Here is a 72,089-nt window from a genome sequence, read left to right as displayed (position 1 = left end):
TCAAGCGAACCACACGGGAGAGATTGAACTCCCACAATTAAAGAATGGACGGTTTGGATAAAACCCATCCATCTTGGTGAGCCCCACAGGGGCCCTGTGAACGCATTAAGCATTTTAAATGCGTCCAAGCCAGGAAGGACGCGGATGACACCAGCGATCCTGGCCATGCGGGCCCACCCATGCTAGCGTGATATATACTCCGTCCATCTGTTAAGCTCCTAGGGATGTTTGATTTTTTTTCTTTTCACCTGGAAATGGTATATACCCTGGAAATGTAAATGGGTGATTATTACCGTTTCACCTGTTTGAACATTCACGGGGATTTCGCTTGGGCGTGTTTGATTTTCGGGTGAAACGGTTTAAGACCCGATCTTGATGTATATGATATATCTGTTCCGTCTATCTATTTTGTCACAATATTTTGAGACATGAGAAGAAAAATGATTTAGATCTAACACTCAACTGGTCCATACCAAAAGAAACAATGGCCCCAATAAGTTTTTAATGATAAGTATTTAATTCACATTTTTCTATAGCGTGGTCCACTTGAGCATTATATATGCCTCATTTTTTGGCTTATATCATAAACTTATCTAACATAATTGATAAACGGTGTGGATATATCATATGCATCATGGTGGGACCCACAAACGTTTTATAATATTTGTCATTTTTACCTCAAAAAGTAGACCGTCAGAATCAGTTACGAGAAAGGGCGCGGCAACTACGAGGGAAATAACTATTACTATTTACACGGATATTTCCCCTGGAATTGAAAAACCAAACACTTAGGCCTGATTGGTTGGTATTAGAATGGATTATAAGGATTTTAAGGTAATGATAGCTACTCCAGTGGATTGGTACCAGATCTATAGGATTGCTATATCGCAGGATTGTTATATTTGGTTTATTAAGCATGCTCGGCCAAATTAAACCTTCTAATCCCTTTCAATCCCTTTGACCAAACACGTCGTAATTTTGAAAGGATTAGGGTGGATTAGATGGGATTTAAAGGTAATGATGGTGATGTTAGTGGATTGTCTGAAGATATATGGAATTGCTATATCAGCGATCAGGATACCATGTCTGTTTGGCATGCCTAGCCAATCCCGAGATCTATCTTCCAATCCCTTTCCATCTACCTTATTGGATGGGATTGGATGGTATTAGAATTAGGGGTTCATAGCTGTGTTAGTGGATTAGTATAAGCTCTATGGGACTGCTATATCCCGGGATTACTATATCTGGTATGTTTGGCACGCCCGGCCAATCCTAGGATTAAACCTTCTAATCCCTTTTAATCCCTCTAACCAAACACGTCCCAAGCCATTTTGAAGGGAACAGGGTGGATTGGATGGGATTTAAAGATAATGATGGTGATGCCAGTGGATTGCCTTAAGATCCATGGGATTGCTATATTTCGGAATCAGGATCTCGTGTCTTTTTGGCACGCCTGGCCAATCCCCTCGCTGTGTTTGGTACCCTTGAGTGTGAATCAACTTTAATTCAAAAATACCTATACATGGTATATTCACGGGGGTTTGAATTTAATTACTAAATCAACTTTAATATCCCCAATTAGTGAGATATATAATTTTTGACACTATGGTTGTGATAAGCCCGCTAAAATATTTGCTTTGCCTAAAAATGAAGAAATTCCAAGTCTCAGATGGACCGCAAGCACAACATCATGTATGAGTGACTAACCAATGATTTTTAATCGTTGAATAGTATGGACAATGTTTGGACGGTGCTGGACAATATTTGGACGGTGCTGATCTATATGAACAATGTTTGGACGGTGCTGATCATCGTATAGCTGTGTTAGTGGATTAGTATAAGCTCTATGGGACTGCTATATCCCGGGATTACTATATCTGGTATGTTTGGCACGCCCGGCCAATCCTAGGATTAAACCTTCTAATCCCTTTTAATCCCTCTAACCAAACACGTCCCAAGCCATTTTGAAGGGAACAGGGTGGATTGGATGGGATTTAAAGATAATGATGGTGATGCCAGTGGATTGCCTTAAGATCCATGGGATTGCTATATTTCGGAATCAGGATCTCGTGTCTTTTTGGCACGCCTGGCCAATCCCGGGGTCAATCTTCCGATCCCTTTCAATCTGCCCGGCCAAACGGGCCCAAAAATGATTTGGAAAAATGGTTGGACGGTGCGGATAAAACACAAATATGATCGTGGGCTCACAGAGCACCGACTACTTGCCACCTGGCGTCATCAACAGATGCTGCTCGTGGCCCACCTAAACGTGTGTATGGCATTCAACCGTGCATTTCGTGATCGCCACTCGGATGAGATGTCCAACAAATCAGACACGCCGCTCCGTGGAAAACCATCTACAACCATCCAAACACCACGCAAATCACGCAATGGTTCGCGTGATGGTTGGATCGGCTGATTTGTGGACCGTCCAACTTTAACGGTGGGGCGATCGTTCGGTACAGGAACATAAATACACTCCTGTGGGTCCCACGCGCAGCACTCGCAAAATAAGCATGTCATATAAGGACCTGTGGAGGAACTTTCTCTTATTAGCGGTCTATATGCATCCAAACATAGAAACACTAAATGGTCATCCTATCAAGTATATTTTTAGTACGTATTCCATCCACCGTCCGTAAAAATAGACCAACGGTCTGGATTTTTAAAAAATGGACCCACATATCAGAATTTAAATACCAGGTATACCATGCGAAGAACCGCGTTTACTGTAAAATTTCATCCGTACAACACTCAGCCGAGTAAAACGAAAAAGTAACCGTGGTTAGTTTGCCAAGTTGTCGGGCACCTCTCAGCTGATGTTTGCTACTTCCACACGCGTGAGAAGTACAAATCCACACGCATGTCCCGGTGTGATACATGCGTGAGAAGATTTCCATACGTTGATCTAAAAATGTTTAGATCATATGGCATGAAATTAGGCCATTTAATGCCTCAAGTGGGCCACATAACATCAAATCAAATGAATGGCTAGATAAAAAAGTATTAACTGGAAAATTACTAGAAGGTATTGGTACACATAAACAGTGATATTACCTTCGTTTGTGCTGCCAACGTTATGGACTCTCACTCGGGATTCATATCTGCACGTGTGAACGCGTGTAAATGAGTATGAATCTACGCGCGCGTGGAGCTTAGAATCTCCAACTATGCTTTTCTATCTCAAACGCGCTTACTTGACGAAAGCGGATTGCGTCCTGCCCCACCGAAGCGGTTTCGGTGGCGAGGTAGGTGGTATACTGGTATCCCTGACCGTTGGGCCCACCGTGATGTGTTTTCCTTAAATCCACGCCGTCCATCCGTTTTGGAAACTCATTTTAGGTATGATCCCAAAAATGAAGCAGATCTAAATTTCAGGTGGACCATAATAGAAGAAACGTAATCGAAAACCTCTTAGGCCCACTGTAATTTTTATTTAAGTATTTAACGGTGTACATTCAATCATTACTGTTTCCCTATGGTGTGGTCCACCTTGATGAAATCTAGATCTGCCTTATTTTTGCTAATCAAGTCCTAAAATATCTTTAAAAATGAGTAGACGGAGTGGATAAAGCACAACCATCATGAGGGGACCACAGAGCACCGACCCGTAGCCACGTGGGTAGTGGCAACGTCACTAACCAAACCGCGTCCTCTCCGCGTACACTCCGCGTCCCGCTTCATGTGGTCTGCGTTCATCCACGTGGAGAATATCGAATCTGGGAATTTCATTTTTTTTTTTTTAAAGGGCTAAAGCCGTGGGCAGAGTGGTGGGCCCGCAGTTGCATAGGATTACAGATAAGTACGGGCAGTGCACGTTAGTGGTCCCCAGTCTCCACCGAGGAGGAAAAGAGACCGTACGGTGGTGGAGGGAGTGACAGAGATAGGTGCGGGACAGCTTGCACGAACGGTTCTGTACTTAGAGAGGGTACGCTTCAAGAACCGGAAAAAGGAGAGGGGTACAGCTCCTTACATTTTCGGGCCGAGGGGTGAACCCATCAATGAACCGGGTTTTCCGAGGCTGATGTAGACCCGTTTGGAAAGCTTCATTTTTACTGTTCTCACGGACATAAAAGCATCTCGAGCCATTCGCGAAGCACATTACCACTGGAGTAGGGTAATATAGTCATTTGGGCACGTTTGGATGGAACCAAGTTTCATGGCTGAGTGCAGAGGTGGGCAGGATCCGATCCCACCGGTTCAGTCAGGTTGGATCCAACTCGACTGAACCGGTCGGATCCGATCCGACTCGACTGAAAGTAAGAGTTGGGTTAGATCGAGTAGACCCATTCGGATCCAACGCCAAACTAAGTCGAGTTCAGGTCATGTAGCAACTCAATCCGATGCGGACCGAAATGAGGTAGTATAAAGTCAGATTTTACTTCTTCTTTGTTATATTTACTATTCTTCTACCTGAACCCTAACCCTACCCGCAGTCCAAGTCGAATTCTTCTCATTCCCTCCTCCTTTCTCTCCCTCTTTTTCTCCCAATTTCGCTCCTCTCCTTCTTTCTCTCCCCCTTTCTCTCCCTCTTTTTCTCCTTATTTCTCTCCTCTCCTTTTTTCTCTCCTCTTTGCTCTCCCTCTCTTTCCCGATTTTCTTCCTTGACTCAGCCCAATCCGAATCAACTGGACCCGATCCAACTTGGTTTCCCTGACCGAGTCGGACTCGATTCGGGTCGGGCCAGCAAGGAATCGGTTCAGATCGACTCAACCCTACTGGACTCGGTCCCAAATCGAATTGAGTTCGAGTCAGGTACTTGCAAAAATCGGATCGAGTCAAATTGGGCCTAATCCAGTCCAACTCGACTCGATGTGCACTTCTAGTTAAGTGGTAGATAAATTGTGTTTACATATTAAAATTACTAGTACTTGTATACATGTGAGAGCGTGAAGTTTTAAAAAAACTACTTTTCCATGATAATTACGTGTCAAGAAAATAAAACTTTTCTTGTAAGAAAAATGCGTTTCACATGAAATGTATGCACAATTATAATTATCGTATCAAATTTCACAATGGTCACCTATATTTCTATACAACTTGAGTATCACATATAGAGGACCTATATTGATGGATGAGGTGGATAAAATACATGCATGAAAGTTTATGTTTTATCTTTTATTGGGATTGGAAAGTCGAAGACGTAAACTAATCTAATCATTTCCATCAATTCCAAACACTTGATGGATTTTAGATCAGAGAAAATGTAATTGCATACCACCTAATCCCACCTTCCAAGTAATCCTTAAAATTATAGTTGCGAGTCGTACAAATATTAAGGCTGATTAGAAGCTAAAGCGGGCCATACCATGGGGAAAAGCAAGGATTGAGTGCCTATTGTTAAATTGTACTTTGGACCACTAAAGTTTTGGATGAGGCGGATATTTGGTTTTCCCTTCATCTTCGTTGAAGTCACCTAATGGACGTGTTGGATGGTATATTAAACATAAAGGTGAGCCACATGGAGGATTCATGGATGGGTGCTCCCAAACCCACTATTCCCTTGCTCTATGGCTTGCTAAGTTTCAGGTCTACTTGATTTTTAAATGTAATGTTAAAAATGGGCATTAAAAAGTTATGGACAATGGTTATTACATGAGGATCATGGTGAGCCCTCTACATGAATCCAATCCATCCATCATGTGAGAATCCTTGTTTGAAGTGTACATACAAAAAATCATTTCTCCACATAAATGGACAATGCAAAATTACTCTAAAAACCTCTAAGTCTACTTGCTGTGGCTTGCTTGAGTTTTGGATGAGGCTGGTTTTTATAAGTGTTATTTTATCTCAGTAAGTTCCACCCGATTAGTGAGTTTGATTAAAGATACACCTCAAGGTGGCCTGTCATTTCCCGAAATTCATAACCTAAGTACAAGATCTCAAGTTTTATGGTATTAACTAAATTATATGCATACATTATTATATTCACATTCAATACATTGTATATCCAAATTAAATCAACTATGTAATCTTCGATATCAAAAAACCCAACTTAAAAATTAAATTTAAAATTCAAATCATATTTTGTTATAATCATCTCCCACTTATATATTTCTCTAATTATCTTATTAGAGGTATTTAAATAAAATAAACTAAGAGTTAAGCTTAATAAAATTAGTCGTCTAGGTACTCTTCCATAGCTCTTCTCTGGTCTTGTAGACGTATAAAAGTTATTAAATTTGGGTGAGCTAGAAGCCCAGTGAGATTATATCAATTATAAATGAATTTCGAGAGTTATACCTCATCGGACGGATCAGAGACAAACATAAAATAAACAAAATCTAAATGGAATAGTGTTATGAATGAAATCCATATAATAATATTATAAATGGACCATAATACCAAATTTCATGAAGGCAATCAGACCAAGATCCGCGAACCTTAAGAGCTTTATTTAGACCAATCATGACTAGTCAACATTTCTACTGATGTCCTACCTTGTTGACTTCGAGATGTTGGGTCGTATACGTCAAATTTTCCCCTACATTTAACCATCCAATAGGTGATAGGCTACAGTGAGGTAGGGTTTGACACTAGATACCGATATATTATCAAACTAGGTTAGATATAGTTCTCTTATTTCCTTAATTTCGATTAATGTACATAATGGGGAACTTAACTAAACCGATGTGTATGTCTCCCCCAACTTAAGATCAAACCACAATCGGATTGACTTGGATATTGGTCCGATCTCTTAACATTTAAGACATTCTCTATTATTGTTGTTCTCCCAAACATCTTTAGGAAGATCTCTCATTTTAAAAGGACTATGAGAGGGAGCCTTACTAAGAATATCAGCGTTAAGTTCGTGATAGATTCATTCTGTTGCCGGACTTTTTTTATAGACGTGCCTGGAACATTACCTCGTAAATTGGTATGTTGAGCGTGGTCACATGGCATGCGGCGATTTATCCCCTAAAGGCATGAGTAAGGGTCTGTGTCATCGCATTAATAACAGAATGTATAGTGTCAAAGGAAGATCAACCAAAGATCTCTAGTGGTGCGAGTACGGCTCCCGTGTGTGTCAAACATGTAATGTCAACATGTGACAGTTTTCTATTAGACCATGTTAGGGCGCCGATAATGGGTGTAAATAGATGTTATGTATTTTCAATGAATTTTCAAATGTATTTAATTTGCACATATATGACTTATCATACTTTAATAAAGTATAGTTTTAGAATATTTTTCTAACATGTCCATTCGTTTCCAATAAGAGTGGATTATATTTCTTATTGCACAAGAACATAGTTCATGACAGCGCCCACTTGATTGGTTGCTTTGAGTTTGCATTCGTGAAAGCACCCACTTAATGGGTTGCTTCGAGTTTGCACTGATTTGGCATGCTAGTACACATAACAATATGATCCGTCTAATTAATGACTTCAATGTTAACTTCAATATTATATTCAATATTTACTTAATTGAATCAATTATCAGCATTTTTAAGTTGTAATGCACCTACATGCTTGTTAAACATGCACTTCAATTCATACTATGAAATTGCACGACTTATTGTGGATGGATAGTTATAAAAAATAAAATAAAAATAAAAATTACATGATTATAAATGATCATGAGCATCAATTTATGGATATTAAGATGAATGGTGAAAATAAACAAGTTAGTAGACTATTTTTTTTTAAAGAAATGATGATCATATAGTGAGAAATCTCGTTATTTGAAATTTATTAATATGGAATGTGGCTCATGTGAGTTTTGTAGCGGCCCAATGAGTGTTTCTTCATCCAGTGTAGCTCATGCTTTGATTTTTTATCCATCACGTATGTTCTCCTTATCACATAATTTAATTATTCATCATAAAAATTAATCTAAATAATATGTTCATTTTCAATATTGGCTTAATAACGAGGTTTATATTGACCATTAGCCTAATTAGACCATATATCTTCATTGCAAGTTCATTTCAATTCTTATTATCTTCAGTGTAATCAGAACCAAAGCTTTCATATTTCATAATTAAGTATTATAATATTTTATTTTAAATATTAGCTGAATCCAACCTTTTACCTCAATATCAACCTAATTAGGTCGTACAAATTCAATATCACCCTCATAAGGCGGTCTTTAGCTATACTTTGACGGAATTTTGGTAGACTTGATGAACTTCAACATGCTTTAAAATTCTTTGATATACTTCAACGAACTACTATAAATTTTAAAAGACTTTAGTAGATTTCAATAAACTTTGATGCACTAAGTGAATTTTGACACACTTTAAAGTCTTTAAAAGCCCATCTAAATTTGTTAAAGTATCTCAAAATTGTTTGTAGTGCATTAAAGTCCGTTAAAGTCCATTGAAGTCAACTGACCTTGCAAACATCGATATACTTAGACATCGATGAACTTCTATAGACTTCGATGGATGGTAACATACTTCGACAGATATAAACAAATATCGACACTTCGAACTTCATCAATGTGTGTTAAAGTTTGTTAATTTATTAGTATTTTCTAAATTTCGTTGAAGTTAGTCAAAGTGTGTCGAAGTCCACCAAAGTCTATCAAAGTGTATCGAGATTAGTTAAAGTATTCAAAGTTTGTAAGTCTATTAACGTCTTTAGAAGTTCGCCGAAGTGTGTTGAAGATTGTTGAAGTCTATCAAAGTTTTTAAAATATGTTAAACTTAGTTGAAGTAAGTTAAAGTACATTGAAGTCTATCAAAATCATATAAATTGATCAAATTAGGTTGATTTTGAATGCGGACAATTTAATTAAGTCTGTATGGAAAAAGAATGGTTGTGTTAAGCTCATATTATGGTAGAATGGTTCAATTAGACAAATTTTAAATAATAATAGTATAATTTCACTGATATTGACGATGAATACTCTCAAATGATCCCTATTAAAGATCAACAGTAAGTTTATGGATATGTACCATAAGTTTTGGAATGATGTGTTTGAAATTCATTTATCTTGACATGGTGCGTGTTCTAAAGTTTCCGTCCATTTTGTGCAACTACTTACATGTTCTCTTTGTCACCTCAATCATTCATTAAAAACAACATTCTAACTGAAATATTCATTTTAAATTTTAGCCTAATTAAAATGTTTATCTTTAACATCAACTTAATTGAATTGTCATGAGTTCTCTTAGACTCATCATTTTAATATAAAAGTAATCAAATCTTTGATTTTCGAGATTATCTTTATCCAACTATTTGTCTTAAATATATGTCAAACCAACCATTCAATTTTAATAGTAGCCTAATCAACACACTCATCTTCAGTATCCCTTTAATTAAAAAAATGTGGTTGGATTTCGACAGAATTTATAAACACCTTAATAGAATTAGACACAATTAGATTAATTCTAACAAACTTCGTTAAACTTTTAAGTTTGTTAAAGTTCATTGAAGTTTGTTGAAGTTGTTTAAACTCATTTTTTCGTGCCCTGATGTGCACCAATGAAAAGTTGCCACATGTTAACACTACGAGTTTGGTTCTCACAGAAATCATACTTGCACCATGAAATATGTTCGGTTGATGTTCATTCGACGATATGCTTTTTGTTATTAATGTGGTGGTACAAACCCTTACACATACCTTTAGGGGAGAATCGATGGATTCCATGTGGTCATAATTAGCGAGCTAATTAACCCAACACGTTTATAAAGACCCACCTAGAAAAAGAGTCTTATCACAAATTTGGTTATGATTACTCAGTAAGGCCGTCTTTCACACTCCTTTTAAAATGTGAGATCATCTTATAAATGTTTAGAGATTTTATGAATATCACTAAAATCCTGAATATTCGAAGATCGGACTCATATTGGAGCAAATCCGGTTGCAAATTGGACCCAGATCAAGAGAGGATGAACATCGTTGTCACTGGATTTTGGCCAACAAATATGATCAATGTAAAATTGTCCCCTCTGACGGACTTACAAAGAATGTGACGCAAGGGAGGACGTGTGGTCGAGCACCGTCTTCCTCAAGGATAACTACTCTGAATCCACGGAGCTTCTCTGGACTCCTCACAGAGACTTCTTGAATCCACGAGGAAAGAAAACAAGAAAATAGAAATAAATTCTAATAAATTCAAATTTTAATTGATTGATTAAATAAATGAGTTCACAATCCTTTAAATAGTGATACCAAGCAATGAGAGAGAAATCAAAAGCAAACTATAACTAAAACTAAATTCGTAACTTACTATAAATAGTAAATTTACTTTTATAGTAAGTGTTCTATGTGGCTTAACCACGTTATTCTCCTAATTATTCTAATCACTTTTCATGTTGGATACAACTCCTAAAGCTCAACGGATGAAGAGTTATAATCAAACTAAAACTTACTATTTATAGTAAAAATGAAACTAAACATGTAATTTAACCATCGATATGATGGAATCTTGCAAATTCAGCATGGGTAGCCTAGAATAGCCTGGTTGGTTGGCTAAAGTAGCTCATCCTACCCCAAAATCATATATGGTACGTCGAGTAACTCATTCCGGTTTGCGAGATATGCCTGTTTTAAGGTTTTGACGGTCTTAATGACTTCTGTCTCTAATCGGGCCTTCTCTGATCCATCTTGGACATGAAAGTGTCCGCGACCCGCTTTACATTATAATGGGGAAGATATGGACAGTGGGGGTGCCGGTAGCCGGTTGTAGACCTCCGATGCCTAAGTTAGGCTTGTAGGTGATAATTTCAGCGGTATGGTTTAGGGTTTTAAATCTCACCCCCTTCTAATTTAGGATAGTTATATATATAAGGTTCCAGAGGCGATTCTGAAGTTGTCGTGTATTAATTGATACGCTGGAAAGTCCATGTTATGATGGGAAACTCCCTCCGAAGATGTCATCGAGCCCGCCTCCAACTCTTCCGGGTCTAGGGCAAGATCCCCTCTAGATTCCTTATACTACTTCTGGCGGTGGTCGACTTAGTCAGCTCGGGGTGCTGGGGAGCTCGGGACTCGAGCTCCTTTCGTTATGGGTGGCTTGAGCTCCTTCCCTTATGAGTCCCTAACCCGCATTTTAGACATTCGTGGTGGAACAAGTCCTCTCCCTTCGAGCTCTGTTCTTGGACAGCTCAGCTCTGGTGCTCTTCTCTACGTCAAAGGAACTACTCATCTTGTATCGATGATCCTTTTGTTGGGACTTTGGTTACCCAACTCGGGGTCTACCTTAGATTGGAAGTTTATCACTTGTAGATAATTGTTTCTCTTCCTGTGTGAGGGACTAATTTAGTTTTCTCTACAACAAACACTAAGCAAATCAGACCATTATCTGTACATCAATCAGAATTAAAGAGAATGGGAGAGCTTGATGATTGATCTGACCCCTCTAGGACCACGATTAGAATGGAGAACAAGTTAAATGTCATTTAGGAGGTGGTTAAATTAGCTTAGTACAATGCATGATCATGATCGATTTCAGATCCAGGATCAGAGGTAGAGGTTCCCCTTCTTAATATATTTTTAAATGCAACATCGTCTAGGAGACAATCTACACAGAGATTCGAGAGCCGACAGTCCTAAATGCGTATTAAAACTTTCCTATTCATAATACATGCCATAAAAAATTGTAGAATCCATGATCAGTAAGGAAATCTAGCGAGAGTTAATTTGCCGCCCTGACAACCTATAAAATGAGCACGTAATGAAGAACTCGAGATCTCACGCCAAACACAAATCTATCTTTTTTATATTTATCTTTTTAGCTTATCCTACTATAACATAACATAACCTTGTCTTGGCATAGATCGTTACTGTCCAGCACCACCATTTCAGAACTATAGGATTAGATTAAATGTCCACAACCTGAAGTTGTTGGATTTCGGTCAACTGAGTTCTCACTTGAGTGATCATATTTAGCTGGTCACATCTTGCTAACCATTCGCCCCGATCATCTATTCTTATAATGGATCAAGTATTTATCTCATGTTTGTTTAGTTCTCTAGTTATTTTGATACTCTGTTGATTGTAATGAGACATATATGCAAATATCAATAAAAATTGACATTGCTTAGCTTTTTTTTTATTTACTTATCCATCTTTATTCCTTTAAGAAATGAATACAATTATTGGTGAGAAAAAAAATCTTGAAGTCGTAAGGGAAAAAAGAGGACTAACCCCTACCCTTTTGCAAATCACTTGATCGATAAACACAATCATTGGCTCGCTCGATCGCTGGATTTTCGAATATGGCCTTACACATTCATTTAGGTATGAGGTTAGCAATGTTTAATAAAAATAAAATAAAATTGAGTTGAGTATGACTTTGACATGCCCACACATCATAATCATGTATGATATCTGAATACAAGCCCTCGATCACATGTGTAGTCTTGTGTTTGTTTAAATTGTGCAAAGAGAAGTATGTTAAACTCTATTGATGGTCATCAAAGTTCATCGAAATATATGAAAATCAGTACATCGTGGAAGTCTGTCAAAATACGTCATAGTTCATTTGAATATGTTAAAAATACGTCAAAGTTAGTCAAAATACATTCAAGCTTATTAAACTTAGTCAAGGTACAGTTAAATGTAAAAAAAGATTCATGTGACTTGATAATTTGACTAAGCTATATTCGAGAGAAACAACTCACTCACATTAAGAAAGAATAGTTCAACCATACTGAAAATGAATCAACGATCCATTTAATCCATTACCAAATATTAAAAGAATAAAAAAGTAATTTTATCATCAATTTTTTATTTTATTTTATTTTTTTTCCTGTTAGCTTGTTAATGCACAACACTATTTCACATATCACTGTTAGCCACCCCCACTACGGATAGTGTTGAAACAAGATATCTTTCACTCAATCTACCACTTGAGAATATCAATTATGGACCAATCAAATAACCATTTTATATAATAATTTTTACATAAAACATTTGACATATGGCCCACCATGTGGATAGTGACATTGAATTATAGGTAATCCAAAGTATACAATTTTTTAATCCATCCGTGCCGTCGATAGTAATCTCATCGAATATAAAGCTTCCACGTTACAAGCCTGGGAGTACACTAACATCTGTAGCCTCGTCCATATGTACATCCACAGTTGGGTATTGGATCCGGCAAATGTTTGCTGTCAGCTGACGAAAGAAGGTCCGGTGGAATCTCTGCAGAGAGTGATGGATGATGTTATCCAACTTAGATTTATCAGGAACTGAAAATTAATTAGTGGACACTTATTGAATGGTTGAGAATAAAAATTATTTTTATCTAACGGTCCTTATTTTCTAAAATAAGTGTCATTGAATCAGGGGCTAGGATTGTTCAACCAATCCCATCTTGCCACTGTGACTTGGAGAAAGTGGGCTGCACAATCTAGTCTAATCCGTTTTATTGGAGCTAATACATGCCACGTGTATAATTTCTTAGTGCTCACCTATCAAGCATCGTACCTGACTCGAGTATCATATAACAAGCTGATTGCCTTTGACACCGGGCAGGGAGATATTCATGTGCTGGGGCTGTGTGGGGTCCATGTAGATGTCTGTGATGAATCTACTCTGTCCATCTGTTTTGGAAGACCACAAAGGGACAAATATGAAAAACGCGTTGATCCAAGCCTTAAGTAGGCCACACCAAATGAAACGACAGGAATGGAAATGTCCACCGTTGAAACCTGCCTGGAGCTGACCATGATGTTTACATGCCATCCAAACTGTTCATAGGGTTATTACCATTTATATTGACTGTAGACACAAGTATCACCTCGATACAAAACTTCTGTCACCCCAGGCGTTAAATCCATCCTGTTTCGTGTGATATGGCTTAAATGAATTTTGGATCTTTCTGAGTTTTAGAATATTATACTAATGTTGTCTTTGAAAACAGATGGACGGAGTAAATTTGGCACGAATATATCTATGGGCCCCACACAGCCCGGGACATAGGAATATCTCTGTGCCTGAGGTCACAAGCAACCCGCTTCCCGTGGAATGCCCGATATGTCCTGCCTCTACCCGGACCAAAATCCACTGCAAGAGTACCCCTTGCATGAAGAGCGTGCCACACCTGAGGCGTGTATGTGAGACCCACTCCGTTCATCAGTTCGAGACATCTAATTTCAGTTTCCACAATAGAAATCAGGATGATGTAAATTTTAGGTGGACCACACCAATGAGAATGGTGAGAATGGACTGCCTGCGGAAGAAACCTTCCTAGGGCCACGTGTTGTTTAAATTCCATGCATGTCGTTCATCAGGTGAGGCCCACCATGATGAAGGGCCATGCTGTAACGCAGCCTGACCTGACCCAAAACTCAAGTCAGCCCACCAACCTCATGAATTTATTAGTTTTATTTATTTATTTATTTAAATTAATATCCCTCAACGTGGCCCACTTGCGTTTTGCATATGCTAATTTTTTATTATGTATGGTCAACATGAGGTGGCGCGACTGATGGGGCCGGTTTGGGTGATCCCCGGATCACCAAGGTCGGTGAATCCCTAACTGTGGGGCCCACTTTAGTGTAGTTAACTTACATCCACACCATTCATCCACTTTGAAAACTCATTTTAGTATGTGATGAAAAAAATGAAGTAGATTTAAATCTTAGGTGGAACATAACATAGTAAACAATTGTGATTGAATCCCCACTATTATAAACTTCATGGGGCCACGGCAATGTTTATTTTCCATCCAAGCTATTTATAAGTTTACAAAGACGTGGATTAAGAGACCACACAAGTATCAGCTTGATCCAAAACTTTTGTGGCCCATGAAAAGTTTTTAAAAGTCGATTGCCAATGTTTCCAATATTATGGTCCACCTGAAATTTGGATCTGCCTGGATTTTGGTTTAATTAACTAAAATGAGTTTTAAAAACGGATGGACGGCCTGGATATAATGGAAATACATCATGGTAGCCCACGGTTGTCCCGACCGATGGGCAGAGTAAGTTTCACGAAACCCCGCCCGACTGATGGACAGAGTAAGTTTCACGCGGATTCCACGCGGAAGCATAAAGAAGTTTCTGCGCTGTAAAGTTAGGTGGGGCCCACCATGATGTTTGTGAGAAATCCACCCCGCACATCCGTTTTTCTAGATCATTTTAATACGTTCAACCAAAATTTATCTGAATCCAACACCTAAATGGACCACACAAGAGGGGAAAATAGGAAAGAAATGCCTTTCGTTGATACCTTCCTTGGCTCCACCTGGATGATTATATGCCATCCAAGCCCTCTGTAAGGTCATTTCCACTTAGATGAACTGAAAACACAAAAAATCTTAGCGTGATACAAAACTTTTATAGCCATATGAATGTTTAAATGGTGGTCATTCAATCCTCATAGTTCCCTCTTGTGTGCCCCCCTTGAGTCTTGGATCAGGCTCTTTTTTTTTTTGTCATGCCCTTAAATGATATAAAAAAACATATGGACGGAGTGGATTTCTCAAAAACATGACGGTAGGCCCCACCTAACTTCCCGTGCATGAACTTCCATCAAAAGACTTTCCAGGAAATCCACGTCCGTTTCACGCTCATCACAATGGACCCCACAAGCTCGAGTTGCACGCAAGACCAATGTACTTGGATTAGGTATAAACATGGATTCGCTCAGGCCCCAAGATGGGGGGCTTTCATTGGTCCAACTTATGTATAATGCCAACTACTTTTAAACATATGCAAACTACTTTCAAATATTAGATTCAGTGCCTCATTGAACTCATTAGAACCCTGATGTGGCAAGGTTTGATACTAGCGTAATGTGATCTCATCTTAGTTAAGTTTAAATCACTTTGAAACAAGCTCTGCAAAGCTTTATTTTTTATAGCAGTACGTAGCTTAATCAAATCTAATTTACTTAATATATTCTGACTTCAGCAATCTCTGATAGTGGCATGTGGCCTAATAAAATCTAGTCATTTGAGGACTATGGGACTTGGTGTGTTCATCTTTATTAATTTGGTTTCATGACTTCATTTAGATATTGCATCTCTCGTAATGGCCTACGGTCTAATCAAATTGTATGGTTAAGTTGGGACCTGATTAAGTTTCATCAAGTCATGAACATAAGGCCCACTTCGATGTATGTGTTGTATATATATTTATGTTTTTTATCCCTTTTTTCAGCTCATTTAGGCATGGGCCTAAAAATGAAGTGGATTTAAATCTCGAGTGGACCATAGTGTAGGAAACAAGTAGTGATTGATTGTTGAAAATTTTTGTGAGTCATTAGAGTTTTAGATCAAGTTGAGATTTGTGTTTTATTTTCTTTCGTGTGGTTCCATGTGACCTTGTCAATCGGTTGGATGGAAACTAAACAATCTAGTGGACTCTAGGAAGTTTCTAATGATGGGCATTCAATGATTACTATTTCATGTAGCGTGGTCCACTTGAAATTTGGATTTCCTTCATTTTGAGCCCGTGGCCTATAATGAGTTGGCAAAACGGATGGACGATATGAATATATAACAAATACATTGAGGTGAGCTTTGTAGTTATGAGGAATTTGGTTAAACCTTGACCTGGCTGATTCCACCTTATGCGGAGTAGAGTGTAGATTTATGAGACATTAATCTACCCAACTCAAGGACATGTACGGTAGATTTTTGAGACGTAGATTGGGTGTTGCCTTGTATTAATGCATATTGGTAGATTTTTGAGACATAAATTGGGTGTTAGATGGTAGGTTGTTGTTCACTCCCCAAGTATAGGGTTGTGATGTAGTAATAAACTCGGTAAGACCGAGGTCGAATCCCAAGGGACTGGAACTTGTACGTTATCTGAAACTAAGTAGAAATAGAACTAGAATGAGATGAAATCTAAACCGATTGTAATTTGAAGAATAATGATGAAAGATTAATCTAAACTGAGAAGAAATTTCAGAGAAGGGAAACTAGGGATTCAGAGGATCCACTTGTAGAGATCAGGGAGATCTTATGCCTGTATTAAAAATCAGGAAAATTAACTGAACTGCCGTTGATATAGTTTTCAAGAGATGAGAGGTATATGAATTAGAATGGATTCCATCACCAAACCATGCCCAGGAGACAAAGCAAACAACAGAATTAAACTAATTACCAACCGGTCAACATGTTTATGAAGGTTAAGAAGGGTTACCGACATCCAACCATGCCCAGGAGACGATGGTGAACAACAGGGCTTCCTGACGTCATAAACATCAAGAGGAAAAGAACATGCTCAAAGCCATCACACACCCATTGTAATTTCAGTCACAATAGACCATTAACGACTAAAAACATTCCCTTAATAAAACTCAAATCAAAATCAATTCAGTCTAAACAGAAGGCACAAGTATAGACTCATCCCATCACGCTACAAGCTTCACCTCTTAGCCCTAGCTAAGAGGTTTAGCCACACATGAATGAGCTAGATCTCATAATAAAATAGAGAAAAAGAAAGAAGAAGAAAACAATTAAGAAAAAAAAACCAAACTCTACTCCCTGTCTCTCTCTCTCTTAGCGTCTCCACCCAGCAACCAGCCTCCAAATTCCCACTGTCCCCGAATCTCTCAGCCGCTGCCCTTTTTATAGGGGATAAAAAAAGCCGGTTATGACTGGGAATTGGTGCGAATCTTTCTCTTCTGCAACACAACTGCGTTTGTGTGGGTAATCGCAAACCACTTACGTTTGAACCAAGTATGAGACACTAGCCATCAGAAACTCTCAAAACGGACTTCTTGGACAGGGTTGTGGCCTCCCTGTGGACATTTTGGACGGTACAGATCGTGATTTCGACCACGATCAAGATCACACAGCGGCCGACAACGGCCGATTTTTTCGAACGCAGAATCAACGCTATTTCTGCGTTGGACTGATGGTGGGGCCCACGATCGGGTTTCTCCAGATAATCCACTCCGTTCATTATATTACCCTCGCAATTTCGGTCGGAAATGACTAATTTTGAATCTATTTCGGTGCGCCCCACGTAGTTTTCATTCAGCCGTCCATTCTCCGTTTGGATCCTTCAAGGACACCAAATATCTGAGGAAATTCATATGTAGAACAGGGCACGGTCGGTTTGACCTCTTGAAACGAATGGTCGGTCCGGATTGATGGCTTGATCGAAGGTGGTGGCCCACAAAGCATCACAGTGGATGCCCTATTGCGAACAGCATCTTCGCTGTCAAGCGCTGTGATGGTCGGTGGACCTCACAGAGTCATTTTTGATGGAATCCACTCCGTCCGTTGGTCTCAGGACGAAAAATTGTACAGAAAAGAGTATTTTTGGAGTTACTTAGGTGTGGTCCACTGATCTTTTCTCACTGCCGTCCATCTTCCGTTTGGACAGTTGGATTGCAATCCTCACTGTCTTCTGAGTTTCTGACACCTAGGCGAGGGTAATTACCCCCCTTTTATCACCTTGGACGGTCCAGATTTTCAGCATATATGATGGATGGGTCCCACAGTCAAAAACCGGAGTCGGCCGTGTAAACGCTGTTGCGTTTTTGAAGAGGACGCGGGTCAGCGATGGCTGACCCTTTGTAGGAATTCGGTGCACCACAGGAGTGCACCGTCTATGCACTCGCATGCTCCTTGTGGTGTCCATCATGATGTATATATGAAATCCGCTCCGTCCATCCATTCTGTCACATCATTTAGACCGTGGAGACCGGAGATGAAGCATATCCAAACAGCAGGTGGGCCCAGAATCATAATTCCGAGGGATGATCTATCCATTAGGCCACTTCCACCAGGATACAACGGCCGAAATTCTACATGTACGGTTAATTTATGTTCTTCAGGCCGTGTATGAAATTTCGGGACAAACAGATGGTGAGAAACCTATGATCTTGCATTCTGGCTGACTTTCGGGCCACTTGAGCTTCAGTTTCTCGATTTTTTCGGATCTCGGCTGTGTAAAATCGTCGATCCCAATCCCCAGGAGTCCGTCCCCTGCTTTTGTGACATCGGAGTGCCGAATCCATGCTTTTAATACCCAATTTCAGTTTAAGCTCCTGATTGCATCCTGCAACAAAACACAATTAAAACCGGGCGTTAAACAGTATCATACCCGTAAATCCAGGTAATAAATGGGGTCTAATATGTAATATTTGACCCTCAACAGTTGTTGTCATACATGAGTCATGCAGAATATGTTTGAAAGTCATTTAACATAGTGGACTCATTATATTTTTGCTTCCAAATCAAATCCACCACATTATGCATGTAGGCAATAAATACATGAAGGGATTTGGATGTAAACCAGTACTGATGTTTGTATTGGTCGATGTTCTGTAGGCCCATCATGATGCACACATTTCATCCACCTATTTTGTAGGGTCATTTTAGGCCATGAGACAAAAAATGATGCAAATCCAAATTTCAAGTGGACCACCCTATGGAAACAGTGGTGATTGAACACCTCCGTTAAAAACTTCCTGAAGCTAGAAAAGTTTTGGATTACGCTGATATTTGGGTTTTCACTTCATTCAGGTGTGTGTGACCTAATTAATAGGTTCAATGACAAATAAGCATTACAATGTGCCTTATAAAGTTTTCAATGGTAGGCGTTCAATCACCATTATTTCTTGTGATGTGGTCCAACTGATATTTGTACTTAACTAACTTTGGGTTCATATCTTAGAATGAGTTGGAAAAATGAATGAACAATGTGGATAAACACATGCATCATGGTGGGATTCATAGAGCACCAGCACCAACCAATACCAATATTAATATTAAAAGGGTCACCATACCAAAATCAGTTCCTACTTTTGGGATTCAACTTTAATAATAACCCCTCCAATACTAGCAGGCCATATTAGTAAGCGCTATGATAGTTTTGTGGGACCACCATGAGAAAAATCAGTTTACAGAAAAATGTATGTTTTTCTCTGTCTTATTTTTAACAGTCAAAATGGACTGCTATATATAAACTTACAAGAGCAAATCAAGATCCTAAATTAGATCCTAAATTACAGAAAAATAAAATAAAGATCTATCTAATTCCCTTGATTGAAGGGATTACAAATCTCCTAAATATATACATGAAATAATATCCCTTAAGATCTATCTAATTGCCTTGATTGAAGGGATTATAAATCTCATAAATATACACATGAAATAATATCCCTTAATTTAAGTTAACATAATCTTAACACACTATGATAGTGTGTGTTTTATCTATTCTTTTTATCCATTTTTCATTCATTTAATGGCATGAGTACAAAAATATCCTCAAACCCTCTAATCAATCAAGTCCAAATCTCAAACTAGCCACACCATAGAAATCGTGGTGATTGAATGCAGGCCTCATTTGCTTGCTTGTATTTGGAATCCTCAATTATATCTAGCATGTTATAATTGAAATGTACTGAAATCTAAAGCTTTTATATGACATCGTGTATTTTAAAAGCATTAAAATCTTAAATTTCACATAAATATTATAGTAGGCTCACCTACACTATCATTTTAGGTGTAACGAAGAGGAAAGCGGTGGGACAAACGGCGAAATCACACAGAGATGAATCTAGGATAGCAATCCAAAAGCACTAAGCAAAAGGAAGAAGAACACAACGATTTAACGTTGAAAACTCTTTCGAGAAAAAACTACGGTACAAAGCGATAGAAATTCACCATGAAAGCAAAAATTATAAAAAGAGAAGACTTACACAATTCGAACAGCCTCGAATCTCACCCTTACTCTACCCCTTTGAAACCCTAGAACCTTTTAGAAACCCTTGGAATACATCTCAATCCTGTTTACACCCATATTTATAGCCTATGGGAGAATCTTAAATAAAATTGGAAACAAATTTCGCAGATCCGGTGGATCCGCAACATTCTCCAAAACGTTTGATGTCATTGAAACTTATTCTTCGATGGCATCGAATCTGAGTTGATGGTATCGAACTACCACTCAAACTGTTTAGAGACAAAACCCAATTTTTCATAAAATCTCGAAAGAATTGAGCATTGTTCGATGTTATCGAAGGTTCAATTGAACCGACTGTGAACGGCATCAACAAGCCCTGTATCTGACTAGATTTAAGACATCAAATACAACATAGAGAAATGCCTCTACGAGAATTTTCCATCCATGGGAAAGATAACTATTGGAGATGATGAGTCTCAAATCACGACAATGTACTTAGATTTCATAATATTGATATTAGGAGATTTGGTATGCATTGGATTCCAAATCCACCACTACCATTTGCCAACCAAACGCATAAAGTTCTGATTTGGATTTCAAATACACTCAAATCCTATATGTCAAACACCACCTCAAAACATTCCGAGCATAGAAAATTACACTCAAATCCTATATGTCAAACGCCACCTCAAAACATTCCGAGCATACAAAAATACACTCAAATCCTATATGTCAAACGCCACCTCAAAACATTCCGAGCATACAAAAATACACTCAAATCCTATATGTCAAACACCACCTCAAAACATTCCGAGCATACAAAAGCCTCGGATGCAACTGATATTTGTGTTTTCCCTTCGTCCATGTAAATTATATTGCAAATAAACAATACAGTGGGCCCTACCAAGTTTTTAACAATGGCCGTTCAATCACCATTGTTTCCTCAGTTTTGGGCTCGAGCTCTAAAATGAACTGATAAAACGGATGAACGGAGTGGATAAAACAGATACGTCATGGTGGGGCACAGAGCCGACCAGTACCCAGATCTCGGTACTGCGGGAGTCAGTACCGAGTCCGAGTCGTGTCCTATGTAGAATGTACGGTGAAGACTTCCCTACCGAACACTTGGCGTTGATCTCGAATCCGAACCGTACAGGTTGTAGACCCGGTTCAGCTGGAGAAGGACATTTGCATCGAACGTAGACCGTTTGTTACTTTCTATTTTCTAGATGTTTCCCAATGGACTAATTCGGGTTATTCTGGTAATTATTGGACTATTACGCATAAAGTGGGTCCCACTATATGTTTTGACCGGAGGATCATGCCACGTGTACGGGAACCAGATGCATCCTTACTATAGCGCTGACGGTTACGCTGCATCCAAAACCTGCTGTTTATCACGGGATGTAAATCGAAAGGCTCAGATTGTCCTATAATTGAGGAATAGTCCATCAACAGTGGGAAACGAGGAATCAACGGTCTGGATTAACAAACCGTTGGCCCCACCTCTCCGAACTGAAAACCCATGTACACTGTCCAAATACGCGGCCCATGCACACATGATTCCCGTCGACGCATGAGAGGACAGAAAGGTACCCTTGCGGGGACGCAATCCACCTGCGTTTTGCCACGCGACATACAATCCACTGTGCGTCGTCAGCCACTCCGGCCCACATGCTAAGATAGACCAACCGTCCATATTATCTTTACTACGGTAAAAAAAAATATAGTAAGAAAGCTTCATTGATCATTCTAAACTTTTATTCTTCAGAGTTGAATGAAAGCCACAGAGAGATATTTTGAATCCATCTGCAGAAATTGACAGTCAAAGTCAACCTTTCAGGCTAAATTTATTAGTATAGACTGTACATATTATATGAAAAAGCATGGACAGATCCGATCATCAGATCACCCAGAATGTGGGCCACAGAGGTGTGCGACAGATAGTGAACTATATATCGCGAGGGACACAAAACGAGCTCTTCCAACTGCGGCCAGATGATACAGTGGAGCCAGAAGAACCGTAATACGGTACTGCATCTCTCCACAGAAAATGTGACGATGTGCAAATCGAGACCATCCATATTGAGAGCCACAGCATGGATGGTATATATCTCAAAAATCATTCCTATTAGAAAATCCTATCCTTCCGATCTGTGTCCCTTAAACGGATGGTGGAAAAAGAAAAAACAGCTAACGGTCAAGAGTACAGTGATAAACAGTAGAAAAATTAACGGACAAGATTGTCTCGTGGGTAATTTTAGAAAGTAAGCCATCGAGCCTGGTGCCAGTACGTGGGTGGACCTATTCGGTACATCACCCAGCCACGTGGATTACAGAGAGATGACTCTCACCCATACTACGCTTCCTCTCGCTCTACCGTATCATCTCCCGTACCCAACGAGGGTGTTTTCGTCATTACGCTTTGAGGTGGACCAACATAGCTTTCCTTGCCCCTCTGCCCTCCATCTCTGTCTTTTCCCATGCGACGACCCCAGCAGCACAAGAAGAAGATAGGACGACTCTGGTGCAGGCGTTTCTCCGAGCAGGGCTCTACCTTCCGGGTCTTAACCAGGGAAATAATCTACCTCACATGCCCTTCTTAGCCGTCCATATAACTGTCCTGTAACAACAGCCGTCGGAAATCCCACATCCATTAATCGCGATGCACCCAACGAACCAACCATCTCTCTCGAAACAAGCCCACCCTTTCTCTTCTTCTCCCATCTCGAGCCGTGAAACCGCTTGCCTTCTTCTCTTCCTTCCTTTTCTCTTCTTCTTATTCGTTCCTACCTAAAACCCGACATTTTAAAGTATCGCCCGTTACGATACGGCGCGATACGGGCTGGTTTTTCGGTGGCGAGTGTTACACAGCTCTATCTCATGAAAAAACTAGCTCCTTCGATCCTTTCTCTTCTAACGCAAGATCTGCTCTTGAAAATCCTCGATCGAATCGACAGCGACTTAGATCGGAAGTCATGGAGACTCGTCTGCAAGGATTTCCACCGAGTCGACTCGCTCCACCGGAGATCGATCCGAGTCATTCGTCCCGACTCGCTCTCTTCCCTCCTCCGCACGTACCGATCTCTCGAGCTCCTCGATCTCTCTATCTGCCCCCGCATCGACGACCGGTCCATATCTCTCGCCTTCTCCGCTTCCGGCCGGGCCCAGCGGCTTAGATCGCTGGTCCTGTCCCGGGCCAGTGGCCTGAGATCCGGCGGCCTGGCGCTGGCTGTACGGTCGTGCCCGTCCCTAGAGTCGATTGACGTGTCGCACTGCTGCGTGCTCGGCGACCACGAGGCGGCCGCGATATCATTGGCGGCGGGTTTGAGGGATCTGAAGCTGGTGAAGTGCTTGGGCGTGACGGATGTTGGGCTGGCGAAAATCGCCGTCAGGTGCGGCGCGCTGCGGAGCTTGAATTTGAAGTGGTGTTTGAAGATTACGGATCTTGGAATTGATCTCCTTTCGAAGAAATGCAGGGATTTGAAGGTTCTGGATATCTCCTACCTCAAGGTTGGATTCGGATTTTGATATTTTTACGCTTTGCCGTGTTATTTAATTGGATTTTCTGAATACCAAAGAGAAGATTTTGGACAGGTGACAAACCATTCGCTCCGTTCGATTGCTTCTCTGCCAAAGCTGGAGGCTTTATCGATGGTTGGATGCTCGTTCTTCGACGATGATGGGTTGGATTATCTTGGCAATGGGAGCCCTTCTCTCCAGGTGATGATTTGGTGCTGTGATTTTTACCGGACTGTTATTGAACTGAATCATTGGAAATGCGAACTAAGCGGCCATGCACGAGATCCGAGCCGTTCATCTGGTGGGCCCCACTGTGAACATGGGCTGGTCCAAAGGTCAGGGTGGGCCACTCATTATTCAGAGTATAGACCGTTGGCTATGTGTTTCATACTTACCTTTCATATTTTGTGAAGGCCTGGGGTAGACTTGATGAGTGGGGTGGGCCTGATTTTGTTCTTGGAGGACCCCACCTTGATGAATGGACCAGATCTTGCTCATGAACTCTCTCTTTTAATCTTGGTGAGAAATGCATTGTTGGGTGAGAAAAAATGGCATGTTGAATGTTTGGAGAAAAGGGTGTTTGTAAAATCAATCTGAGGAATTGGGGTGTTATGATTTTTTGAATGCTAGAAATAGCAATTAGACTAGAATTCATGGGTTTGTTGAGAAAATCATAGCTACACCTTTGATTTAATCAGTATCAGGAGTTACATGGCTTTCTGAAATGATGGCCTAATCCCATCTCATTACTATTTGTGGCATGCATAGCTTCCTGTTTTCTTTTGCTTTCTGGAAAGGAGGGAAACTTGTTACTAAAATAAAAAAACAAAAGTGGCTAGTGAAGCATCTAACAAGGCAATGCCCATGAGGAAAACATGAAAAAGGATGCTTTTCTCATGCATAAACTGCACATTCATTAGAGTTATTATTATTGTTATTATAGTCATTGTGAGATATGAACCATCATGAATTCCTTGTGCACTGCAATGGTACGTGTGGGACCCAAGTGAGCCCCGCCTATGATCATGATGGACGGCCCCTATATTACCATGATCAGAAGATCCTGGCTATGAACTATGGGCCTGCAAAATGTAAGTGTAAAGGTTGTATTCATTAGAGTTTATTATCAGTATTGTTGTTATCATTGTTATTATTGTGGGCTTTGCATTACGAATTCATCGTACCCTATTTTGGTGTGAGTTTATATGTGGGACCCAAGTGAGCCCCATCTATGACCATGTTGGCCCATTGGATGGGAGTTGGCTGGCCCCAATTTCTTTTTTTTTTTTTTTTTTTTTCTGGTATGATGATCATGCCTATTCAATAAGAGGCTGCAAAATGGATGCAAAGACCATTTTACTCTTGCTGTGCATCTTGCATTCTTGTAATAAAATAGTTGTGATTATTCAATCACAGTTATTTTTGGGTCATTTTTACAAATCTACGGTGGACTCCTGCTATCCAGTGGTATCTATTTACAAAGGTGTGTCCATGGGCCCCACAGGAATTCACTTCCTAATAAGGTAGCAAGTGCTCATGCTAGACCATAGCTCTTATAGTTATTATACAATGCTTGACCCGATATTGTCTAGTTTGTTTTTGTTTTCAGTCGAATGAGTTGGATCTGTTGGTGCTTAATCTCATGTTTTTCTTGATCTTGAGAAAGTTGGACTGTTTATTCTTAGCTGGTAGTTATAAAAAATAAGGGAAGTAAAAATGAAAAAGTAGGACCTATTGTTCAGTGTTCGAAACTGTGGTTATGATTGGCCCCACTGTGGATGGTCCATGCACTGAAAGTCTGTACAACGGAAGAATCGTAACTCATTCAATGGTAATGAGCATTTATCACAATTGAGAGAAAATACAGCAATGGTCTGCATTCACAACTGAAAAGGGTCAAATATTTGATGGCTATGCTCTTCCATTCTGGGAGATTCTTTGGGCATCCACAGATGGGCCCATTGTATCAATGGGTTGGATTACTTGGCCATGGGGTACCGTAGGAAATGAAAAACCCGAGCAGATTACACATTCACAGAATGAGCTGGTACAGTACCTCTTTTCATTTAGGGAGCCACTATTAACATGCAATCTTATTGATTGGTTCACCCTCCTACTATTGTATTGCCAAAAGTAGAAAGAGTAGGCGATTTTAGTAATTAAAGTTCATGCAAATATCAAATCCCTTTCATTAGTTGCAGATTGTCCAACTGCAACAATATGTGCTACAAAAATAATGAAAGAGAGGCTTCTTATTCATTTAACTATCTTGTAGTAAAATGGGTGTCTACATTAATTGCAGATTATCAATATCTCAAGGTGTGACAATGTCAGTTCATGCGGATTAAATTCAGTGATTAAAGGGCATGAGGGTCTTCGGCAGATCAATGCTGGGAACTGTTTTCCTGTGAGTTGGATCTTTTTAAGATCTACAGATTGTTTGTGTTCAAGTGATCTTAAATTGATGAGCCGCTGATAATTATCTTCCAAAATTGGATATTGTAGGAGCTCTCAATGCCTTTCCTATCGAAACTGAAGGACCTGAAGAGCTTGAATTCAATCAGGTTAGATGGATTCCGAGTTTCAACTTCGATCTTGCAGATCATCGGTCTCAGCTGCAAGAGTTTGGTGGAAATGGGGCTAAGCAAATGCAGTGGTGTGACTGATGAAGGCATTACAGAGCTTGTATCTAGCTGCATGGAGCTAAGGACCCTTGATCTCACGTGCTGCCATCTGCTCACGGATGATGCTATTTTGGCTGTAGCAAACTCTTGTAAGAAGCTTGCATGCCTCAAGTTGGAGTCTTGTGCTCTGATCACTGAAAAAGGCCTTGATAAGCTTGGATCTTGTTGTCCCTTTCTACAGGAGGTAGATCTCACAGACTGTAGCATAAATGATACAGGTAACTCAAATTTCAGTTGAAATGTAGACAAATGCACGCATCCTCCTCGGATTTACATATATTCTTGCTCATTTGCAGGGTTGAAGTGTTTGAGTAAGTGTTCTGAACTGGTGGACTTGAAATTAGGCCTTTGCCCAAACATATCTGACAAGGGACTCATTCACATTGGATCTAACTGCAAAAAGCTTAAAGAACTCGATCTGTACCGGTAATCAAGCATATTGATTTCACCCGCTGGATTAACTGCTGTAGAGCAATTGCAGGTTGACTTATCATGGATGTATTATATTACAGGTGTTCAGAAATTGGCGATGATGGATTAGCTGCCTTAGCAAGCGGATGTAAGAAGCTGAGACGGCTGAACTTGTGTTACTGTTCTCAGATCACTGACAGAGGTTTGAAATATCTAAGCAGCTTGGAAGAGCTTGCAGACCTCGAATTGCGGCGTTTGGTAAAGATTTCAAATTTGGGGGTGGCTTTGATCGCGATCGGGTGCAAGAGTCTGGTGGAATTAGATTTGAAGCGGTGCTACTTGATTAACGATATGGGCTTATGGGTGCTAATCCAGCATGCAAGGAACCTGAGACAGGTTCTCGAGTCCTATCTCTTCTTGGGCTTTGTTGTGAATGAATAATGCCTTTCTGTTTTGACCAAATGTGAAGCATTTTCATGCAAAGGTCGACTGAAGAGGAGATTGGTTGCACATGTGCTAACTTGCACATGTGTGCAGGATGCGTGTACATGTCCTGGCCCAAGAATCAGGCTGGTCCACTCATCAGGTGGGCCACACAAATGAGAAGATGGATGATCATGAAGAGAAGAGGAGAGAGACCCAGTCCATACTAAACATCTGGTTGTGGGTCACGTTCTCACCAAAGCAGCCAGATGTTTTTAGGCTTCTTATGTCCATAGTGGGCCCCACCTGATTTATAGCTTGGGTCTTGCACGTCTGCTGCCGTCTCCTCGTCAATCTGCAATTGTGTCCTTACTATTTTGCTTTTCCTTGGAGGAAAATTCTCAGTTTTAATCACTGGTCCTGTCTTTCACATGCAGCTAAACATCTCTTACTGCCCGGTTTCTGATGCGGGTCTGTACGCGCTGCTTGGGAACTTGGAGTGCCTAATGGATGTGAAACTGGTACACATCACTCGAGCCTCACCACAGGGGTTCGAGCTTGCGTTGAGAGCTTGTTGCGATCGGCTCAAGAAGGTTAAGTTGCCTGGTAGTCTGAAGCATTTGCTGTCTCTGGAGCTGATTCAGACCCTGCAAGCCAGGGGCTGTAGGATAAGGTGGATTGACAAGCCTTTGGTTTTGGTATGAATTTCAGAGTCTTCTTTCCATTGAAGTCTAAAAACCATTCTAGAGTTAAAGAGATAGTTGTCTGTGATGTTGCAGGAATTATATGTTTCATGGTCCTCATATTTGCACAATATACATTAGTTTCCAAATCTGGCAAGTGGGGTCCATTGTTTGGTAAATCAAGGCCATTGCTCAGTTGTGCTGCCATTTGGATGTACCGTAACTCGAAATTCTCCATCTGCAGCTCAAAACAGACTAATGGATTGGATTATCAAATTGTAGGACCCACTTGTTAGAATTGAAAACCTGTGTATGTTGTAGAAAGGTGTGGGCCACTTAATAGTATGATTCCTCACATCTGTTCATATGTTATGAAAAGAGAGAGAGAGAGATTGAGTGAGTGGACAACATTTAAGATGTGTGGAATTGTAATGCATTGTTATATTTATAGAGATGCATTTAAGCATAGTATTTTGTAAGAGAAATGATCCAGTGCACTATTAGTTATAGTGCACCCAGTTGCATTGGGACACTTGGATAGTCCAACCAATTGATCCAGACTGTCCGTTAGGTTTAACGTATGTTTCATGGGCTATGATGTGAAGATGATGCGGATCAGATGATCTGATCCATCCATGGATGGTATGGTTAAGCATTCTCCAATGAATGTGATTTTTCTGAATGATCAGTGATGAGCCCCTAGAAAATTAGAAATGGATGGCTCAAAATTATTGGTTAGGCTTATTTTTCCAGGAATGATCTTGACCATACATTTTATTGGGTATTGTGATCTATGGACAGCCCAGGGTAACTGTTATGTATGTCTTCTTTTCTTTTCTATTAACCTATTGAAAGGATGAGATTTTTCCATTTGGGATGTTTTATTTTTGGGTGGACCACCCACTGTGGGGCCAATGACATCAACGGTTTGGATTGCTGAACAAATTGGCCAGTCATTGTATGATCTCAATAGAGACGGACAAGTGTACGGTCTGGATTTAAAGATGTTGTTAATGCATCTTGGATCAATGGTAGCGGGAGCATTGCAGCATGCGGAATGGTAGACTCACCCAGGAACCCATGGTAACAGGTCTCTACTATGTATATTTCATGATCCTGGGAATTAATTACGTTAATAGACTTTAAAAACAACAGAGTGCCTTTTAAAAATTAAAAATAAATAAATAAATTAAGATAAATGGAGGCTGATGAGTTCCTTATTCATTCAGAAGAGAGAACTTAGTTCGTAGATGTAAGGCCCACCATGGTTGGTCTATCGTAGCCATTGATCCGACCCCCCCTTCATGATGGACCATTCCTTCAAAATCTTTTAAGTTTGGAGATCCTAGCAATCTATATTTTGTCTTTTCCTCCACTGGATGTGGTTTTTCATTCATTTGTTTTTCTTAGGCCAGAATTGACCGATTGAGAGGATATTTTGGGAATGGTCCATCCAAGATGTGCCGCCCAACATCAATAAACTAAATTCCAATCATACAACTGGTCTTAAATGTTATTAAGTTAGAAGTACAATAAATAAATAAAGTAGGGTTTTGATGACATCCCACCATCACCTGTACATTAGTAATGTCCCTAAACCTTTTAAATGGCACACGGGGGGTGAGGTATAATCGACCTAAACCGTTCATTCAACCATACGAACGGGAGAAAGCCAAGGTGCAAAAATCATGCCAATCAAGTGATTCTAAGCTTCTGATGAATAGCATGAAAATGAATAGTCAAGATTGATTGGAGAAACAAAATGGGTCCAATCATCATCCTGAAACATCTGGTAGATAAATCCCACCTTGTATTTCTTATGATTCTAATTGATTTGATGATTCCAACCACATACTTATGGCTTGTAAATAACCGATGGTTGTAACAAATTGGCCCCACTTGAAAGGTTAGGATCACCCAATTGGCATATTTTTGTACCATGGTGTGCTCCTATATATGATTGAATGAACGGTTAGGATCTACAATAGGTCACCCCATGTGCCATTTAAAAAAGTTTTTTTTTTGGGGGGTCGTGGTGGTGGGGTGGGGTGCTAACGTCCAAATCTAATTGCATGGTAATTACCATGTTTACGGCTCCCATTCATCACCTAACTCAAGTCGTACGTGGAAACTATCCTAATTTTAGTAAAGCGAGGTATATACTCGGGCAGTTATACCTCATGCTAAGACAAATGGATATCTTTCATTTTGATCCGTCCAATAAATGTCCACCAATCTATCAGTTAGATAATCAAATAAGCCTAATTACTGGTTCATAATAAACTTTCTGGTCATCCAAATTTGATTATTTATTTACCACGTGTGTAGATTTCAGCTAATTTATAATTGCCTGTGTATCATCCTTCACATTGTGCCAGAGCATCAAACTTCTTTGGGAGAGATGGGATTGAGTTCCAAAAGGGGGAGGGGTTCGGTCAGGTCGTGACCGTGGGCCCATCTTGATGTGTATGTGTTGCATATCCACCCGATTCATCCTTTTCGCCAATTCATTTTAAGATATGGGCCAAAAAATGAAGCAGATCCAAATCTCCGGTGGCCCACACCACAGGAAACAGTGGTGATGGTGATTGAATGAGCGCAATTAAAAACTTCTCGTGGCCCACACAAGTTTTGGATCAAGCTGATATTTGTGTTTTACATTCATCCATGTTTCTGTGACTTTATCAATAGGTTGGATGGCAAATAAACATTACAATGGGCCCTGGGAAGTTTTTAATTGTGGTTATTCAATCACCATCACCACTGTTTCCTGTGGTGTGGTCCACATGAGATTTGGATCAGGTTCATTTTTTGACCGTGCACTAAAATGAGCTGGTAAAACAGATGGACAGCATGGATATACAACAAATGCATCAAGGTGGACAGGGCCGAAAGGGCTGCCAAATAGGCAGGTCCTGTCAGAAGGGGCATTTCACCTTCTTTTATTTAAGATTGGCCCCTAGCTGTTCGATAATATAACTCAATGGACCGAGCATTGCTTGATGACTGATGGGGAATTGGAAAAGTCGGCATGAATAACCTCTGCGATACCATTTCCCTGAGATAATAACTCTCCGTTGACCTTCAAACTCATTTGCTGCACCTTCTTGTTTTTTTTTCCCATTGACCTTTGGGATGCTAGCACTATTTCCAACGTGCAGCACGTCTTCGTTATTTCTCTTCATAGTAGATAATGCTGCAACATTCATGAGTATTTTCTTCCACATAGAATTGCTTTCTTTGGAAGAATCTGAGAAGACCAGTTCCGATTTACTCTCATCCTCAATATCAGCCATGCACAAAGTTATTTACTGCATCTGCCGTAATTTCAGTAGCAGAAAGTGCAGCTTGCTCCCTTAAGAACTGGAAAATTAGAGTAACATTTAGTAAGACATGATCAAAAGATAATGAAGGCAATGCAATTTAAAGGTGTGCTTGCTCCACTGGTACTGGTACCACCATACGCTTATGTGATGGGACCTGCCATTGATAAACAACTGCACAATGATCTCCCTTTGGGACAATGCTAACCTTTTGATGGTTCAAAATTAAAAGGAAAAATAAATTTAAATATCTGCATTCTTCACTGGAAAAAGGCCCAAGATAGTATAGTAGGATCTTGTGATTTGGATATATTTTGGCATGGTGGATCCACCATGAGGTTCAACAGATCAACAATCTAGATCATCAAACCATGGACTACACTGGCAGACTCATGTGGGTACTATGCATATCTTGGGGTTGATGATCATGTCGTTCCTGATAGTGACCTGCTTGCCTTTTGTAATTTTCTAATGGCAGTTTTCATCGATACTACACCTTTCAAATGAAGTAAAATGAAGCAAAGGCTAGAAGTGCAACTTTGAAGGCTAGTATTCATGCAACGAACGGCGAAGGAAAGCCTCCGGAGAGCAAATGGAGGATGTTTTTCCGAAGATCATCGTTGAAGAACAAAGAGTGGTTGTTAAGGATAACATATATATGATGGAGGAGCCTTCCGCAATCTTCTTGAGATCATGTGCCCATTGTCAGGGAGAAGGTCATCTTTAGACAGGAAATCGAAATGAGAAAATTGTAGGCAGTTCTTGTTTGGGTATATGTCTATATGCGGATATCAGTTCTTGTAGTGTATAATATCAGTGAACGGAAGTGGGTTGGTTGGCAACTCTTTAATATTTGCTTAAGATGTGCCTGATATTGGTACCTGCAAGCGGGTGCCGAGGTCTGGAACATGTAAAGATTTTGAAGCCTTTGAAAATTTGAAATTGGCCTACTCTCAATGAAGCACTTTGATTCTGTTTGATCTTCTCAACCATTGCCATTCAGCAGAATGGAACTATGTCCATAGAAAATAATCTTCAATACAAACAACATGGACAAAAAATGGATGTGTAAGCCGTCTCTGTGTCCATTTTTCTGCACTACCATTGATCTGAACCATTCTATAATGGGCTGGATTCCATTGTTTGGGTGATGGAAGTGTACAGTACCATCCAGGTTTCAGTTTGCTGGGGATGAATCGCCAAAATTGTCCACTGATCAAAACTGCTATTGTTATGGGCCACACTGAATAGTCCATGCAATAAAAGTCTCCCAGATGGAAAGGTCCACATATCGGATACAATGATTAACAAAGAAGATAATAACGTGGCACCCGTCTTAATGTTTTGGATCATTGAAGCATGGCTCCACTTGTGCAAGCTGAAATTCCAAACATATTGTCAGCTTGGCATTATAATACTTCTTTTCCAAAAATCTAATCAATCAAATGATTATAATTTATAACTGTTCTGTGGATAGAGGTTTGGAGCACTCACCTGTGTAATGAGTAGACCAGGGGCCATCTAAAAGGAAGCTGATCTATGGACAGTTAGATTGAAATGCATTGACTAAACAACAAAGGCACCAAAATGCAGTATTTGGTTCATACTTACTACCCTCAAAACCTTCTTTTAGTAATAACAATTGTTAAAGATAATTGCTCCCATTTGTGTGCCAAGATCATAGGAATCCAAAAGAAATTAAAAATACTTAAGTTTTTAAGGTTAGATTGAGACATGACTGAATTAATAAGTTTGCCTTTTGTATTTTTGGGACATTTTTGGGCATCGAACAATGTCAAAATGAAAGGAAATTGGTCATGTTCAATAGCATATTGAGTTCACTTTTAAGGGAGCCCAAGATAATGCAATTCAAAAGTTGTTTTGAGTGAGTTATGACTTATTTAGGGAAGCCATATGTGATTGCAATGGGATGTGAAGATGTTTTGGTAATCTTCTATTATTTAGGATTTTCTTTAGTTGTCATTAGTCTATACAAATGTCACCTTACTTGTAACAACCCATAATGAAATTCTGATTATTTTTTTTAAAGATTTAATATTTTATTTTAGTTCCACTCGGTGAAAGAGGAGGGTTGTCATCGGTAGTGCCTGGCTAGTGAGTTGTTGGGGGTTTTTTCTACAATCTTTATTTTTTCAATTTTTGATCCACATTGCACCTCCATTGCATTAGCTTCTCTTGCACTCTTTCCAAACTCACAGCATTGCATATCTCCTTTTTTAATTTTAAATTTAAAGAAGAAGAAGAAGAAGAAGAAGGAAGAAGATGGATGACATTTGGATGCTTGTAGAATTGTGTCATAGATAGAGTCTAGGTCCTGCTGTCTTGGATAAGCTTTCTAGGTTATGTTGTCATGGACTAGCTTTTTTGTTGCAGTTTTTCTAATGCCTTGAAATAGGGAGTAAAGATGTGGGGAGCTTAAAGATGAATGGTGACACATGTAACACTTAGGGTGCACATGCACATATTAACATATGAGGTTGTCAATGATCTAAGTTCAAAATGGGCAAAGGTCTGGACTCATGACGGACCAAAACAAACAGGGCAACACAGCCCATGATTTTTAATGGCTCAAATATTATAAATTATCAAATGATTTTAATATTTAGAAAGTGTAGGTAGGAAAATATTTATTTTGACATTTGAATATATGTTTGTGATAAAATTGCCAAAAATTAGAACCAGCTAACCAGATTTTGCAAATATCATGATAATATTGTTTAGGCGAGGTATACAAATCATGGCTATATTTGTCCCACTATTTTTTACACTAATGAAACACAAGTCTCACTTGAAAGTAGGGATGTTAATTGGCCACATTAGGGTCGGGCTAAGCTCAATCTATCTAGCCTTCAAAGTTCTCATTTGAATATTTGCTACTACCACCAAGATCCGCACCGACAGCCGCTCCACCCTAGCTCGCTCAAAAGATTTCGCAGCAGCCATCGTGCCCTCCTACTCATCAGGGCATGTCAATCGCCCCGATGGCCCGATGGCCCGCATTGCTCAACACAGGCCCAAGCTCTTGGGTCTACAATGAGTTAAAATAGTCTAACCCGAAATGTTTATGCTAGCTTCAAGCCCGAGCCTGAGCCCAAGTGTAACCCTATGGACGAAAAATCAGGCTAACCCGTCATTTAGGTGGGCCACATCAAAGACGAGGTTGGGAGAGAAATCCACCCTCAATTTTTGCAAGGCCCACCATGATAATTATATGAAATCCATTCAAATCATCATCTTCGGCAAAAAAAATTATCCACCATGATAATTATATGAAATCCCCCCTTCTGGTGATTGGGATGTTATCCAAAGTTTATGTCATAGGGCACACCTTGGATTGAATGTTTCAACCTTCGAATACTCGAAACATTATTGTGGCCGTCCATTTCCTAACCAACAAGTGAAATTAGGGTTGCAATAATTCAATTCAAGAATTTTATTTGTTGCCTGCCCACCTCATCATGTCAATGGTTTGGATCATTGGAAGACAATCTCACAATGCTTTTAAGCCCACAATGCATGCATCTTCCAATGGCACACAGACGAAGTATCTTACCCGTCCATAAGGTGGGGTAGATCATTTCAAAAAATGGACAGATGAACAAACTCTGGGTATGCTTTTCCAAGCCTCCACCATAAAATTGTGGCTCAACCCAACAAGACAGATTTTTCAGGCTATGGGCCCATATGGTGGGACCCACGTAAGGGACGGTTATATCTTGTGATGCTGAGACATGTGGTGGGGGTCTAGAATGCCTCCTACATGCTGTAGGCTTAGAAAAGCTTCTTAAGATAATATAGCAGAGGAAATCCATGATCTTTTAATCCAAAGGAGTTGGGTCGTGATACCAATCATCAATCTGATGGGCCCCATAGTGGTTGCAGCAAGGCCCACATAGCCTATTCAAGTGGAGCCCATCAGATTAGTGATATGGATCTCGAATATTGTTGGGTTGTTTGAAAAATCTCACAACCTTATTTTCTTCTCTTGCCTTCCAACAAATCTCAATATTCTTTGAACCACGTAAACATACATTAACTGGCAGTGAGAAAACCACATACACATGCAAATCTCACAAACTTTATTTTGCCTTCCAAGGGCTTTACTGATGCTGACTTCATAACAGCTTCGGTTTGTGTCCCGTCCACCCACACAAGAAAGGATGCAATTTCAATTAGCAAAATATGAATTTAATCCAAAATGATGCCATTTAGGCGTTGCAAATCTAGGGCAAAGAACACCCAAAAACAACAAATGCCCCAAGATTGACTCGTTGCATCACAATGCACCATCAGCACTAAAACAAGTGGGTGGGTTCGCTACTTCTCCTTCAATCATCATCTTCTGAGAAAAAAATTGCTAATTCATCTTCGAAAAGTATGGACACATGGATTATCATTCTCCTAGGGTATAGTGGGTGTAAGATTCCCCATAGTCTCTTGGAGAGAGAAAAAAAAAAAGTGAAATCCAGGTCATGTACTCCCACATGATATGAAATTAGTATCTAGGATCAAATAGAGTTTTATCCATGTACATCACTTAGGGAGGGCATGTTTGGGTAGTGGGAAGGAAAATGGATGACTCTTCCCCTGATGGGACCTTTCACTATATTTGGATAGGAAAGGAAACATTAGATTTCAAAAAAGGAATTAAAACCCAAATACTATAGTCAAATTTCAAGCACAAGATATGAGGCGAATTATGACAGCTTAATGGCATTTTAACTCGCTATCCAAATAAGACCACCCAAAAATGGAATCTGTGGAAATCCCTGTTTCAATATTACTCATGGAAATCTTGAAAAAATCATTATTGATCATTCATTACAAATTTAAATTTTCAAGCAGAAGATGCAAGGCAAATTATGACAACTTCGTGGCATTTCACTTGCTGTCCCAATAAAACCACCCAAAAATCGAATCCATGGAAATCCAAGTTTCAATAATGATCACGGAAATCTTGACAAACCATCATTTGATAATTCATTACAAATTTTTTTGCTTTTCTTTTCTTTTTCCACTATCCAAATAGACAATTAGCTAAAAATATAAAAGAACATAAAATATCAATATACTTTGGGAGGAATATCATGTGCCATTGTTTTGCTAGAGTGAAGGTTTAATCGCATTTCTCTAATTAGGGCAATATCCGCCCCCACCATAGTTTGTGCTATTCTAATTTCAATCTAGACAGCTGTGTAATTCATCATTTAAAAGAAAGGGTGGAGTGCGGGCACATGCGCGCACACACATATTACTATGAGGTCGAGCTCTGTGGGCCCCACCGTGATGTGGGTCAAACATCTACCCCATCAGTCAGGTGCACCATTCCATGGTGGGCCACCTTCTTAAAAATCAAGTAAATCCATGACTTGGGTGGGCCACACCACATACAACAGTTGAGAGGGGTTAACCTCCAATTAAAACATTCATAATTATTTATTGGGCCCACCGAGATGTTGTTTACAAATCCAGCCCATTAATTGTGTCCCACTTGGATGAGGGGTCAGAACAAGTTTCAGGCGCATCCAAAACTCAGGTGGGCCCCAACAAGTGCTTTTACATGTTTTAGGCATGTCTTCACATAGTTTTCGATGGTATGGCCCAGCTAAGTTTCGTATATGGCTGATTTTTGGCATATCCCATAACCTAAAGGGGACCCATCAAATGCACCATGTTGATGTTCGATACACATCATGGTGGGGCCCACACAGATCGACCTCATGGAAAGTTCCCATGAGGTTGTGTGTGTGTGTGTGTGTGTGTGTGTGTGGAGAGAGAGAGAGAGAGAGAGAGAGAGAGAGAGAGGAATGCTCACCGACGCACCTTTCGTGAGCACCCATGCACACCTTTGCACACGTGTCTTAGGCACAAGATCTAAACGGTCAACGTGATGCGACACCCCTTGAAACCTCATAAGCCCAACTTTCAGCCCGATACAAAACTCTGATGGGCCATGGGTGCTCATGTAAGAAGGTGCGCAGGTGAGCATTCTTCTATATATATATATATATATATATATATATAGACGCAGAGAGAGAGAGTCTTAACCCACGGAAATTAGTTAACTAAATTTATCTTTCAAAACTAACATTTCAATTCAGTTTACAGAGGATGGAAGGAGAAAAAAATGGAGTCCTAACAGTACCCACTGGCTGCATTAAATGCTTACGAGTGTGGTTAACCAGACCTTGAAATGGAGTCCTAACATATTTCTACTCCTTTTTAGTTATGACCTGCAACCCGATGGCACCAATGAGCAAGTACTGCAAGAAAGAAAGCAAGCATCAAGATTAAAACACTGCTCGGCATCTTTTACGACAGGCCCCTTGTATCAAACAGTGAGAAACATATTTAAAGGAATTTCACATCATACATCCATCTTAGCCCTAAGGCACCAACAAGCAAACTGCAAGAAAGAATATCAAGATCAATACACTACTCAACGGACAGGCCTCTTTTAACTTCTTTTTTCTTTTGTTTTCTTTTTTATTTTATCAGTGAGACATACCCTTTATCGAACAGCTGAAAAACATATTTGAAGGAATTTCACAACATACATCCATCTCAGCCTTTCTCCCGGCAGATCTCCCAGCAGATTTGGTGTTGCCTTTTAAAGGGTAGATTGGCATAAGTTTTACGAACGATCAGCTGCCAACCAGACATCAACCTTCCTCTTTTCCCTGGGGGCTCTTGGAATTGATCGTGGCACAATAGTTTCCATATCGTTATCGCGTAATGTATCACACCCTTGGAATACAGATACATATCAGTTATGGCATGGGATATATCGGTTGTATTGTGTAATGTATCGCTATTAACGGGGCATAATATTGTTGCTCCACAAACCAACAATACTATGCCCAATTCATAGTAGAATGATACCAATGAAGATACGCTATTGATGGGGCATAATATTGTTGCTCCACAAACCAACAACGCTATGCCCAATTCATAGTAGAATGATACCAATGAAGATACGCTCTAACATAAGAGTGGTACTCATCCTCTCCAATTTGAGAAATTTTTTGAATTTTTCCCAATTTTCCACAAATTAGTTGTTACCCTAAATCCCAAAACTAGAGGGCATATAATATAATTTCATCAAACACTCCTGAATATTTTGAAATGTTGACTATTGATCGAAGTAGAATTTCAAAAAATAAAAAATAATTATTTTTTAATTAAAAAAAAAAAATTTCAAAAAATTCCAAAATTACCAAGAATCACTAGATCATGTTACATACATGTTTGATTTTGTATTTGGACATAGATAGCAACCAATTTGCAAGAATTGGACAATTTCGAATTTTTCCAATTTTCTGTAACTTGGCCCATCTCCCCCAAATCTCAAAATCGAAACTCCCAAATTCATAATTTTTCATACAAAACATGAAGAATCATGAATTTGTAACCATTTAACATTGATTTAACATGTTATAGGTATAACAAAAACAAATAAATCAAAAATTAAAAATGCCCACCGGATTGAATAGGTTGGTGAGCTATATTAGCACCACCTGTGCGTTTGTATCATAGGGGTGGGATACAAGATATATTGTGGGATATATGATGCAGGACAATTAACCATTTGTTCTAAAAGCTCGAACTAATAGAGCATGGCAAATTAATCTCTTTTATCTCATAGCCCATGCCCCACATCGCATGGGTTAAGACCTCAGTTGAATCCCCCTCGTGGGCCCCACATCACATGGGTACCACCTCACACGAGCCACCCGCCCCGAGTGTGTACCTGCATCCCATATGCTACCTCACTCAAGCCCGATGTGAAAATGCCCCTACATTAATCACCCCGGGTGAGGAGTCTTGAACATAAGACCTCTCACTCTGATACCACTTTAATGTAAGATAATTAACCATTTGTTCTAAAAGTTTGAACTGATAGAGCATGGCGAATTAATCCCTTTATCTCATAGCCCAGGCCCCACATCACATGGGTTAGGCCTTGGGCCGAACCCCCCTCGTAGGCCCCACATCACATGGCTACCGCCTCACATGGGCCGCCCACCCCGAGAGTGTCCCTGCATCCCACAGGCTAACCCACTCAAGCCCGGTGTGAAAATGCCTCTGCATTAATATATCAGGTGATATTGTCAATGCTGAAAATATTTTCAAGGCAAAGGTTAGCACTGACACCACTAACATTGTAACACATTCCCACAAAGTATTGATGCTAGTCCAACTATTATGTGCATGACCCCAAGGGCGAGAAAGCAATTTTGGATCATGAAAGGGATATTTGTTAACAAACCACTAAGCACAAAGCACCCACACACATGAAAGGTTGTGCTCAAGTGGTTGGCAGTTCAAAATAGCATGCAACCACCAACACATGATTGATTATACAACTTACATGACTATTGTCAACATCCACATTGCATCTTCACACAACTATTAAGAGCTACTGACAAAAGGCGAATTTTGCATTGTCCTAGTTCTAAAATTGTTTAAACTTCCACAAAATTGTTTACAAGCAATCGTGTGATTGTCAGATGTTTATGTTATATATCCTCCCCTCCATGGAAAATCTCTTCTTAACTTTTCAAACATGTCCAAAACCAACTTTAGACATTCGAAAAGGGACAAAATACAACGGCGTATTAGAAAAGGCTGCTTTGATAAGGGTGAGACAACCTCCCAAAGATAAAGTGCTAGCATTTCCAACTCAGAAGCTTTCTTTCAATTCTCTCTACAAGCTTGTCCCCGTAAGTGTTTAGTCGGCTTCCCAATACACAACGGTAAACCTAGATACCTAGAAGGGAATAAACCCACCCCAATATTTCTCTTTTGTTAACATTAATCTTTAGCCCCGAGACCAACTCAAAATAAGTCACTATCTTCAGCAGGTTATCAACCTTCACCACATCCGCATCGCCATAGAAGCAAAGTGTCATCCACGTATTGAAGATGACTTACTCTAACTTCTGCATCTGCAACCCTAAAGCCATTGATTAAACCAACCTCCTCGCCTTCATGAAGCATCTTGCTAAGAGCCTCCACTACAATCACAAAGAGGTATAGAGATAGAGGGTCACCTTGTCTAACTCCCCTCGAGGCTTTGAAAAGCCTATCGGCGACCCATTAACCAAATTAGAGAAAACTGCCAAACCAACACAAGCCCAAACCCATCCTCTCGATTTCTACCTGCATCTTAATATGCACAAGATATAATCAAGGAAGTCCCAATTCACATGATTATATGCCTTTTGCAAGTACAGATTACAAACAATTTTGCTTTTGCCTTCTCTATACCTTGAATCAATACACTCATGGGTGATTGAAGCGCGATGCAAAATTTGTCTTCCCTACAACGAAAGCTCCCTAATTTTCAGAAATGACGTTCGAAAGCACTCTTCGAAATCTTAGGCAATAATTTGGCGAGGATTTTATAGGAGCCCCTAGTAATGCTAACGGGTCTAAAATCTTTTTAGACATTCCACTACTCCAACCTTCAAGATGATTGCCATCAAAGAGGCCCCATGAAAACTCAGCAATAAAAACTATAACATTTTCTTTAATCACATGCCAAAAAATTTTAAGGTAATCCGAAACCTCATCCCTACCCAAAGAATCAGCCACCGCTTTAATTTCTTCCTCCGATATCAGCATATTGAGAGAATCAGCTTCCATGCTAGATAGACCAAGGAAGTCTAGATTGTCCAAGCCCGAACTTGGCTAGTTGTTACTAGATAACAGAATTTTGTAGAAATTCACAATCTCATCACAAACTTTTTGCTTATCCATAGCCCTTTCTCCTTCCACAATTAAACTGTTGATCCAATTACATCTCGCCCTACCACTAGCAATTTTATGAAAATACAAAATCAGAATATCGAAGTCTACTTGGAAAAGCAAGTAATCTTTCAATGCCACACAGGTAAGGCAGTTAATTTCATATTCTTCTGAAGGATATAGTCAACATTTCATGTTGTTATTGAGTGCTACATGTCTGCACGGAAAAGGCTTTTTTCTCAGAATTTAAATGCATGCATGAGGAGAGCTGCATGCAACAACAAAAAATGCAAGAAAATTTTTGGAGTACTCTTTTTGGCTACGACAACAGCCGACAGGGGACTTCTCTACCCCATCCAACAAGTTCTGGGTTGAAATCCTAGGCAACAGATTCCATTCATCATCACAATAATCGCCTTATCGGAGTGCCTAATTTCCCAACTGACCCTTTACCAGGAATTAGGACATCTACTTCTAGACCGAGTTTGCAACACCTTGCAAAACCAGGAACTCAAACTCAGCTCAGTCGACTAACAGGTTAAGACTTGGATGAATTGACCTGGTGAACTGGCCTAGTCTTGCAATTTTGACCAGGTTTAACTAAAAACTAATAAAAAGTAAAATAGGATAAATTTTAGAAAAGATAAAGCCATGTATTATTTTATGCAAAATTAGAAATTTAAATAGTCTTAAAAGCACTAAAATCATATGAAAGATACAGTGGCTAGAGAGCATGGTGGATGACGACACAATTGCTTGAGAAATTATACATTCCTAATGAATCGGAGCCCATATTTTATAAATGTACTATTGACTATGTACCCACAGGTCTACCAAAATCTAAGATCCTAGGCATCCAGCCTTTAGCCTCTATTCTAGGCAATTACTATATTTTCTCCATAGCCATTTCTTTTAGGACCGTCACTGAAGGGTTAAGATCTTCCCATATGGGAGCTTTCATTTTCCGGTATCCCCTATCCATGATGGGGATCATCAAAACAACACCTCTAGGTGATCAAACGTGGGCTCCACTTGCACAAATTGGCACATCAGGATACACACCAAGGGTGTTAGGAAGCACTGATGTACAAGGTTATCATGTCAGTGTGAAACAACCTAAACATTTGTAGAAAAAGCATACCCTCCAACGGTTGCAAAATTCAATAACTAAATGTGGGACATTGCTCTTTTTTTCACTCAATTATTCCTATGCAATTGCCAGGATTTATTGTCTATGATTTTTAGATTTTAACCCATCTATAAAGTACCCAGCTAGATCAACAGTACCAATCATCTTACACATTATCGATATGCAAGGTGGAGATGTTAGAAATGGCAGGCTCACCAAGGTATTCAATAATAGTAACAATGGCTCTAATGGCCAGCCTTAATGGTTGAAATGACACAGGCCATAATGGCCGGTACAGCCTTGTAAAGGTCAAACTTTTTTTAAGAAAACAAATATGAAAGAATAGTTGAAATTTTCAGGGGAAAAAAAATTAAGGAGGATACCAAATAAGTATTATTTTCTAGGTTTCATCATGTATATGATGGTGTAACTGGCCATTCTTTGGTAAGAATGTTGTCTCGGGCTGCCTGAGTTCTATTTACCTAATTGACTATAAAAATCCTATGTTTAATATTCTAAATAAGTGGAAATCATCCCACTTACGTATATCCCTAATCATTATACACCATTGCCCTCAAGAAATTTAAGGAAAAATAAAAATAAAAATACAATTCAGATGGATAGCGTTGGCTCGATTTGGGTACATTCAAGTGGAAGGCAAATAGCCCGAAATTCATGCAATCCATGGGATTCATTCCACTACTGCATCTCCCTAATCATTATACACCATTTTCCTCAAGACATTTGGAGAGAAATGAAAGGGGGAGAAAAAAAAAATAGATGAATAGTTTTGGCTCGATTTGAGTACACTTGAATGGCTCAAGATTCATAAAATCCACGGGATTCATTCCACTAATGCATATCTCTAATCATTTATACTATTTCCATAAAGAAATTTAAGGAAAAAATTTTAACTCATCCCAAAATGGTCCGTTACAGCTTACAAGGGTAAAGGCCGTTACAGACCGTTAAAGGCCTTTTTTTTTCCCGTAACGGGTATTACGGCTCCAATCGTGTAATGGTGCACACAGTTACCATTATCAGCAACTGTTTTTTAATACCATGAAGCTTGCGTCTTTCAGCAAAGCCATATTCCAGAAGCAATTTTTTTGGCCAGGTATATCTTCTTCTTCTTCTTTTTTAATAGGATTGGCCATGTATATCTTCTTCTTCTTCTTTTTTAATAGAACCAAGTTGCTCTGGTGGTAAGGTTCCATCATCAGGTAGATTGTAATGGGTTCATAACGCCAGTGTGTACTTTTACAGCCGGTTTGGATTTGTTGAAATTGAAAAAGGAGGAAACTTGATTTCTTTGAAAATAACATTTCTAGGAAAATTAGCGGAAACACTGGTAGTGGGATTGACCCCACATGATTACAATGATCTAAATGGTGAAGGATAGAGGATGAGATGGGGAAGGAGAAGGGAAATGAATTTTCCTCTCAAGTGAGAAAGTTGTACTTTTTAGGTTTCAAAACGAAAATTGAAAAGGCCATTTTCCACCTAAATTGGACAAAAAGAAGCAAAAGTGGATTTTTTTTTATTTTTATTTTTTTTTAAGGTAACACTACCAGGGATTGAACTCTGGATCACTCACAGACACTGCATTCTCTAACAGCTCATCTAATGAGCAGGAGACTATTGTTCGAAATTGAAATTGAAAATTTCTTCAATTGCAACAAATCCAAACACGCACTTATCCAACATACACAACTTGGGCTGGTCCACCAAGTTAGTGCAAAACTTAGGAAAGTTCAGAAAGAATCAAACAAGTCACATGACGTGCAGAGTCATAGATGAAATCAGACCATTTTAATGCTGATCTGAGTAGACATAGTGATTCATGAGTCAACTAGTTGAGTTTTTAAAAAATGGTTTGCAAATTCATTATACACAAGATACAAAACCATAGTGTGTTAAAAAATGGACAATTGAAAATGGAGTTTATGAGACTATTTTTTTCATGGAATGCGAATGAAATAATAATAATTTTATTGCATAAAATCATATTCTCGACAATATTATAATATATTAAAAGTCTCAAAAAAGCAAACCATGATTATAGGCTTTTCGGTCATGATAATTGTCGCCCAGCCAACATATGGTAAAAACCTGTCAGGAATTACCAAAAGTGAGCACTATAACAGTGAAATTAAAGCAAATGCAAAAGAATACCCCAGCCAGGTATGGGCTATAACCAGATCGTGGTAAACTGGTGATCCTTTTTGCGAGCAATATCACATCAATGCAAACATGAAGTTGAAAGCTGAGCTACTTACCCAACGGCCCTTCCTCTAATATGATGCCGTTGAAGCCAGAGCCGGCCATGTGCATATAAAAATGTGTCATCAACCAAATTATTATCTCCTGAAATAGGAACAAAATAAAGAAAGTGGAAAGAAGTAAATCAGTAAGATGTTCACTGCTCCAAAAATAAATAAATGATGGTTAAAAAAAACTGCAATTATACAAACCATGAACAAGCTGAGTAAACTTACTTAATCAGAATGAAAGGAAGCATCTTAAAGGGACGAAAACAAGATGTCAGATTGTATTGGGGAAGGGCAAACATAAGGAACATTAAATATAGTTTACAATCTCTAAATGCAGTATGCAAATGATTCCCTTGTCAAGATCATCTAGGATAACAAATTACTACTTATGATATCAGCGATCATCATCTAATATAAATTTATCCAGATTCCAAATATTTGGTACCTTTGGTGAGAACATCAACCTCCCCAGTATCTTGTCGTTCATGAACCTGCAATAAAACACAGATTCTTAGGAACCAATAACCAACAGTATTGAGACTATTGACGCATAGGAAAACATAGTCTTAAAAGTTCAATCAGCCAGAGTTCTTTTCCTTTTCTTCTTCAAAATTATCTGCCGTAACTAAAACCCATGCACAAGAAGAGATGCAAGCAACAAAAAGTAGTTTTGTTCACCTTCGAGCAAATGAACCTAAGTTTTCATTAGTCAATAAACAAACCTCCCCCCTATAATAATTTGATATAGTTTTTATACCAAACATGAACCCTACAACTAATCCCAGACATTGGCTATAAACCAAACACCAATGATAACTGCTAGTCCCTAGAAAACCTAATTAAAAACTATACAACCTGCATTGTTTTTGTCACTAAATCTTAAGCTTCATTTGAGGCCCAAAATGATGAAATCTCAGATATTTGTAGAAACAGTCGCCAAAAACCCTAAAGAGAAAAGTTCGAAGAATCTTTAAAGGGCCTTCAAAAGGAGCAAGAAGTCATCCAAAGCCTACTGAGCTCATACTTATGCCTCCTGGTAAGTATTAGAAACATGATGTTAGCGATCATTTTCAACCCTGGATTTTCTAGATTGTGCCTTTGTTGCCTCTTGACCCAATCAATTCCATCTCAGTTCGTTCAATCAGCTTTGACCAATCATTTAATAGGTTTGATCAGCCATGCCGACTTTTTTATCTTGTCAGCTTCCACCATCTACTAAAACTTCTTTTGCCCCATTAGAAATCATAATCATTTGTCTCTAGGTTTGTTTTCACCTTGCTCATTGTATTTGAGCCCCAAAAGACTAGAGTAACTGAACTTGACCGTCTTGAATGGTTTGACCAGATATTTCGTTGGACTGATGGGGACATCACGCGCAATTATATCTTTCAGAGCTCAAACCTGCAACTTCTGCTTGAAAACCAACCACCTTAACCACCAGGCTAACAGCAGATTAGCTGTTAATTTTTCTACTATATTATGTTCAATGAAACAGATTTCTTGGTAAACAGGTCTACCAGGTTGGACCAGCAGTTGGAACCAACCATCCAATAAAATGGGTCAAGTTCCGGATTTTAAAACAGTGATGCCAACAAGAGAACAATAATAATAATAATAATAATAATAAAGAAAAAAAGATAAACAAAGCTTGTATGGGTCATGGTCCCATAATGAAAAATAAACAGAATGTAGAGTGTGAGGAGCCCTCATGAAAACTTTCCTCCACAACAAAAGAGTTGAAGCAAGCTTGAGGACTAGAAGTGATAAATCTCCAGGTTGACAGAAGAAACTTAAAAAACAAAAAACATCAAAAACAAATAAGTATGAAAGGCAAACTTATGGAGAATATGTTTAGGAACCTCACTTAAAGTGTCCAACACGTGAACGCTTTGATGACATCACTTAGCCTCAAAAACTTTATTTTCAGATGAGGTGCATAAGACAAGGCTATCATAATTTCTCATTCTCGGATTGTTGCTTTTGGTTATGAATATTCAGTTCGAATTTCACATCAAGTTGGAAATATCTTTTGTAGTCCCATTGATGGTCAAAATATGTCAAATGTCGAGGAAATATGGTCTAAAACAATTTTTGGGCATCTGGGATAACCTTTATCAATTTTCTCAACTTCTTTTAAAAGCTTAATTCGTTAGTAATCAAACCATGACACTGGTGCTTCAACCTTGAGGCTTGCGGCCACTAACTTACAAGATAGTTGCATTGCACCTCACATCACCTTTCACGATCTTAGTCAAAGGCGTTGTAGTTATATCCTTCCTTGTACTGGTAACTAGTGGGAACACTAGTCATCATGCCCAGCATTTTACTACCAGTGATTGGTGTCAATTCCTTTGTTTCAGAAATGTGCAAAATGATTGTCTACTGAAATCCACAAACATCAAAATGAAAAATAGAGAGAAGCCAACAAACAACATAATTACCCTCACCTTCCATCATATTCATTGTGCAAATAGATACGGAAGATAAAGATACCAAATTGTGGCAACAAGAATGGATGAGAAGAAATGAATCCAAAGTAGTTACCTTAATTACTCGATGGACAATTGGAATCTCACGCCCCTAAAACACAGCATTGAAAGGATAAGATACACTAGCAAAACAATTCGTAAGATATTTATAGCATCCACAAAAGTAATAAATGAAAAGAAACAACACCAACCATTCATCCAAGACACTCAACAAAAGGGGAAAGAAATATCACAAATTATTACAAAATTCATTAAACACCTTTCAGGAGAACAAGAAGAATACAAACACTTGGAGAAAAGAAAACAACTAGGTTATGTGGACCTTAGCAAAACAAATGCCTCAACTACATTTATATTTGATAAGTGTGGTGCATATCATAATTTGAAAACTTCTCCACCAAGTCAAGTTGCCTTGATTTCATTTTGAGTCAATCATGTTTATCTAGTTTCTCTCGAGAACTCAAAACACCCACCTTGTTAAGAACTCTACTAAATCGAGTCAAGAATTTTTCTGGTTTTCTTGCGGATGATATGCTGTTAGTCAATGAGACTTGAAAGAGGAAAATTGCTAAATTGAAGGTTTGGAGTAAGGCTTTAGACTCTAGAGCCTTACTCCAAAACTTAAAATCATCGGAACCCTTAGTAAGTATGTTGCGATTCGTGGACGGTGATGAAAAGCCACCCATGGGCTATATCTACGATGCAATGGAGAGGGCTAGAAACAAAATCATGAAACACTTCAACTATAAAGAACGTGATTGCCAACCCATGCTAAATATTATAGACGCTAGATGGAGCAATCAAATGTCATCCCCATTGTATTCGGTTGTCTATATCCTTAACCCGACCGTATTCTTTGCATCTACCGATTGGACCGTGGCAGCGGCGTTGCATATGATCGGATTTCTTAACACTTTAGAAAGAATGGTTCTAAAAAAGGACAAATAGGATAAAATTTCTTGGGAGCTGAACTTCTACATGAAGAGTATAGGGATTTGGTCGAGAGAGATTGTTATTGGGCATAAAAGTATGCAATTCTACAAAGTTTTACAACTTATAATGTAAGAAATCTAAGTAAGAAAGTGTCAAACTTAAACTTATTTGCACAACATACTAGTGTTCTATAATCATTTTACACAATTTGCTCGATGTAAATCTACGCAATTAATGTGCCTTGTTACTGCCCGCAATTCCCAATTTGATGAGGAATTGAGTAAGGGCGGACCATCTAATAGCAAAGGACAGAGGAGCTGTCGGTGAGCGATTTCATTCTACTCGTTGGTGTGCCTCCAATCCACTGCTCAAAGGTTGTTGGGCTCTTGAAAGGGTGAATAGTTCTGTTGATCGCAAGTGGCATCCAATGGGATCACTAGGGCGCCGCTTGAATTTGGCGGTTCCAAGTGTGGGTGGTAAATTGGGGACCTCTTTTAAGATGCCTCTTCTGGAGGGGAGGATCGATTCATTAATTTCTAATAGTAGTCTAATTGCATCTAGTCTGCTTCGGGAGTCACTAGTCAGAGAACAATCTATGTATGGAGCTGACTTGACTAGGAGGGATCCGACACTACAAAAGTTAGCCATGAGAATTCTTGGCCTTACATGTTCTTCGAGCAATTGCGAGCGCAACTAGAGTACATTCAAGTCAGTAAGTTTTACAACTTAAAGTTCTATATTTCACTTTCAGGTTTAAATTTCAATGTTAAATTGCTAATTCATATTCTAAATGTTATGTAAATTCACACCAAAAAAAGAAATGGTCTCGAAAAAAAAAAAACTCAACGACCTGGTCTTCATCCAGTATAACCAGAAGTTGCGGGAAAATGCGAGAAAAGCCTGGGTTCTATAATCCTATCAACCTAGATGATTTGGAGGCAGATATTGAGTGACTTGTGGAGACAGATGATCCAATCTTTGCCGGCGAGTCTCTTACATAGGCCCAAGTCGAATGAGCCGCTTATAGATCGACACTTGTCAAAGGTTCTCAATGGCGGAAAAGAGGAGCTGGAGGGGCGAGTAGTAACACGACGACTACTAGTAGTCAAAGTCAAGAAAATGATATTGATATAAGAAAAAGATGCTTGACCATTAAATATGGATGAACAACTTGTGCGGACAGATGATAAAGAAACAAAAGAATATGAAGCGTACATTGAAGAATGAGATAACTCTGACGATGATGGTGGTGATGATGTGCCACAATGGGAGAGGAAACAATGTATATAGACTGTAGTAGATTAGTAGTTTGTACTTTGTAGATTTTGTTTATCAATAAAAGTATTAAAATTTTATTAATAAGTTGTTGAGTTTTTGTTAATTTTTAGTTTTTTACTTCTTATGGTTTGGTTTAACTTAGTTATTAGTTATTATAGCTTAGACAGTATAGTAATAGTACACAAATTAGTTTGAAATTTGAAAAGGAAAAATAAAACCAAATTAGAGTAGTTAAGTCTTTATGGAAAAAAAATAGATTTTTCCCATTTTTTCGATTCTTTTCATTTTTTAGTTAAAAAGAAAATTCAAAAAAAAAATAAAAATTGTTGTGCAATTGCTTATACAATCACATAAGCAGTCACACAGTATGGGTCGCATACAATTGCTTAGGCGATTTGACAACATTGGACTAGCACTAAGTAACTATAAGTGATTAGAAAGTACTCTCTCTCTCTCTCTCTCTCTCTCTCTCTCTCTCTCTCTCTCTCTTCTATTAAACATTTAGACTTGAGAACTTTGAAGTAGACTAGAGTTAGAATCTCTAATATACTCTTTACCTCTCATCAAGTGATCATGTCATCTACCGATTCCTCTTCTTTGAAACCAAAATCTAATGACACTTTATCTCTCTTCCGAATGCCCAGATTTCTTTAGTGTAACGGCAGTGGAAGAAAAGGTGCAGGATGGACTCTGCATCATTATTGCACAGAAAGCAAATGTTAAGAAGGATCATCTCTTGCCTTTGCAGTTATCTATTGTGAGTACTCTCCCTCTGCCCAAAAGCCAAATAAAAGTTGCAACCTTTGAGGGGGCTTGATAGTACCAAAAGAACGAAGTACACAGCTTGATTCAAGGAAGAGCCAATGTAGAAGACATGGTTGTGAAAACCCCAAAAGAAGAGAACGACCAGGAGAGGTTGTCATCTGACTCAGGAGAAAGCTAAATCCCTTGAAGGAGGAGGAGATCTTTGATTCTGATATTGTAAGGGCTCTTCTGCATGGAGGGCACCAATCTCATGTTCCAACAGGAGAGAAATAATCATTCCATGAAGAAAAAAGGTTTGTGGAGATCCCAGCTAGGTCGGGATAGACAGCAACAAGGGGTCTATCTAAAATCTATTTATCCACCCATAATTTAATCCTCTTACCATTATCCATGCTAAAAGTAACACCTTAAAGAAAGGGCACCCTAATGTTGTAATGGCTCTCTAGATGTTGGAGGCTTTATAAAGGGAGGTGGATTTAGTGAACCAACCACCCTCGTTGACACCATATTTAGCAGCTAAGGACTCCCTCCACCTACTGTTGATCTCTGTTCCAAAGCACTAAAGCCACATCCCCAAAGTGTTGAGTTAACATTAGACAAAGTCTTAATACCAACACCTCCCTTAGTATAGGGTTTACATACTTCCAACCAACTAAGAAGGCGAAATTTGTGGTGGGGAGTTGCTTATATGTCTCCATCAATTTTCTAAGGGCGTGTTTGGACGGGCTTCTTACGCTGGAGTAGGTGGGATAGGGTTTCTGAATCCCATCCGTCCATATGCAGGTCTGTTTGGGCGGCGAGGGATTGAAGACAGATGGGAGGTATCGCTAGATCCAGGAGAATTTCTGCTGGATTGCGAAATCCCTAGTCCGTATGCAGGTCTCTCTCTCTCTCTCTCTCTCTCTCTCTCTCTCCCCATTTCGAGCTGATTTTTTTCCTTATACACACCCCTTCTCTTTCTCTTCTCTGGGACCTGAATCAGCAACAACACCTATTATACGTAGCGCGTAAATCACCCAAGCTCTATGGGTCTCTCTTCAAAAACCCATTCGGAGCTGATGTTTTCCTTATACACATCCCTTCTCTCTCTCTCGGACCCGAATCGCCTATAACACCTGCGCAAAAAACACCCAAGGTTCGGGCAACTATTTTGTATGCGTGGAATCCACACAATCCATTAGGTGGTATTCCTTAATTTTCATTGTCATACAAATCAAGATGGGCCATACCGATGGGGCCAATATAAGATTGTTCCCAGACCGTGGCCCACCTAAGTTCTGGATCAGACTGATTTTTTTTCGTTTAATCTTCCTTTCGTCCATTTGAGCAACACAACGAATGGATCTAATGAAAGATAACCGTTCATGGTGAACCGACACACAAACCTGTGGTCGGCTTCTCATCTCCATTGTTCTGATGGTGTGGCCCACCTAGCTTCTCCATCTAGCTTAATTTGGCCCTGGGCCTAATATTGAAGTGCAGACCTGATGAACGGATAGATTTCACACAGACAACACAATGGGCCGACTCTCGGTAAAACAGTTGTCTCGGATTCGGGTCTCTCTCCATGTGAATGCCCACCGTTTTCAGCCTTTGGATTCAATCCATGGGATTGCATGCAATCCCATGCCCGGCCAAACACGCCCACATTTTGCAATCCCAAGCAATCCCAACTTTAGTCCACCTGTCCAAACATGCCACATATTAGGCCATGGGATATACCAATCCCATGGGATTGGCACCAATCCACTGACACAGCCATCGTCACCTTGAAATTGCTGCCATCCATCCTAATACCATCCAATCCCTTCCAATCTGCCCATCCAAACATGCCCTAAGGAAATAGCTTTAATGGTAGACCTTCCTGCAATGAAAAAACAAATTGATTGCTTGATACATTCATCTCATGCCTTAATCATTGCTCAAATACTCTCCCAAGGTTTTATAGTATGGTTCATAGTATGGTTCATGAGTTTAATCACGAGATAATCAATATATCTATGTATATCTATAAATTTGTATATATTAATATCTATTATATAATGAATGTAAATATTAATGTCTATTATATATATTTTTTAAAGTGTGCCTAGAAACTCCAGGGGTGCGCTTGGGCATTTCGGGCGCTCCAAGGGCAAGTACAATTGGGGTGGGCCTAGCGAATTTAACTACATTGCAGTAAACACCAATCCAAACCTATCTCTAATAAATCCCTTCTCATAAGAAGAGAGACTCAAGCCCTAATAAATTCCCTCACAATGAGAGCAAAAAGTGAAACAGCCATCCAAACAAACCCTAATAAATCCCCTCCCATTAAGAAGAGAGAGAGTCTTGAACCCTAATAAATCCCCTCACATTGAGAGGAGAGTGTTGAAACCTAATAAATTCCCTCCTATTGAGAAGGCAATATCAACTAAGAGAAGAAACATTTATTAATTTCTATTAATAGTAAACTTAACCAAGCACCCAATTAGGTGCGAACCCTACCCATTTTTTAAATAGATCTCTACAGGCGGATTTGGTAATGACCCATTTTTTTTAAGGATGACAAAATTTATTAAAATGCATGCGAAGGCAAAACCTTAGGCAGGGAAAGAATGCAAGGAAGAGAAAATAAAAATACAATCCTTAAGGGCTCTTACCGAAAGAGCTTGGTGGATGAAATGGATACGTGCCTTTAAAGGGTTGTGTCATCATCATGTGCTTAAAAACCATAGGAAATTTTTTAAAAGACAACTATTCAACCTATTATGCTAAAAAAAATTCGAAAACTTATATGCTTATATTCGACATACTATGCTATGGGGCGTAGTATTGGGCAATTAGAAGGCAACATGAACAATGTTCAGTGCTACAAAGATGAGGACAATGAGATGGATGTGTAGGAATACTAGTAATGATGGAGTTAAGAATAAGGCCATCTGAAGAAACATGGGAGTCATCACAGGGAGAGATAAAGTGATGAAGAGCATATTGAGATGGTTCGATCATGTGCAATGAAGATTGGAGAAGGTTCTGTGAAGATAGGTTCTATGATAAAATTCAGTCCAAATTGAGCTACAAGAGAATCGCACAGAACGAATATTGCTACAAAAAGGTATCTTCCACCATGCAAGTCCTTTTACAACAAAATTATGTTCCAGAAAAACATCTATCCTATATGTAAAAGATATCCAAAATCCCTATCAGCATCAACTTAATCTTAGACATGACAACCGAAACAGTCTCATTGTTGTTACAAGTTTACAACTCGAAAAAGTTACTGGAGTCATTTGCATCAATATTAGAGAATGAAAAGGAAGTTTGAAATTGCATTTCTAAGCATACTAACATTAAAATATTATCATGAATGTGAGCATAGATTTAATGATAAGCATCAAAATTGGACGCGGATTGTGTCCTACCCCAGCACGTCTATGGCCACGAATGGGCAGTTCTGTGGGCGGGCCCACTGTGATGTAAGGTATGAGCACGAAAATGAGGCAGATCCAACGCTCAAGTGGACCACACCAAACAATAAGCTTGGGTTGCATTAAATGCAAGTTGCTTATTATTTGATGTGGTCCACTTGAGCGTTGCATCTGCCTTGTTTTTGTGCACATACCTTAAAATAATCTGAGAGAAGGGATGGACGGTGTGGATAAACAGATACATCACGGTGGGCCCGCCCATAGAACTGCTCATTCGTGGCTAGAGACAGGCGGGGTAGGACACAATCCGCATCCATCGAAATCACATGAAAACAAGCAAAAGGCCATCAAATATGAACCAATATCTTAAGTAGCAAGAAAAGACATACATCAACATTAAATATGACAATTTCCCCAGCACGAATAGGATCCTTGCTCATGTGGACGAACAATATATCACCCTGCAACACAACCAATGTTACAGTCTACATGAAAGATGCAATAACATTAATAAAAGAAATCAAAATAATATAATTCAAGTGCCAGTACATACACCAAAATGCATTAATTTTTCAATAGGTACTATGATTGATAACTACCTACTATTCAAACCCCATGAACGGACTCCAAAAGCTTTCAACAAAGAGCTATTTCATAAATAGAATGATTTTTATCCCTTCAAAATTATGATTATTTAGGCCAAAGGACATGTTTCTACAGATTGTAGACATTCCATCCACTCAGTCATTCAATAAATGGGTGGAATGACAAAAAATTCCTTAAGAAATATCTATAGGTATAAATATTGAAGCTAAAAATCATTACCGAAAAATTTATTGTTTTTGTACAAACGATCAGCTGAAACTATTTGACATCTAGCACTTGTAACATTAGGTAAACAACTTGCATATAAAGCCCAAACATCATGACATTGACGGTTAAAATCACAACTCATCTAGACAAGTTGATTCCTAATGCTAGCATACCATTCCCACTAGCACACAGCATGCCAGAGAGTCACCAGTTGACATGCAGCGGAGAAATTTGACCAAAGAAAATCTAATTTTATGTACATAGGAAAAAGTCTATGTGAAAACTAAGAAACATAAAAACAATAGTAATTTGGGTTTGTGCTACCATTCTCACCAGAACGCATATGCTAGAGAGTCACCAGTCAACATGGGACGGACAAATTTGACCACAAAAAATCTAATTTTATGCACAAAGGAAATAGTTAATGAGAAAACAATGAAACATAAAAACAATAGTACCTTGGGTTCATTGTAGATGGGATGCGTTTCAACATTGAGATATTAGGTTTGAGTCTCACTTATGTACGATAGTACTACGGAACTAATTAACTAAACATGCAGGCTTGCTTACCTGTCTTACATCTTAAACTTCAAATAGACCATCTACCTTACACCATAAATTAGAAAGCAATATCTTCACCCGTCCATGGTTGTGTGATGCAATTTGGCATTTGGAATGGTGATAGCAAGAGAAGTCCCAACTCATTCTCTGTCTTGGAAAGAGAGGAATGAGTTTTCTTGTTTTCTTTGACCCAAAAAAAAAAGAAAAAAAAGATGGTGATTTACACCTAGGTCACGGGATGCTGCCTAAAATCTTGATCACCTAGCTAGACCCATGTATCCTGAGCAGCTTTAGCCTAGCAATCACCTAGGTGATGGCTTAAGCACATAGGCAAAATGCCTTACTATGCTATTACAAATTATTCAATACGGCATCTAACAAATCACACACAAATTGAGGGAAAATGTTTTGGAAAATTTTGTACCCAAAATGGTTGTAGAGACCACTTTCCAAAAAATGCATACCCTCTTTTGCAGAAGCAATAAAAAATAGAATCGAAAGGCCAGAATATGCATTTCTTGGAATAAATGAACTTTTTTAGAACATTAATAGAATAAACAAAAGCAATTTCTACTTTTTTTAAAAAAAGAGTAGTTTTTATTAACAAAAAAGACGTGTGCACGCACACACAAGCAATTTCCATTTCATGAAAAACCTATTCTTTTATTAACAAGACACATGCACACACACGATTTTCTTTTCGTGGTAGTAAGGGTGGGGATGTGATTCTCTCCTCCTTTTTTTCTTTTTTGAAGGAGAAGGGTTGGGATGTGATGTAGGCCAAAGGCCCGCCGCAAGCTGATGCAGCTGCCATTTTTCAAAGAATATAGTTGCAGATTTTGGGAAATTTTTATACCCAAAATGGTTTTGGAGGATGACTTTCTAGATCTCCACATGCTATTCTTAGGCTCATTCTCAGATTATTTTGGGGGCTGATTGTTTCATCCAAACATGCTGCTTTTAGGCTATTAGATATAGTTGGCGCTACTCAGTAGCATATTATGGATAGATTTGATTCATCTAGGACTGATCTAAGAGTTGGACCGATCTAGGACTGATTGAAGAAAGAAAATTAATGGTTGAATAAATTATTTTGCAGTGGTGAGAGATGCTCCTGTGCAAAGATATCCTCTGCACTAGTACACAAGGGATGATAACCAGATCAATTCCAATTTGCAAGTTATAAAACATTGTATTTAGAAGTTCCCTAACTCTGCAATAAACAAGAAAGAGAACTATATAAGTTGCTTGCAACATTTCTTCAAATGAAAATAGGTATAACAATTATAAATTTAAAGTTTCAAAGAAACAGCAATAATAAGGAACTAAAGGTGAACAGAAAAATGCAGTCAAATTGCTTGATCTGAAACCATCTACAAGCTCATTCACTAAATGGGCTCACCCTCTTAACGCCGGGTTCCATGCTTTCAGAAACAACAACGGTGACAGGTAATTCAATCCCAGTAATACACATTAATCCCTTCCATGTTATCAGTGCCAATGTGACAATCATGCCTGCAACATAATATGACATAGAAATTTCCACATGTAAAACTGATCAATTAAACAATAGAGTAGCAAAGGTTCATTATTCATCAAAACAAAAAACTTGCTTGGAGAAACAATGCTGTTTATAGAGAATTCCATAAAAGACACAAAAATGAACATATCAAATTAAGAATGCAAAGGGGGAAAAAGAAGAAGTCAAAGCATGGTGTCACAGTATAAGTAAATGAAAATGCCAAGCTGCCCATTTGAATTTGTGCATATCAGTGTTGTCAAATGGCATAAGCAATCCCATGCGGCCCGAGGGGGGCTGTGCATATATGCAATTGCATACACAATCACACAGCCCCAAAACTTTTTTTACTTTTGGAACAAAAAAATGCAAAACAAGAGGTTGGACCGATCTAGGAAAATTGGGAAAAAAATTTAATATATATTTATATGAAAAGATATGTAAAAATACTATAAGTGTATTTTTTATATAGTTTTATTACTGATTTCATTAAAATTTTGTTCTATTTACATCTATTAGACTATTAGACTACAAGTCAACTAACAAGTACTCAAATGAATGCATGTACTAAAAAATGCGAAAAAAAAAAAAAAAAACAGCATGGAAATTTAAGAGTAAGAGATTTAAGAGAGAATAGAGAGAGAGAATAGAGAGAGAGAGAGAGAGAGAGAGAGAGAGAGTATTACAGTGAGAGAGAGAGAGTAAGAGTTAGGAGACATTGGGAGAATGAGAGTATTAGAGTGAGAGGTAGAGAGTAAGAGAGTACTAGAGTAAGGAAAATGGGGGTGGGAATGCCTATTTATTGGAAGAAGGAGAGGGAGAGTGAAGCAAAAAAAATTAAGCCCCTCCAGGACATTATGCATAATTGCATAGTGATGGCGTATGCGGTCACATGCTTCATTACGCAACCGCATAAAGTCCAACAGTCCAAAAACCGCATTGGGACATGTAGTGTTCGAAATATCGGTATCGCACTATGTATCGCACCCTTGGGATACAGATACGTATCGGTTATGTGATGTAGGCCAAAGGCCCGCCGCAAGCTGATGCAGCTGCCATTTTTCAAAGAATATAGTTGCAGATTTTGGGAAATTTTTATACCCAAAATGGTTTTGGAGGATGACTTTCTAGATCTCCACATGCTATTCTTAGGCTCATTCTCAGATTATTTTGGGGGCTGATTGTTTCATCCAAACATGCTGCTTTTAGGCTATTAGATATAGTTGGCGCTACTCAGTAGCATATTATGGATAGATTTGATTCATCTAGGACTGATCTAAGAGTTGGACCGATCTAGGACTGATTGAAGAAAGAAAATTAATGGTTGAATAAATTATTTTGCAGTGGTGAGAGATGCTCCTGTGCAAAGATATCCTCTGCACTAGTACACAAGGGATGATAACCAGATCAATTCCAATTTGCAAGTTATAAAACATTGTATTTAGAAGTTCCCTAACTCTGCAATAAACAAGAAAGAGAACTATATAAGTTGCTTGCAACATTTCTTCAAATGAAAATAGGTATAACAATTATAAATTTAAAGTTTCAAAGAAACAGCAATAATAAGGAACTAAAGGTGAACAGAAAAATGCAGTCAAATTGCTTGATCTGAAACCATCTACAAGCTCATTCACTAAATGGGCTCACCCTCTTAACGCCGGGTTCCATGCTTTCAGAAACAACAACGGTGACAGGTAATTCAATCCCAGTAATACACATTAATCCCTTCCATGTTATCAGTGCCAATGTGACAATCATGCCTGCAACATAATATGACATAGAAATTTCCACATGTAAAACTGATCAATTAAACAATAGAGTAGCAAAGGTTCATTATTCATCAAAACAAAAAACTTGCTTGGAGAAACAATGCTGTTTATAGAGAATTCCATAAAAGACACAAAAATGAACATATCAAATTAAGAATGCAAAGGGGGAAAAAGAAGAAGTCAAAGCATGGTGTCACAGTATAAGTAAATGAAAATGCCAAGCTGCCCATTTGAATTTGTGCATATCAGTGTTGTCAAATGGCAGAAGCAATCACATGCGGACCGAGGGGGCTGCACGCATATGCAATCGCATAATCGCATACACGATCACTTTTTTTACTTTTGGAAAAAAAAAAAAAAAAAAAACTGCAAAAAAAAGGGGGGGGGGAAGGAAAATTGGGAAAAAAATTTAATATATATTTATATGAAAAGATATGTAAAAATACTATAAGTGTATTTTTTATATAGTTTTATTACTGATTTCATTAAAATTTTGTTCTATTTACATCTATTAGACTATTAGACTACAAGTCAACTAACAAGTACTCAAATGAATGCATGTACTAAAAAATGCGAAAAAAAAAAAAAAAAACAGCATGGAAATTTAAGAGTAAGAGATTTAAGAGAGAATAGAGAGAGAGAATAGAGAGAGAGAGAGAGAGAGAGAGAGAGAGAGTATTACAGTGAGAGAGAGAGAGTAAGAGTTAGGAGACATTGGGAGAATGAGAGTATTAGAGTGAGAGGTAGAGAGTAAGAGAGTACTAGAGTAAGGAAAATGGGGGTGGGAATGCCTATTTATTGGAAGAAGGAGAGGGAGAGTGAAGCAAAAAAAATTAAGCCCCTCCAGGACATTATGCATAATTGCATAGTGATGGCGTATGCGGTCACATGCTTCATTACGCAACCGCATAAAGTCCAACAGTCCAAAAACCGCATTGGGACATGTAGTGTTCGAAATATCGGTATCGCACTATGTATCGCACCCTTGGGATACAGATACGTATCGGTTATCGCACGGGATATATCATTTGTATCGCATAATTTATCGCACTTTTTGGGAAACATGGGGAAACCTTGAGGAAATGGTTGAAATTTTTAATGAAACTCTGGGGATTGTTAAAAAAGCCCTTAATACACACTTTTAAATTATAACATCTCAAAAAAATATGCACATAATAAGTTTCCTTTGTATAGGGTCCTAAGCTATGCGATGTTTAACTGAACTAATTAATGCAATTATATTTAAATTGGATGCATAATATTTATAAATATATCATAGTCATGTATGAAAACACAACGAATTCATTGAAAAGCAAAAGAAGAACTAAAGAAGTAAATTTTGAGAAATATACATATTAATAATGGGGACTAGTTGTGGTCTAGACCCACATAAAGTTGTGTGGTGGCTCGTAATCATCATCTCCATCTCAATTTGGAAGCAGTTTTACATTCCTCCCATTAGTGTGGCATACCATAGTTTTTTAATCAGGCAGCTTTTGTATGTACGGATCACCGGATGAACGGTGGATTTTACATTTGCAGCATATCAGATGGAAAATAAATGACATGGTGGACCCTGAAGTGACGTCACCAAGTTCTATAGGGCCCACCATGATGTGTGTTGTATCCACACCGTCCATCCATTTGGAGATATCATTTTGGCCATGAGAAAAAGAATGAATCAGATCCAAAGCTCGAGTGGACCCCACCACAAAAAACAGTGGAGAAGGGACGCCCACCATTAAAAATTTCTAAGGGCCACAAAAGTTTTCAATCAAGCTGAAATTTGTTTTTTCCCTTCTTTCATGTCTGTCTTAACTTATAAACAGGTTGGATCTCAGATAAACATCATAGTGGACCTTAGGAAGGTTTCAACAGTGGGCGTCCCTCTCCCCACTGTTTTCTGTGGTGGGGTCCACTCCAGATTTGGATCTGACTCATTCTTTGTCTCATGCCTTAAAATGATATAGGCAAATGTATAGACGGTGTAGATATAACACATTAATCATGGTGTGCCCCACAGAACTTGGTGCGTCACTTCAGTAGCCAGTCTGGCCACGCAACCTATCTTCCGCGTCCGGATGCGGATTGCGTACTAGCCTCGCCCGTCCCTAGCTCCGAACGGGACGTTCTGTGGGCGGGCCCACCATGATGTATCTATACATCCAAGCCGTCAATCCCTTTTCTCAGATTATCTTAAGGCACGAGCGCAAAAATGAGGCAGATCCAACGCTCAAGTGGACCACACCAAATAATAAGCATGGTTGCGTTAAAATGCACAAAGCATTAAATGTTGGTTGGTGCTCTGTTGGCCCCACCATAATGTATTTGTTTCATCCATTCCGTTCATCCATTTTTACGGATCATTTTAGGATTGATACAAAAAATTATAGGGGTGTAAATCATAGGTGGACCACACCACAGGAAAACAATAATGATTGGATATCCACCATTAAAATCCTCTTAAGGCCCATTGTACTGTTTATTTGACATCATCTGTCGATTGGGTCCTAAAGACCCATATGAAGGCAAGAAATAAATATCAGGTTGATCCAAGGCTCTTATGGCTCCCAAAACGTTTTTAATGGTCAATGCTCATTCAACATTGTTTCCTATAATGTGGGCCACTTGAGTTGTGGATATGGTTTAATTTTGGGCTCAACACCTAAAATGATCAGTAAAAACGGATGGACGGTGTGGATAAACCAAATACAATCACGGTGGGCCCAACAGAGTTTACTCAGTAAGGTAAGAGCGTGCTACGCTTAGTACGCAATCCCACGCCCGTCATTGACTGGGCACATTGCGTCACCAAGTTATGTGGGTCCCACTGTCATTCATGCACTGTATCAACTCTGTACATCAGCTTTATCATATAATTTTATGGCTTTAAACCAAAATTTAATCATATCCAAATTTTAAGTGGACCACACCACGTGAAATAGTGTGAATTGAAGTCTACCGTTGAAAACTTCTCGGGGCCCACAGAAGTTTTAGATCAAGATGATATTTGTGTTTTCTATTCATCCATGCCTGCGTGATCTTATGAACAGTTTGGATGACAAATAAACATCACCGGGGGCCTTAGAAATGTTTCAACGATGGAAATCAATACTTCCACTATTTCCTTTGGTATGGTCTACTTGAGCTTTTGATATACTTCAGTTTCGGGCTCAACCCATAAAATGATCTGGAAAAACGTATGGACGGTGTGGATAAACCACATGAATTCACAGTGGGCCCAACAGAGTTTACTCAGTACGATGATAGTGTACCGAATAACTCAATACGCGTCACCATTTCATTTTAACCTATCCGCGCGCTCCATTTTCACCCATCCGCACCCCTCTCCTTTGCATTCCCTCTCCTTCACGCACGAAAGCATGCGTTCCGGAGCGATGTTCGCGGCGAGGTTTCCTCAATCCGGCCTGATTTTTCGCCAGAATCTTCGAAAAATTCCCACCTCCGATCACCGATCTTCGTTGCGGCCTACAGGTACTCTCCGATTTCTCTTTTTTTTCTGATTTTTTTTTTAATGATTCTTCACATATACGACAGCTTTTAATGGTCGGTTGTGGTGATATCGATGATATATCGTGCGATATCGACGATATATCGGCCGATATCTGGATTTTGGATTTTTTGGTATCCTCCAGGGGTTATCGGGAGGGTTTCGTCTCGCAGGGGTGCGATAATGATAATATCGGCCGATAGTATCGATATTTCGAACATTGGGGACATGTACTCCATGCTCTCCAAATGGCACATGTAATCGCATATTACAACGCTAGCACATATCCTAACGAGAATAATTGATAATAAGCAAGGTATTAGAAATATAGGACCAAAACGCCCAGCTTGGACAAAAGGGGGGGGGGGGGGCAGCATTATAGGCCTATAATGGGCTGTTATAGGCTGTAATGGGCTAGTACTTTTTTTTCTTAAAAAGATTTTGACCATTATAGGGACATAACAGCCATTGCATGGTGCATAATGGCTGATTACTTTGATCTTTTCTTTAAGGTTCGGGGATGGTGACAGCTGAAGAATTTCTTTCAAGCTAGACAAGAGTGGAGATGTGCATCTAGACTGAAGTTTCCCAACCATCCCCAGAAGGGGAATGGATCTAGGGCCTTGGAAAATAATGTGCGGTACCAAAGTGCAAAAGGCAATATTTGGAACCCTTAAAAGAGCATAGGCCACCCGCCATTATTGGCTGGAAGGATTCTTTATAACCAAGCTTAGTGGTCTAAGAGAGGGAGTCTATCAAGGCTATTCATGTTAGATCACTCAACAAGGAGTTTGCAGTTCCTGGAGTACTAGTGCCCTTCTCCAATGTTTGATTGGGAGTTGGGACCATGTTGGGAGGGCATGCCCTCTTGTGGATTCATCAAGTGATAGCACTAATAGAATCGGCCAACTTTTAGGAGAATGTCAATATAGGCAAGCAAGAGAGCTTGGACTTTGTTGAGAATTGGGGAACTTATACCCACCTCTCAATATAGCCACAACAGGTTTAGTTCTCCTTTTTTCAGATTTTATTTAATAGTTAAAAACATTAGTTGTGTTAACTACAACAAAATTCGGAAGCAGATTGCATTGTGTGCCACACACTACCGACCTCGGTGGCGTGTTACATCCACACCACAAAGTTCTATAGGTCTCACCATGATGTATGTGTTACATCCACACCATCCATCCATTTGATGAGATCACTTTAGGAGATGCGCCCAAAACTGAGGCAGATCCAAAGCTCAAGTGGACCCCACCACAGAAAGTAATGGGGATAACAATGCCTACTATTGTAACCTTCTTAGGGCTCACAATGATTTTTATTTGCCATTTAACTTATTCATAAGGTCACACAAACCTGGATGAACGGGAAAAAAACATATATCAGCTTCATCCAAAACTTTTGTGGCCCCCAATAAGTTTTCAATGGTGAGCATCATTGTCTCCACTGCTTTTTGTAGTGTGGTTGATGCAGGATAACTAGCCACTTACTCTAAAAGCTCGAATTAATAGAGCGTGGCGAATCGATCCCCTTATCTCATAGCCCAGGCCCCACATCCCATAGGTTAGATCTTCGGCCAAACCCCCCTCGTGGACCCCACATCACATGGGTTCCGCATCACACAAGCCACCTGCCTCACATGGGTGGAGCCCGCCTCACACGGCCTGCCCACCCTGAGTGTGCCCCTGCATCCCACAAGCCACCCCACTCAAGCCTAGTGTGAAAATGCCCATGTATTAGTGGTCCAGTTTTGGATCTGCCTTATTTTTGGACTCATGTCCTAAAATAAACTCATCAAATGGATGAATGGTTTGGATATAACACATACAACATGGTGGGGACCACGGAACTTAGTGACATCAACACACCACCAAGGTCAGTGTTGTGTGGCACACCATGCAGTCCGCTTCCAGAAAATTCCCCTATGTTGATGGTGGCCAATAATCATGCAAGGTGTAGAGTGGGGCCCGACGACGTATCGGTGGTTTGGTCCCCCTAACATTTTATGCACTCAACTATCACTCAGCACTGGCTTGCTTGCTTAACCTTTGGGGTTTGCATGTAATGATTGATCGTGTTCAATATCGGATGATTGGTGTCTATGCCAGTCTCTCTCTATGGCTAGTTCCAAAAGCCTTGCTAAAAAAGGAAGACCCATGTCCGGTGATAGCCAATCATAGAACTTCTACCAATCTATTTCAAAGCCAACCCCAAATTGTTGGGAGAAAGCATAAGATGATGATATGAACTAAGCTAGCTCACTACCTATGGTTTCCAAGAATCATACAACAATTATAAATCCCCAAATATCCAAATTATAATTTCCTCCGCTCCTGAAGTAACCATGAGAACAACTAAAATTAAAATTATTTTAAACAAAAAAAAAAAAAAAAAAAGCCATAAACTTCACACGATCCCCACCGACTTCATTACTTAAAACAGTAGAGCAGTCATTCAAAAGAGCATTTCCTCCGCAGTAAGGAGGAAAATACAAGAATCCTTCCCATAATAGATAGAGAAAGAGACAGAAAAGAAGGAGCTATCATTCATGATCTGAGCATTATAAACTGAAAATAATTTTTTGAAAAAAAGAAAACAAATTAGAAAAGAGTTTTTTAAGTCGAAAAAGAAAAGGGAGTCATTGCCTACCGAGGCGGACGGCCTGGGTTAGGACTTGTCGAATCTGTAGAGAGCGGATGGAGTCCATGGTTTCGCCGATCCACCCCATCTCTCTCTCGCTCTCGCTCTCTCACGGTGGAATCTGAAGGAAGCGGATTGGCTGGTGTACCTCACACCAGCTATATAGCTGCTGTATTGACGTCTCTCTCTCTCGCTCTCTCACGGTGGAATCTGAAGGAAGCGGATTGGCTGGTGTACCTCACACCAGCTATATAGCTGCTCTCTCTCTCTCGCTCTCTCACGGTGGAATCTGAAGGAAGCGGATTGGCTGGTGTACCTCACACCAGCTATATATAGCTGCTGTATTTGACGTCTCTGTCTCGCTCTCTCAAGGAAGCGGATTGGCTGGTGTACCTCACGCTCTCTCTCTCCCTCGCAGACGCGGCTTTCCTGCGAAAGCCTTTCGCGGGAAGTTCCTGCGCAAGGATTCTGGGTGGGGCCCATCGCCATGTTTGTGAGACATCTACCCCGTTCATCCGTTTGGCGAGCTCCTTTTAGATTATTTGACCAAAAATGAGGTGTATCCAAAACTAAAGTGGGCCACACGAGAGGAATCAGTGGATATTCATTTAGAACCGTTGTAACATGCTTGCGGCCATAAAGCCTTTCTTCAGGCTAAATTTTTAGTATTTTCACTTCATCCCAGTGGTAAAGACCTTATAAACGGTTTGAATGGCATATAAACACCAAGGTGGATCCTAGGAAAGTTTCAATTGTAGGTATTTCTTTCTTCAAATTTTCCTCTCGTATGACCCACTTGAGTTTTGGATCCACTTAAAATTTTATCACTTGTCCTAAAATGAGCTCACCAAACGGGTGAACAGGGTAGATGTCCAACAAACATGGCAGTGGGCCCCATGCACAAGAACTTCCTGTGAAAGGCTTTCGCAGGAAATCCGCGTCCCTCTCTCGCTCTCTCAGGGTGGAATACAAAGGAAGCGGATTGGCTGGTGACCTCACATCAGCTATATCGCTGCTACATTGACGTCAGCAAGTTCAATGGGTCTAATAACTAGGTATGTGTTATATCCAAACCATCCATCCATTTGACAAGCTTGTATCAACCTTGAGTCGAAAAATAAGACAGATTTAATAATCAAATGGACCACACTACAAAAAAAAAACAGCGAGGGATTGAACGATCTAACATTGATACCTTTTTAGGGTCACATAAGTTTTAAATTAATATGAAATTTTTTTTTCCCATTAACTCGTGTCTTTGTGAACTTATTAACAAATTGGATGGAAAATATATGTTATAGTGGCCCTACGAATTTTTTAATGGTGAAAATCATTATCTTCGCTACTATTTGTGATGTGGTCCAGATGATATTCGGATATATTAAGGTGGGACCTATAAATATTTTTTTCCTATTAATTCGTGTCTTTGTGAGCTTATTAACAAATTGGATGGGAAATATATGTTATGGTGGCCCTACGAAATTTTTAATGGTGAAAATCATTATCTCCGCTACTATTTGTGATGTGGTTTAGATGATATTTGGATATATTATGGTGGGACCTATAAATTTTTTAACAGTGAAAATTATTATCTCCGCTGCTATTTGTGGTGTAGTCTAGATGATATTTGGATATGATTCATTCTTTGGACATTACTCTAAAAAGATCTCTGAAAATATATGAACGGTGTAGATATGATAAATAAATCACCGTGGGGCCACGTAACTTTGATCTCCTTTGAACCGTTGAGGAGCGTAAGTGCTCCTCTTCGCAATACACGTACATACAGCAGCTTCCGAATCTGAAAGGGATTTCTACACACAGCGTGAGGTGCACCAGCCAATCCACTTGCGAATTTGAGAGGGATTTCTACCCACGGCGCGCATGGGCACTACCGAGCGCGGATTGGATACTGACAAGTCAGTAGCCAAATCGCCACTGAAGTGACGTCACAAGCTCTGTGGACTCCACCATGATGCATGTGTTGTATCCATACCGTCCAATCATTTATAGAGATCATTTTATGGCATTATAAAGAGAATGATATAAATCTAAAATTCAAGTGGACACACCACAAAACACTGTGGGAGCCGTCACACTCACCGTTGAAACATTTATAGGGCCCACAGTGATGTATTTTTGAGATCCATCCTATTCATAATTTAACATAGATATAGATGAAGTGAAAATAAAGATATCAGCTTCATCGGAAACTACCATGTGGCCCGTAAGAAGTGTTGAACTATAGATGTCATTATCCCCACTATTTTCAATGGTGGGATCCGTTTGAACTTTAGATCTATCTCATTTTCTTTATAATGCCGTAAAAAGATGTCTAAAAATGGTTGGACGGTATGGATAAAACACACGCATTATGGTGGCATCCACAAAGCTTGCTGATGTCACTTCAGTAGCGACTTGGCTACTGACCAGCCTCCAATCCGCGCCCGGTACTACCCTCACGTGACCGGAAACGGATTGGGTACTCCCCTGCCACCAGCCAATGGCCGGTGTTCGGTGCTGTGTGGGCCCCACCATGATCTAAGTTTTTCATCCATTCTGTCCATCTATTTTTATAGATCATGTTATGGTATGAGACAAAAAATGAGTTATATGCCAATCTCAAGTGGACCACATTATAGGAAAGTGTTGAATGAATTTCGACCATTAAAAAAATTTTGGGGCCATAAAAGTTTTGGATGAAGCTGATATTTGTTTTTTTTCCTTTTATATGGGTCTGTATGACCTGATCAAGAGAATGGATGTCAAATAAACAGTACAGTGGACCTTAGGAGGATTTTAATGATGGATATCCAATCAATATTGTTTTCCTGTGGTGTGATGCACCTGAGATTTATATTCCTCTCATTTTTGAAGTAAATCACTGAAATAATCTTTAAAAATAGATGAACGGAATGGATGAAGCATGTACATCATAGTGGGGCCTACATAGCACCGACCACCAGCCACGAAGCTGATGGCAGGGGGAGTAGCCAATCTGTTCCTCCACATGACCTAGCTAGAGGACGCGGATTTCCTTGCGAAAGCCTCTCACAGGAAGTTCATTTGGGGCCCACTGTAATGTTTGTGAGAAATTTACCCGTTCATCCATTTTGTGAGTTTATTTTAAGACACGAGGGAAAAGTAAACAGAACCAAATTCTCAAGTGAGCCCGAAACGCGAGATTTGTACGTACAAAGTTGAAATATTCGTGGGCCCACAGAAGTTTTGAATCATGCTTATATTTATGTTTTCGGTTCATCCCAATAGGAATGACGTCACGAACGGTATGGATGGCATTTAAACATCACTGTTGCATAGGGAGGTTTCAATGGTAGGAATTTTCCTAACCCCTTTTCATTTTGTACGGCCCACTTAAGTCTTGAATCCTGTTCACTTTTAGTCTTTGTATCCTACAGTGAGCTGATAAAACGGATGGATAGAGTAGATCTCTCACAAACATCACGGTGGGCCCACCTCTGTTTCCTGCGCAGGCGCTTCCTGCAAAAGGCTTTCACAGTAAATCCGCATCGCTAGCCAGACAGGGACGGTCCTGTCAGGGGATCTGTGGGACCCACCCTGATATATTTGTGTTATCGAACCTGTCCGTCCATTTTGAAAGACCGATTTAGGGCATCAAAATGAGGAATGAAGCAGATTTAAGGCTTGAGTGGACCACACCACAATGGCTACAATGACCCACCATTGAAACCTTCCTAGGCCCACCATGATGTTTATTTGGCATCCACCCGTTCATGAGGTCACATAGGAAACGGATTGGCTACTCCCCCTGCCACCCGCCCCTTGGCCGGTGGTCGGTGCTCTGGGGGCCTCAACATGATATTTGTGTTTCATCCATTCCGGATGCTGGGTAGCGCCCACTGTGATGTTTTTGAGAAATCCATCCGGTCCATCTGTTTTATGAGATCATTCTAGGACATACAACCAAAAACGAGGTGTATTAAACACTCAAGTGGGCCATACAAGGGGAAACAATGGGCATTCTGTGAGCACCGTTGAAACGTTCGTATGGCCATAAAAATTTTGTATCAGTCTATAATTTGTGGTGTTTTCCATTAATCCCACAGGGAATGACCTTTTAAACGGTTTGTATAGCTTATAAACATTAACGTGGAGCCCATGAAGGTTTCAACGGTGGAAATTTATTTCCCCAATCTTTCCTCTGGTGTGACACAAATGAGTGTTGTACCATTTCATTTTTATTAATGCCAACTAGAATGAGATCGCAAAACGGATGGACGGAATGGATTTCTCACATACTTGCACATGAACTTCGTTGGAAAGGCTTTCCCAGAAATCCGCGTCCCTTCAGGTCCCATGGGAAGCTATTAGCGTGGTAAGGCACGCCTCCCACGAAATCCGCGTCCCTTCATGAGGTGTGGTCCCGATGGGAAGTTATTAGGGCCTGTTTGGTTTTCCAAATTACATCCTACTGGATGTAAAGGAAGTAATAATTGCTTCTTACGTGTAGAGATAATGATTGCTACCAGGTATGTCGAAGCAGTCACCGGCTTATTTTGTTAAAAAAAAAAAAAAAAAAAGGTGGAGCAGAGATGAAAACACCTGCCATGTGTTTGGTTTAAGGGTGTATTATACATTTCAAATCACAAATAAACTTATGGTGTCCACCACCTCACATCCAATATAGCTGTGAATGCTGTTTGATTTTTACAATTTCAAAACTTGTAAAATGGATTGCTGACCGTTGCTCATAATTGATTGGACGTCAATGGATATTGTGTTCTCGGCGCCACATCCTCTTCGTCTTTCATCCACACCGTTCATCCATATTTACCACCTTATTCCACTCCTCAGCTGTCAGTTACAGCCTTACAAAGGTATCAACGGTTTAAACAACCGTAATTATCCATGTCTAATTGATACCTACTTAAATTAATTTTTTCAACACGCCATCGAATCTCTAGATTAAGCACTGTATGGCAGACACACATCTACCTACAATATCAGATGTAAAACAGATTTTTGCATTGTAATCTATTTGAAGAAGGGTTCAGCATATCGTACGTGTATGCCTTACGTGCGTGTGTGTGTGTGTGTCAGCAAATGAAAGGTGTCCAAAATATTTCCCCACACACTTTTCATAATCCATTACACAACAACACCTATAGAAATCATTGTCCAAAAACTATCCGAAAATGTCATTAAAAAAAACCAAACTTAAAACCATATAGCAGCAGCGCCAAGAGAATAGACGAATGGCAAGGATGAGAATCAAGCAACCAAATACTCCTCGTATCAGGGCCTCAAGTGAATGAGGTATTTCTTCAATGCCGTCTCCCTCTTTCCTGTTGCTAGCATGGTAATGACAGACACGTGATGGTGATCTTGAGCTCCTGCTACGATCGTTGCTGCAATTGGCAATGCAATGCGGTCGCTGCGTCGATTCCAACTCCTCATAATCCACATCCAAATCACCCACAGGGGCATTCTGATGAGCTGATACCTCGCAAAAAGCAGTCTATTGAGTAAATGCCTCAGACACTAATTTGTAGGCATGAAAGCGGGCTAAAGAAAATCCTTCCACCTATTGACGACACTCATCCCACGTATAGTATATCCCGGGTCGTCGACCATAGAAAACAACATACATCTTTCTACCCATCTGAACATTACGAAATATATTCAAGAATGTGAAACCATTTGTATTAGTACAAGAATATATTACGATAAAAAATACTCAGTATATAACAACATGAGATGATTGAAGATACATCGACTGTTAGAGCATACCTGAAGCGAGGCCGGAAAATGTAAGGCTGTGTACTTATACTATAAAATTTGTAAATATCAACAGTGCAATCATATAATTAAAAGGATTTACCAGTAGATTATATCAGGTAATTGCAAGTTAATAGACATCAATGGATAGATCATTAAACACGCATCACCATCCAAAAAAAAAAAATCAGAAAAACATCGTCCAAAATAACCCACATTAATCATGCTAGTGAACACCACTAGCACGTGAAACCCAAGAAAGTTATCTCCAAAAAAACATTGGTTGACAAGCCAAACAACACATAAACCCAAACATTCAGGTGGAAGTGACCATGTTCAGTCGGAAGACTGATCCGGAGCAAGCAGCATCAACACAAACTCCAGCCTCCTATGCTCAGGGAGAGAAAGGAATGAAGCAGATTGTTGTTTGTCTTTCGATAGTATCCTTGTTGCGTGTTTGATATCGGTCAAGCCCTCGATCTACTCTAGAGCCGGTACAACCTGCGACATACGTAGCATATCCTTCCCTTGCTGTATGGTAATAGTCTGTAACTTGATGACATCAGTAACGTCACTCATTCCTTTGCATATGATATCACAAGGGCGATTCATCCTAGCTCATTCATTGAATTGTTCGTGCTTCCTGTGTTGACCGAGTTATTCCCATTCAGAGACGGACTTCGGTTTACAATATAAGTATCATCATGACTTTGATACAACTAATGTATGTTAGGCCCACTGTCCCCAACATCGTCACTCGATAACACGAGTGTATCGTCATTTAGATTGACCGATGGTGTCTGTGAAGTATTAGGATCCCTGGACCGTCTCGAAGGATAAGAATTACGCATGTTTCCTGTGAAAGCACGCAATCCAGTCGCCCGATCATTACCAAATATGTAGGTTAGGTCATCGTACCTTCGCATCGTTTTCCCCCCGAACATGTTGTGCGTAAAGATGTGACTAGTGACATCAATGAAGAAACACCAATGTAAGTAAACATACATGAGAAGGATCTTACGTCAAAAGATGAAAATGATTCATATTGTTATATAGAATTTTACACCCATTATAGTCTCACCCGTATGTAATCCTCCCAAACTGCGTAAGGAGCGGTCACTGTCTTCAAGTCATCGTCCCATCCAAACCCACTTATGTTCAGGGTGTCCCGAACCTCGAAATACAACCTCTTCAAAGTGCAAAGGTGATTCCCCACATGTTTCTCTTGCACTGTTATTCCTATTGCACTCCTCAGACACTCAACGACCAATTTGTAGGTCTCCTTCTTAAAACCATTGGCACTCTTGCGGCCATTTGCGACCACACCCATCAGCATATCAAGCAAGCAGTCATCCATTTCATCTATCCAGCGTATTACACCACTTAACAATCCATTTCCTTAAGGTGATTTTAATTTATATTTTCTCGGTGTCCTCCGTGGTGTAACACACACTTGACCAGCTTGTTTCTCAGGGGTGGATTGGTTGTTTCCTTTGTTTTTTGACATCTGGCCGTTACTAACTTCAATTATCTACAAACAGTGATATGAACATATTTAATAAGCATTAAATCCTTGCATGATAGTTATATAGTAAAGGAAATTTTTCATAATATGAATGAAGATACACACATTTCAGACATGATACAATAAGCAGTTGATTGAATGGGCATATTTTCAAACCTCCAAAAGACATTAACAATGTAGACACATGCTTATAGGTAACTGAGATTATAATCACATATTTCATTATCCTACTACAAAATAACAATTTAGCATGCGATTATCATAGTCTACGACTTACAAGAGGAGATTCATTCCACATCCTCTCAGCTATATTGTCTCGATACATAGCCCATTCATCATTTT

The 72,089-nt window shown here is 39.4% G+C and overlaps 2 protein-coding genes across 4 annotated transcripts; one reads left to right on the top strand and one right to left on the bottom strand.

The window, feature by feature from the left end:
- Positions 1-23,019: 23,019 nt before the first annotated feature.
- On the top strand, positions 23,020-28,741 carry LOC131231968 (F-box/LRR-repeat protein 3). Of its 2 annotated transcripts, XM_058228393.1 has the most exons (7): positions 23,021-24,065; positions 24,150-24,275; positions 26,377-26,481; positions 26,580-26,976; positions 27,055-27,184; positions 27,271-27,565; positions 28,030-28,741. In XM_058228393.1, exons 1-7 carry the CDS (start codon positions 23,436-23,438, stop codon positions 28,294-28,296), a joined length of 1,950 nt encoding a protein of 649 aa, XP_058084376.1. In that variant the 5' UTR covers positions 23,021-23,435; the 3' UTR covers positions 28,297-28,741. The 2 variants fall into 2 exon arrangements, with proteins under 2 accessions (XP_058084377.1, XP_058084376.1); XM_058228394.1 differs by lacking the exon at positions 26,377-26,481 and having other exon boundaries at positions 23,020-24,065.
- An 8,921-nt stretch (positions 28,742-37,662) lies between these two features.
- On the bottom strand, positions 37,663-64,707 carry LOC131230800 (uncharacterized). 2 transcript variants are annotated; one of them, XM_058226791.1, is made up of 9 exons: positions 64,642-64,707; positions 64,472-64,566; positions 58,187-58,299; positions 54,036-54,107; positions 47,316-47,351; positions 45,217-45,262; positions 44,778-44,865; positions 44,553-44,610; positions 37,663-37,882 (listed from the first exon to the last, which is right to left on the bottom strand). In XM_058226791.1, the coding sequence occupies exons 2-9, from the start codon at positions 64,548-64,550 to the stop codon at positions 37,832-37,834; spliced, it is 543 nt and encodes a 180-aa protein (XP_058082774.1). In that variant the 5' UTR covers positions 64,551-64,566; positions 64,642-64,707; the 3' UTR covers positions 37,663-37,831. The 2 variants fall into 2 exon arrangements, with proteins under 2 accessions (XP_058082774.1, XP_058082772.1); XM_058226789.1 differs by lacking the exons at positions 58,187-58,299; positions 64,472-64,566; positions 64,642-64,707 and adding an exon at positions 56,423-56,823.
- Between the last annotated feature and the right edge of the window lie 7,382 nt (positions 64,708-72,089).

Source organism: Magnolia sinica, chromosome 17 (assembly GCF_029962835.1).
Source record: "Magnolia sinica isolate HGM2019 chromosome 17, MsV1, whole genome shotgun sequence".
Classification (NCBI taxonomy): domain Eukaryota; kingdom Viridiplantae; phylum Streptophyta; class Magnoliopsida; order Magnoliales; family Magnoliaceae; genus Magnolia; species Magnolia sinica.
Note: the sequence above shows the minus strand (reverse complement) of the source record. Positions and strands in the feature narration are given on the sequence as shown.

Coding starts and splice junctions, on each gene's coding strand:
- LOC131231968 (XM_058228393.1), top strand. CDS start 23,436: ATGAAAAAACTAGCTCCTTCGATCCTTTCTCTTCTAACGCAAGATCTG. Junction 24,276..26,376: donor ATGGGAGCCCTTCTCTCCAG/GTGATGATTTGG, acceptor CATTAATTGCAG/ATTATCAATATCTCAAGGTG. Junction 27,566..28,029: donor ATGCAAGGAACCTGAGACAG/GTTCTCGAGTCC, acceptor TTTCACATGCAG/CTAAACATCTCTTACTGCCC.
- LOC131230800 (XM_058226791.1), bottom strand. CDS start 64,550: ATGGGGTGGATCGGCGAAACCATGGACTCCATCCGCTCTCTACAGATT. Junction 54,108..58,186: donor TGGAACCCGGCGTTAAGAGG/GTGAGCCCATTT, acceptor GTTGTGTTGCAG/GGTGATATATTGTTCGTCCA. Junction 37,883..44,552: donor CCGAAAAGCCTATAATCATG/GTTTGCTTTTTT, acceptor TCTTTCTTGCAG/TACTTGCTCATTGGTGCCAT.